At 66.1% G+C, this 64,933-nt stretch overlaps 17 protein-coding genes across 17 annotated transcripts; 9 read left to right on the top strand and 8 right to left on the bottom strand.

The window, feature by feature from the left end:
- Nucleotides 1–1,639: 1,639 nt before the first annotated feature.
- Nucleotides 1,640–3,927, top strand: EMIHUDRAFT_70809 (mitochondrial L-galactono-1,4-lactone dehydrogenase; the record flags this gene model as incomplete). The annotated part of the gene is made up of 7 exons (XM_005788666.1): nucleotides 1,640–2,260; nucleotides 2,346–2,422; nucleotides 2,639–2,903; nucleotides 2,947–3,240; nucleotides 3,302–3,484; nucleotides 3,563–3,763; nucleotides 3,835–3,927. The coding sequence occupies 7 exons, from the start codon at nucleotides 1,640–1,642 to the stop codon at nucleotides 3,925–3,927; spliced, it is 1,734 nt and encodes a 577-aa protein (XP_005788723.1).
- A 3,494-nt stretch (nucleotides 3,928–7,421) lies between these two features.
- On the bottom strand, nucleotides 7,422–8,082 carry EMIHUDRAFT_110338 (hypothetical protein; the record flags this gene model as incomplete). Its single annotated transcript, XM_005788667.1, has 2 exons — nucleotides 7,422–7,511; nucleotides 7,690–8,082. 2 exons carry the CDS (start codon nucleotides 8,080–8,082, stop codon nucleotides 7,422–7,424), a joined length of 483 nt encoding a protein of 160 aa, XP_005788724.1.
- Nucleotides 8,083–10,817: 2,735 nt separating this feature from the next.
- Nucleotides 10,818–13,508, bottom strand: EMIHUDRAFT_70806 (hypothetical protein; the record flags this gene model as incomplete). Its single annotated transcript, XM_005788668.1, has 6 exons — nucleotides 10,818–11,051; nucleotides 11,782–11,985; nucleotides 12,414–12,515; nucleotides 12,557–12,662; nucleotides 13,058–13,212; nucleotides 13,356–13,508. 6 exons carry the CDS (start codon nucleotides 13,506–13,508, stop codon nucleotides 10,818–10,820), a joined length of 954 nt encoding a protein of 317 aa, XP_005788725.1.
- Nucleotides 13,509–15,656: 2,148 nt separating this feature from the next.
- On the bottom strand, nucleotides 15,657–16,337 carry EMIHUDRAFT_362577 (hypothetical protein). The gene has a single exon (XM_005788669.1). The coding sequence runs from the start codon at nucleotides 16,060–16,062 to the stop codon at nucleotides 15,874–15,876; it is 189 nt and encodes a 62-aa protein (XP_005788726.1). The 5' UTR covers nucleotides 16,063–16,337; the 3' UTR covers nucleotides 15,657–15,873.
- A 5,465-nt stretch (nucleotides 16,338–21,802) lies between these two features.
- EMIHUDRAFT_440649 (hypothetical protein) lies at nucleotides 21,803–22,516 on the top strand. Its single transcript, XM_005788670.1, has 2 exons — nucleotides 21,803–22,095; nucleotides 22,239–22,516. The coding sequence occupies exons 1-2, from the start codon at nucleotides 21,823–21,825 to the stop codon at nucleotides 22,335–22,337; spliced, it is 372 nt and encodes a 123-aa protein (XP_005788727.1). The 5' UTR covers nucleotides 21,803–21,822; the 3' UTR covers nucleotides 22,338–22,516.
- Nucleotides 22,517–22,573: 57 nt separating this feature from the next.
- Nucleotides 22,574–22,873, bottom strand: EMIHUDRAFT_226624 (hypothetical protein; the record flags this gene model as incomplete). Its single annotated transcript, XM_005788671.1, has 1 exon — nucleotides 22,574–22,873. The coding sequence occupies one exon, from the start codon at nucleotides 22,871–22,873 to the stop codon at nucleotides 22,574–22,576; it is 300 nt and encodes a 99-aa protein (XP_005788728.1).
- A 3,560-nt stretch (nucleotides 22,874–26,433) lies between these two features.
- Nucleotides 26,434–27,983, top strand: EMIHUDRAFT_226627 (hypothetical protein; the record flags this gene model as incomplete). Its single annotated transcript, XM_005788672.1, has 4 exons — nucleotides 26,434–26,751; nucleotides 27,067–27,198; nucleotides 27,252–27,377; nucleotides 27,849–27,983. 4 exons carry the CDS (start codon nucleotides 26,434–26,436, stop codon nucleotides 27,981–27,983), a joined length of 711 nt encoding a protein of 236 aa, XP_005788729.1.
- A 1,630-nt stretch (nucleotides 27,984–29,613) lies between these two features.
- On the bottom strand, nucleotides 29,614–30,006 carry EMIHUDRAFT_48583 (hypothetical protein; the record flags this gene model as incomplete). The annotated part of the gene is made up of 2 exons (XM_005788673.1): nucleotides 29,614–29,877; nucleotides 29,950–30,006. Coding segments are annotated over 2 exons (321 nt in total), but the record flags the coding sequence as incomplete, so codon positions are not given.
- A 370-nt stretch (nucleotides 30,007–30,376) lies between these two features.
- On the bottom strand, nucleotides 30,377–31,783 carry EMIHUDRAFT_226629 (hypothetical protein; the record flags this gene model as incomplete). Its single annotated transcript, XM_005788674.1, has 2 exons — nucleotides 30,377–31,475; nucleotides 31,548–31,783. 2 exons carry the CDS (start codon nucleotides 31,781–31,783, stop codon nucleotides 30,377–30,379), a joined length of 1,335 nt encoding a protein of 444 aa, XP_005788731.1.
- Nucleotides 31,784–35,016: 3,233 nt separating this feature from the next.
- EMIHUDRAFT_70855 (hypothetical protein) lies at nucleotides 35,017–36,509 on the top strand (the record flags this gene model as incomplete). Its single annotated transcript, XM_005788675.1, has 5 exons — nucleotides 35,017–35,193; nucleotides 35,339–35,593; nucleotides 35,664–35,860; nucleotides 35,942–36,098; nucleotides 36,264–36,509. Coding segments are annotated over 5 exons (1,032 nt in total), but the record flags the coding sequence as incomplete, so codon positions are not given.
- A 3,687-nt stretch (nucleotides 36,510–40,196) lies between these two features.
- EMIHUDRAFT_70822 (hypothetical protein) lies at nucleotides 40,197–41,561 on the top strand (the record flags this gene model as incomplete). The annotated part of the gene is made up of 2 exons (XM_005788676.1): nucleotides 40,197–40,445; nucleotides 41,334–41,561. Coding segments are annotated over 2 exons (477 nt in total), but the record flags the coding sequence as incomplete, so codon positions are not given.
- Nucleotides 41,562–43,324: 1,763 nt separating this feature from the next.
- EMIHUDRAFT_226633 (hypothetical protein) lies at nucleotides 43,325–44,488 on the top strand (the record flags this gene model as incomplete). Its single annotated transcript, XM_005788677.1, has 3 exons — nucleotides 43,325–43,700; nucleotides 43,855–44,068; nucleotides 44,203–44,488. The coding sequence occupies 3 exons, from the start codon at nucleotides 43,325–43,327 to the stop codon at nucleotides 44,486–44,488; spliced, it is 876 nt and encodes a 291-aa protein (XP_005788734.1).
- A 265-nt stretch (nucleotides 44,489–44,753) lies between these two features.
- On the bottom strand, nucleotides 44,754–49,068 carry EMIHUDRAFT_110346 (hypothetical protein; the record flags this gene model as incomplete). Its single annotated transcript, XM_005788678.1, has 3 exons — nucleotides 44,754–47,877; nucleotides 48,089–48,361; nucleotides 48,404–49,068. 3 exons carry the CDS (start codon nucleotides 49,066–49,068, stop codon nucleotides 44,754–44,756), a joined length of 4,062 nt encoding a protein of 1,353 aa, XP_005788735.1.
- A 2,288-nt stretch (nucleotides 49,069–51,356) lies between these two features.
- EMIHUDRAFT_226636 (hypothetical protein) lies at nucleotides 51,357–52,694 on the top strand (the record flags this gene model as incomplete). Its single annotated transcript, XM_005788679.1, has 3 exons — nucleotides 51,357–52,029; nucleotides 52,219–52,340; nucleotides 52,419–52,694. 3 exons carry the CDS (start codon nucleotides 51,357–51,359, stop codon nucleotides 52,692–52,694), a joined length of 1,071 nt encoding a protein of 356 aa, XP_005788736.1.
- A 270-nt stretch (nucleotides 52,695–52,964) lies between these two features.
- On the top strand, nucleotides 52,965–54,758 carry EMIHUDRAFT_110348 (hypothetical protein; the record flags this gene model as incomplete). Its single annotated transcript, XM_005788680.1, has 5 exons — nucleotides 52,965–53,300; nucleotides 53,348–53,575; nucleotides 53,741–53,821; nucleotides 53,931–54,015; nucleotides 54,193–54,758. 5 exons carry the CDS (start codon nucleotides 52,965–52,967, stop codon nucleotides 54,756–54,758), a joined length of 1,296 nt encoding a protein of 431 aa, XP_005788737.1.
- A 2,506-nt stretch (nucleotides 54,759–57,264) lies between these two features.
- Nucleotides 57,265–58,068, top strand: EMIHUDRAFT_110349 (hypothetical protein; the record flags this gene model as incomplete). The annotated part of the gene is made up of 1 exon (XM_005788681.1): nucleotides 57,265–58,068. The coding sequence occupies one exon, from the start codon at nucleotides 57,265–57,267 to the stop codon at nucleotides 58,066–58,068; it is 804 nt and encodes a 267-aa protein (XP_005788738.1).
- Nucleotides 58,069–59,910: 1,842 nt separating this feature from the next.
- On the bottom strand, nucleotides 59,911–60,723 carry EMIHUDRAFT_226640 (hypothetical protein; the record flags this gene model as incomplete). The annotated part of the gene is made up of 1 exon (XM_005788682.1): nucleotides 59,911–60,723. One exon carries the CDS (start codon nucleotides 60,721–60,723, stop codon nucleotides 59,911–59,913), a length of 813 nt encoding a protein of 270 aa, XP_005788739.1.
- Nucleotides 60,724–64,933: the final 4,210 nt, after the last annotated feature.

Raw genomic sequence — 64,933 nt, forward strand, 5'->3', positions numbered from 1 at the left:
CCTTCCCTGGCCAGGCAGGGCAGGTTTCGTCGATCCTCGTCTTGGGAGGCGGCGGCGGTGCGGGACACGCGATGTGTCCCGGCGGCGGCGGGGTGTAGGGCGGATCGGGCGGCGACGGCGACGGCGGGGGCGGTTCAGGCGGCAGCGGCGGCGCGGCTGGAGGAGATATTGGCGGCGGTGGCGATGGGGCCGGCGGCGGCGGCGGCGGGGCGTCTGGCGGCGCGGGCGACGCCGGCGGGGCGTGCGGGGGCGGCGGTGGCTTGGGGTACAGAAAGCGATCGCCGCAGTCCGCGCAGTCCGAGCCGAGATCGCAAAACGACCAGAGGGAGCCTGCGACCAAGGCGCGTGGGGCGGGTTAATATGAAAAGCATACAATGCGCCACGCAGGTGGAGGATCGCTCTTTCGCTCTCTTCTGAAGCGCGCCTTCGCCGCCATCGTCGCACTCGTTGTCGTACGGGTGACTGCATGTGTTGGTGCATACTGTCGCGCTGCTCTCACCGCCCACGTGGGCTGCCCCATCAGACTGCGAGGTGTTTCCATTGCCCGCACCCTCCTCTGACACGCACTGAGGAATGTCGCAGAGCTCCCACCGCACGTCGGGCGAGACGGTGTAGCACCACGGCGCGGGCTCTCCATCAGGGTTGCGGCAGTAGTTGGACGGCAAGTCGTGGTGGTGTGTGTGTGTGTGAGGCGTATCTTCGGCCCACGGCTGGCAGGCGGTGCCGTTGGCGGTGACCGACACATTGCCGGTGTAGGTGGAGCCGTCTCCGACGTAGCAGTCACCCGCCTCATCAGCGAGTCGGCGTATGCCGTGCGCCCTGGCGGGCGCCAGCAACATGAGCAGCATCTAAAATCCTGGCCCGCCAAACACCCACAACTCCCAACAACACGACGGACGCTCGTGGGAGAAAGAACGCTCGCCCGCTCGCGCCAGACCTTCTACCTCCTCGTGATCCGCCCGCCGCCACCCTCGCCTCGCCCTCCCGCCACCTAGCCTCTCGCTCGCTCCTATCCGTGCCACGCCTATCCGTGATCCTGCCGTTACCGCGCCGTCCTTGCTCCTCCCTGCCGTGCCGCTCCTTCCTCCGTGCCGCGCCGCCCTTGCCGTTTAGCCCGCCGCCCCCCCTGCCGTCCGTTACCGCCGTGCCGCCGTACCGCCGCTACTACAGTGCCACGCCCCGTGCCGTTTGTCCCGCCGTCCGATGCCCTGCCTGCCGTCTGTTGCCGCCGCGCCGCCTTACCGCCGACCCTTGCCGTGCCGCGCCGCCTTTACACACACACCCATACTTCCTGCTTCGACGGGGGTTAGTGTTGAGGAGTGACCCGTGCCGCCGTGTGCCCCGCAGCGGCCTCGCTGGGCCAGAAAGTCGGCCCCGAGTGCCAGCAGCAGCCTCGTTGAGCCAGAACGTCGGCTCGCGAGGTGGGTGCTAGTATGAGCCCGCTGAGGCGTAGTGCTCTTGCAGAGGCGGTTAGTGGTGCACTAACCCCGAGAAACCCTTCGGGTCACTCCTCATCGCAAACCCTGTCAGCAGTCCTCCTCCGGGAATGTACGTAAGAGCCACATACATTGAAGAAGAGGAAACGCGAAAAACCAAGAAAAGGAGTTTTTCTTGGTGAATTCTCTAGGCACAGGCGAGAATGCTAGCACGGACACGCATCGCCGTCGCGAGCGGCACGGCGGCGCTCCTGTCGCGCCACCGCTCCGTCGCCGAGCTCCTCTCGGGTGGCGAGGCACTCGGTGGCTCCGCTGACGAGGAGATCTCCAACTGGTCGGCGACGCACTCGGCGATGCCGTCGCTCTACTTTGAGCCGGACTCGACGGATGCAGTCGGGCAGGTCATCGCCTTCATGCACGCGGCGGGGCAGAAGCTTCGCGTCGTCGGCTCGGCGCTCTCTCCCAACGGGATTGGCTTGTCAGACGGTGCGATGATCAACATGGCCCAGTGCTCCAAGATCCTCTCTGTCGACCCCGAGCGGCGGCAGGTGACGGTGCAGGCGGGTGCGCGCGTCAGCGAGGTGGTGGAGGCGCTCCGCCCTCACGGCCTGACGCTGCAAAACTACGCCTCCATCGCCGAGCAGCAGATCGGCGGCTTTGTCCAGGTCGGAGCACACGGCACGGGCGCCGCGATCCCTCCGGTGGACGAGCAGGTGGTGAGCATGCGACTGATCACGCCCGCGCTGGGCGAGATCTGCCTCTCCGAGGCAGACAACCCGCGCCTCTTCCGCCTGGCCAGGGTGGGGCTCGGCGCGCTCGGCGTCGTCTCCGAGGCGCTCCTCCCACTCCCTCGCACTCTCCCTCGCTCTTCCTACGGCCCTGCGCTCAACGCCCGCTCGCTTTGGCAAGGTGACTCTGCAGTGCGTGCCGGCGCACAAGCTCGTGCAGCGCGTCAGCGTCGAGACTCGCGCGGGGATCGCGGAGAGGTGCACTAGATGCTGCGGAGGGCAGGATGCTGCGGGAGGGCAGGCCCGTGCAGCCCGACTCGCGCTCGACGAGACACGGGCTCGGCCGTGCTCGCCGCTGTATTCCAGCGCGTATCCGAGTGTAGTCGCAGCCCTTGCCTGCGCGCGATGGTCGGAGCCCCACCGCACGACGCCGTGCTCCCGCCCTCAGCTCGAGGAGCTCTCTCTGCAGGCGAGGCATGCAGAGCTGCTCCAGCACCAGCACATGCGGTACATGTGGATCCCGCACACGGACACGGTCGTCGTCGTCACCTGCGACCCGCTCGGGGAGGGCGACGGCGGCGGCGCGCCACCCCCTCCCGTCGACGAGGCGTGGGCGACCGAGCCGCTGCGCGAGCTGCTGCTGCAGCGCGCGCCGGAGCAGGCGACGGGCGCACCCACCCCTCCCCTCCCTCGCGCCTCGGCTCCACCTCGGCTCCGCCCGGCCCACATGCCTCTCTGTGTGCTCCCAGAAGGCCGGCGCGTCGGGGATGAACTTTGCGCAGCTGCGCGACGCATTGCTCGAGCTCGCGCCGCTCGACAAGTCGCACGTCGCGGATGTGAACCGCGCCGAGGCTGCCTTTTGGAAGCGCTCGCAGGGGGCGCGATTCCCCCGAAGCCAAGCCCCCGCGCCCCCCCACCGCCTCCCCCGCCATGCCGGGCCGGCTCCTCCGCTCGCAATGCGCTCGAGACGCGCCGGCCCCTTCTCGCAGGCGCGTGTCGACTGGTCCGACCGGATTCTCGGCTTTGAGTGCGGAGGGCAGCAGTGGGTGTCCGAGGTGGCGCTGCCGTGCGGCGCGGTCGGCGCCTCGGACGGGCGCGTGGCCTGCGGGAGCGAGCGGGCCGTGTGAGGGCGCCGAGAGAGGCAGCCGACGCTCCGCCGAGAGCTGTAGGCGCGACTTGCAGTACATGACCGACTTGCTCGCCCTCATCGAGGCTTCGGACATCCCAGCGCCGTCGCCGATCGAGCAGCGCTGGTCGCGCCGCTCTGCGTCGCCGATGAGCCCCGCCCACTCGGCGGGCGAGGACGACCTCCACTCGTGGGTGCGCGCTTCTCTCGTACGCTTGCGGGCGCGTCCCCCTATCATGCCACGCCCACGCCATGCACGCGCCTTGCCGCAGGTGGGCATCATCATGTACCTCCCTATCGACCGGCCGGAGGCGCGGCAGGCAATCACCGACGCCTTCTGGGACTACAACGCGGTCTGCCGCCGCCAGCTGTGGCCCAAGTACGACGCGCACCAGCATTGGGCCAAAATCGAGCCGCCAGCGGACGCCGCCGAGCGCGCGGCCGTGCGGCGCCGGCTGCGCGACCGTTTCCCGGTGGGCGAGTTGGTGGGCGGGGCCCCATCGCGGACCTGCCCCCGTGACCGCCCACGACTCGTCTCGCGCAGGTGGACGAGTTCAACGCGGCGCGCAGGGAGCTTGACCCGAAGAATATTCTCAGCAACCGGCTGCTCGATGCGCTGCTCGAGGCGGACCCGTGACAACATCGAGTCTCGGACGTCTCGCGGCGACACGCGGGCGTGTGCGGTGTGGAGAAGGGCACATTATAATGGATACAGCTTTCTACAAAAGACATCGCAAACCCCGTCAGCAGTGGAATGTACGTAAGAGCTACATACACTTAGGGCCTAGAGAACACAACGCCCCTCTCCCGGTCTCTCCCAGTAAGCTAAAAGTACCAGTGCACTGAAAGAAGCTGAAGATAGAAGTGTCCGCTCTCCCTTCTCGACTGTCTGTGCTTGTGCGTCTTGGGTCGTCCGGAGTCGTGTTTTTCTCTGAAAGAAGGTGTTTATCTGAAAGAAGGTTCACCCTCATGCCCCCCGAGGCTGTCTGCTCTAGCCGCAGCCACTCCCAGCTGCTCGGTGTGAACAGAGTTCGTACACCGAGCAGCAGGGAGCAACTCGAGATCCCTCGAGAGTTGTGAGTTCACGCGGAGTCGGCTGGGGCTATACCAGACAGCCCCCGAGGGGTCCCGAACCAGTTTGTCGACAAACTTATGCCAGAGCTCCTGCTGCTCGACTGAGCGGCGGAGCCGGCCCCTCGCGGCCGAGGTGTGATGCGCCAGCACCGGGGCAACAACGCGGGACCGTTTCCGGGCCGTCTCGAGCAACCTCAAATTTTGATGGTTTCATGACCTCGCCACTTTGCGGCTCTTTGACATCCACCTCGCGGCCCGCTGCGCGGCTCCTCGAGCGCGAGAGGAGTCGTCTGCGAGGCGGCGGGAGCGCAGGCGGCGCAGGCGGCGGCGGCGCGGCGGCGCGGCGGCGGATCGCGGCGCTGACAACGGCAGCAATCTGCGGCAGGCTGCTGCTTGCTGCTGCAGCAGCTGCTGCTGCTGCTGCTGCTCCGCTGCTGCTGATTGTGGACACGATTCCCCCGATCACCCCGCCCGCCCGCTCCGCCCCGCCCACCCGCCGCTCCCCGCTTGCCCGCCCGCCCGCCCGCCCGCCCGCCTGACCGACCGACCACCCATTCCCATCACCATCTCACATACCTTCATATAGGCGCTCGAGACCTCCTCTCGCTGCCTACTTGCTGCCTCGAGGGAGGGGGGGTAGAGAGCGGGCGTGCTTGCGCGCCTTCGCCGCGAGGCCCCTCCCCGAAAGGCAAGTATTAGCCACATGAAACCGAGACCCCCCCCCACCACCCCAACCCCCCCCACCCCCTTGCTCCCCTCCCCCCCTCGGGAGGGCCGAACTGAGGCGCCCGTGGGGACCCCGCAATTCCCTTCCCCCCTCGGAGGGGGCCGGACGAGGCGTACCGAACCCCGAGGGCCCCACTCTTTCCTTCGCATAGCGGCCACTCTTCGGATCGCTGGTCGAGCGACCCGGGGGATGGGCCATGCCCCGCGCGCCTGACCCAGGCGCGAAAACGAATCTGCGAGGCGTGGCCGCTCATGCGGCCCGATGGGGAGGAGCGGGGCGGACTACGGGGATCGGCTTCTTACACAGCCCTTCCCTGCAGCGAGCCCCCTCCAACCCACCCGCGCTAGGTCTCGGGGGACGCAGGGGTCAGCCCCGCGCGACCTCGGGAACTAGCCGGGGCAGTCGGAGAAGGGGCACCTCCGTGCACTGACGGTCGGCCGTCAGAAAACACGCCTCCGTGGCTCGGGTTACACCAATCCTCGCTACCCAACGCGGCCAAAGGATATCCACCTCGAGAACCTCGAGAGAGAGGGGTCCCGTCCTAAATAAATAAATAAAAACGGACACCTCTCTACTGTGAGATGGGTAAAAAGGAACAGGCCCCCGCCCTTGCGATCTTTGTGCAGGGTTCTTTGTGGGTGTGGTCGGCGACTAGCCGGGGTCGTCCTCCCGATGGGGGACTAACTAGCACTAGCCGTCTTCCACATGGTCCCTCGGGTCCCTGCTGCTCCTAATCTCGTCGTACATCCTCCTGCTGATCTCCGCAAAGTCCTTGTGTGTTGTGAGAGATAAGTTATCATGATAAGGCGATTCACAGTGCCTTGCCTCCCCACACTTGTCTGTGTGAGTGTGATAATTGGGGAGACGGTGTGAACGGCGTCTGATCTAAAGCCGTATGATCAGCGTCTTCCTATAGTTCACACAGCAACTTTTGGTTTTGCTTCCCTGGTCGTACCCGCTCGCGCGCGCGTGTGGGCGAGGCATGCGCCATGTGCTCGAGAGCGGCCGAATCACTATATAAGGCACACCTTTATGATGGAACAATGCTAGTAAGGTACACTTGCAGGGAGAATCGGTTTACAAGAAGAGGGCCCTGGTAGCTAACTAGCAGTCAAAGACAGTCTTATTTAAGATACCAGCACGCTCTTCCGTTTGTCGCACATGCCCCCTCCGCGCTGCCGGTGCCGCGCAGCGCCCGCTCAAAGAGCTCGAGATAGCCCGCCTACTCCCCAGAAGAAGCCGCCCGTGAAACCCCTCGCTGCTCCACGAGCCCAGGGAGAGGGGAGGCGTGTGTGGATCCTGCACGGCCCACACAAGCAGGTGCCACACGCTGTGGCTGTGCAGCGGCGAGCGGTCAAACGCGGACGACGCGGAAAACAGGCTCTCGGGCCAGTGTCGCAGCTTGAGCAGAAGCGCGGCCGGCAACACCGCGGCGGAGAAGAGGGCGGGGGCGTGGCCCTGCGCCGCCGCGGCGACAGTGAGGGCGTACACGGGCAAGATCGCGGCGGCGGAGAAGACGAGCCGCGGCGGGCTGCCGGTGCAAGCCTGTGCGCGGCCACTGCACGTGTGAGACGAGACGCCGTTCACAGGCTGCGAGGCCGGTGGCGCGCCTGCACTAGTCCCCCGAGTCTACTTCCATTCGGCGCATATCGGCGCATCTCGGCGCATCTCGGCTGCTCTCGGCGCATCTCGGCTCTCGTAGAGTCTCAAAGAACTCAGCGCATCTCGGCGCATCTCGGCGCGCATCTCGCCGTGATGAAGTCCTCGGGCTCGTAGCCGGGCGCGTCTGCGATCGAGCCCGGCAGCATGAGCCGCACCTGGCAGAGGGGAGGCGTGATCAGCCGAGATCATCCGAGATCAGCGAAGCTCTATCTCGGCTGCGAGGTCTCGGCTGGATCTCGGCTGCGTCTCGGCTGTCTCTCGGCGGTCTCTCGGCTGCGTCAGAGCTGCATCTCACCGCGCCGCCGAGCAGCAGCGCGCTCGATGCCGCTAGTATGGCGGCCCACGGGTGCCAGAAGGCGTCGAGGCCGAGAGAGGGCGCCTGCTCGACAGCTGAGCGCGTGAAGGGGCGCGGCGCACAGCCGTGCAGCCAGGTTGAGGGAGAGATTTCGAGGCCCTCCTCTTTGCTCGCTCCTCTTGGTATCAGCCCTCGCCCCTCGTGTCTCTGCGCGCTTCACTGTCTGTCTCAGTGAGCACGAGTCCCTCCCCCCGCCCCCCCCCCACACACAGAGTCCTTGTGTGTGGTTTTGACGCCACGTCCCTTGTCGCTGTCGCTTGGGCGTGGGTAGGGGTCCGATCTTGGAGTTACGGCTGCCGACTACTATTCATATTTAGGGGAGAGGGCGCGCCGCGATGAAGGCCATGACGGGGCCGTTCCACAGGAAGTTGATGAGCACGCCCGCGTAGTCCACGTGCCACACCTGAGAGAGTGTGGGGGGGCGGTGGAGCGCCCACTGTGCTACGAGGTCCTAGTGTGGATCTGCGGCGGTTGTCCACACCCCTACTCGGCCTAGTGTGAACCCTGGCACTGCAAGCGGTGGCAATCTCCGTCTCGAGGGCAGGCCAGAAGGGATGGGAGTGCTTTTCGTCGTGCTTCACCGTGCGGGAGGCACGCGGCGAGCAGCACGTAAACGTGTGAGAGAAGAGCGACGTGGCATGCTGGAGGACGGTCGCAAAGATGCACATCCGGACAGCCTCCGAGAGAGCTGGCGCCGCGCCGCCGCCGCCCCTGTCAAGACCGCTGCCGCCGTCGGCAGTGGTGGCAAGCCGTAAAGCTTCGGCAGAGAAGTAGACGAGTGGGACTATGTCGGTGGCGAGGTTGAAGAACTCGTTGTGACTTGGGTCGAGCGCCGACGCGGCCGCCTGGCCGACTGAGAAGTTGACTCTGAAATGAGACGACTTTGAGAGGTCAAGGTTGTACCCGGGCGGGATCTCAGAGAGGTGGACGATGTTTGGCCTGAGCGCAGGCTTGAGCGACGCTGGCTTGCACATCGGCGTTGGCTCGACCGATCGACGCTGGTTGCACCTTGGCCCGACCCGATTCTCCGAAAATAAAGGCGCTCTCAAAAGCACAACACTGTGCGAAAAAAGAAACAACCGCACTGGCTCCTCATTCTCGGATCACCTACCTGCGGCGTTGGCGGAGGCGGCTGCAGCAGCACGCAGCAAACAAATGGGCGGCGGCGCGCGGGCGGCGGCGGCGGCGCGGCGGCGCTGCTCCTTCTGTTGCTGCTGATGATGCTTTTTTCTTTTGCGAGGCGACGGACGGCGGGGGGCGGGCGGGCGCTAACCACGGGCAACTACGTGCCGGAGGTTCAACGACGACTACTCGCGCCGCCTGGGTCGTTCGGGGCGCGCGGCTCCGTCGAGGACCGGGCGCGCCCCATACCCGGCGCGGCGTAGGTCCCACTCTGACGCAAAGGAGGGGGGAGGCACACGGACGATAGCCCGATCCATCAACTACATTCATCTTCTGGTGCTTAGCGCCGTGCGGCGGCGGTCCGGCAGGCAGGCTGCCCCCAAGGCCCCCTGGGCCGCTGCGGGTTTAAGAGTTATTTATGCTTAGGCACAGCTTCGGCGATGGCAGCCCCTCTCTGGGGTGTTGCATAGGCGGAGTCTCACTGGTCGGGATTTTAGCCCCTTCCGCCCCCTTAAGATCCAGTGCTCAAGTGCTCAAGCCGGAAGCTCCGAGAAGTTGCTTTCCCCGCGTGTCAGTCTCGAGGTAGTCGATGCCAGGGCGTTGGCTGTACCCGCAGGCGACCCAGCGCGCCTTGAAGCGGTCGACGGAGCCGTCGTCCTTGTAGAAGACACGGAAGACTCACTGCGGCACGCTGCGGATCGAGACGCTCTTCATCTTCCTCGCCGACTGCAAGCCAACGACGACGAGCTCGAGCGCTGGGACGTCGTCAAGGCGTTCACCTCCACCACCAAGCTCGATGTCGAGATGTACGTTGAGCAGCCCCACGGCTTCGTCGACCCAAAGTTCAAGGCGTGCCGTCTGCTCAAGGGCCTCGAGGGGACCAAGCAAGGTGGCGCCATCTTTCAGAAGGAGAACACCGCCGTCCTCAAGGCGTGCGGGTTCGAGCAGTGCGCCGCCGACCCAAACCTCTTCCGCATCATCTTTGATGACGGAGGCTACATCATCGCCGTCGTCTACGTCGACGACATCTTCGTCCGCTACCAGAGCCCGACCAAGGGACGAGTCGACACCATCCACATTCGCGCGCTACTGCCGCTCCTTCAAGGCCACCCGCGTCTCCGAGCCGAGGCGCATGGTTGGCTTCGACATTGCTCGCGATCGACCCGCCCGCAAGCTGCGAGTCTTCCAGACCAACTACGTCTGCGAGCTGTACAAGAAGTACCTCAGCTCGCAGTGCTCCAAAGACTTCACCACGCCTGTCCAGTCGTCTCGCTGCCCCGAGTTCATGGCCATGACAGGGGCGACCTGCGAGGAGGACGACCGCGCCGTCGCTGACAAGCCCTCCCTCCCGCTCATGGGCGGGCTGAACCGGATCGGCGGGACGCGCCCCGACATCAAGTTCTACAACGCGCGTCTCTGCTGCTTCATGCACCGACCAAAGATCGAGAACTACGAGGCCGCTCTCGCCGTCCTCAGCTACCTCTACACGACGCGCGACCTTGGCCTCGAGTTCAGCGCCTCCTCCAATCTCGACGGGGTTGTCTACTGCGACTCGTCGTACAACCAGATTCCCGACACCTTTTACGGCCACGGCGTCTGGTATGGGGGAGCGCCCGTCGCGAGCTGCTCTCGCGTTCTACGGCTCCGCAGAGCTCCTACGAAAGCGGGTCCTTCGCCTACGCTGGCGCAAGCATGTCCCTTTTCGGTTTTGCCAGCAGGTCGCTGTCTTTGGCGGATGTGAGGTTGAGGTGTTCACAGTCCTCCGCTGCCGGCGAGGCGGTCCGCCGCGCTCCACAACCCTTGGCTTTGGACATGGCATCCAAGCCTCGCTTCACCGGCCTCTGGGCGCCGACGAGCGCTCCGGTGGGCGCCGCGGGGACGAAGCCGAGCGTGAACGCGTCGGCGCTCGGCCGTGTGATGCGGCACGTCGCTGCGCACAACAAAGTCGTGGAGTGCGAGGAGCTGTGGGACGCCCACCGGCGGCAGCAGCAGCAGGAGTCAGCGCACCCCGCAGCGACAGATCCGCGCGCGCGGCCGCCGCGCGGCCAGGATGGGGCGCGCAAACGGCCGCGCGACGAGCCGCCGGGAGCGACGCCTGCAGGGAGCACCGCCGCCGACGCGGCCCAGCGGGAGCTGCGCGAGGAGCGGGAGCGAGCAGCGCAGAGGAAGCTGCAGCTGCTCGCGGCGCGGGAGCAGCAAGCGGAGCCGGGCGCGGGCGACGAGCGCGGGGAGGACGACCGGCGGAGGCAGCGCAAGGCGGAACGCAAGGCCAGGAAGGCGGCAAAAAAGGCGAGAAGGGCGGCCAAGAAGGAGCGCAAAGCCAAGCGGAGGGAGCGCAGGAGTAGTAGCAGCAGTAGCAGTGGGAGCGACGGCGAAGGCTGACTGTGTCACCCTGTGTCAATGCCCAATGCGACCGTACAATCTCCATCGACCGTGCTCAAAACTGCGGCACGGCACACCATTTCGTGCATTTAATTTGATATTTCCACTGGGTATCCTGTCCTCGATGTAAGATGGCTGGTTTGGGGCTGGAGATTGGCTGCCCCTTTTTAATTTGACTGTAAGAGAGACGATGTGTCGCCTCGGGTCACGACCGCCTCTCGGTCTCGCACGCCACACACGCCAGCAGCATTGCGCGCAAGGTCGCCTCGTCGAGGTTGCGGCCGATGAAGACGAGTCGGCTCTCGGCCACCTCCTCCTCACCCCAAGGCCGGCCGCGCTCCAGCTCCCAGGTCTCATGCACGGCCTGCAGCGTGTATCTCGCGACCACGCCCCCCACCTCCTCGTCCGCCACCGCCAACTCCCCCTTTGCGCGGTACACCTCGACCGCGTCGGCCGGCCCCGCCGCCTCGCCAGCGGTGCCGTGGGGGGCGGCTGGCGGCGGATCGGCGTCGTCGTCCGGCCAGAACAGGCTCGCCAAGAAACCCTGTGAGAGGGGGGGGTTTGGGGGGGCTCCACTCGACAACTCAACAACAACCTCGGCTCGACCTCGGCTCGACCTCGGCTCGACTCAAGCCGTGTCATCTCCGTGCCATCTCGGCGCCATCTCGGCAGCATCTCGGCAGCCATCTCGTAGGCCCGCAAGAGCGCACGCGCCTGCAGTAGGGGCAGTCGCAGCGGCGCGCGCCCGAGCAGCAACGTCACCGTGCCGAAGCGGCGGTCGGCGTGCAGCGAGACGGGGGAAGAAACGGGCGAAGTGGGCGCGGCGCGGCCCTGCGCCACCCGCGGCGCACCCTCCTCCCGGCCCGCCTCCGCCTCCTCCTCCTCCTCGCACTCGCCGCATGCCGGACCTGCGCCGACCGCCCGCCGCGCCGTCGCGGTCGCAACCTACGCCAGGACCGCTCGGACAGCCTCGTGCGGCGCTCGGCGAGTCCCTCCTTCGGCCGGGCGAACACACGACCGGAGCAGTCGTCGCCCAGCCGCACCCCGGCGCGCGCGGCAGGAGAGGCCTGCATCGCGGGTCGACCAACGGGGTGTGCAGAAGCCTTGCGGGGTTCGTGCGCTGCCTCCAGAGGATTGGGTAGGAGAAAAGAGGGTGCTCGCTTGAAGACGTGTCCTCTCGAGCGCTGGTCGGAATACGCGGGTGCGTCCTCGGCGTCTAGCGGCGGAGGCCCTTCGCGCGCGTAGGCTCTGCGGTTGAGGATCGAAGCGACGGGCAGCTGCGAGTGCGACGCGCGCAGCTGCGGCGCGACCGCGTTGATCGCCCGCAGCCGCGCGCAGAGCCGGTCGAGGTCGACGCCCGCCTGCAGGGGAAGCTTCCGAGACGGTTCCGAGACGGTTCCGCGCCGAGCAGAGGCGGTCGAGGGCGAAGCCCGCCGACGCCGCGTCGCCACACTTGTTGAGGACCTAAGGCGCGGGCACAGAGATGGGCAGACCCAGAGATTGGCGCACCCAGAGTCGCTCGCCCGCGGACGTGTCGCGGGCGCGTGTGTGCGCTCGTGCCGCGCCGCCGCGCTCGAGGCAACAGGCGCACGAGTGTGTCTGCCGAGGCGGTTTGCCACTCTCGGCTACTCTCGGCGGTCATCTCGCGCCATCTCGGCTAGAGGCGCACGAGTGAGTCTGCCGAGGCGATCTGCCGGGAGCACTCGACGGTGTGTAGCTGGCGGTGGGCGTGGACAGCCTAGCGGGTGGCCACGCAAGCGGCTGAGGGTGGGAGTACCGGGCCGACGAGGACAGGCCGCACGGCTGCACTGAGGACAGTGTCATGCAGCCGAGTACGCGTCTGGACGAGCGCCGGCCGGAGCGACAGACCTCTGCGGCACACCGCCTCTGCGGCACAGCGCCTCTGCGGCACAGCGCCTCTGCGGCGGGCATCTAGGGGCGGACTGCGTCGACAAGCGTGATGACTCCGTCGAGCTCGAGAGGGGACTCGAGCGCGTCGTCCAGCCATAGCGACGCCGCGACGGGGCCGGGGTCCGCCATGCCTACAGTCCTCGGCTAGGTTAGGGTTAGGGTTAGGGTTAGGGTTAGGACGGGGCCGGGGTCCGCCATGCCTACACTCCTCAGTGGCGCGCCTCACCTCCCCGGCAGAGGTGCGGGAGAGAGAGGGGAGCCTCGCTCTCTCTCTCTCTCTCTCTCTCTCTCTCTCTCTCTCTCTCTCTCTCTCTCTCTCTCTCTCTCTCTCTCTCTCTCTCTCTCTCTCTCTCTCTCTCTCTCTCTCTCTCTCTCTCTCTCTCAGCGGCGGTGCGCGCGCCCGTCGTCTCGATGAGGACGTAGTCGAAGCGCCCCTTGGCCTACCGTCTCAGATGCGGGCTGATGTCGGGATGATTGCCCTGCAGCCCACACGTGGCCAGCCGCACAATACACAACCACGCTCCGGCGGCACACGGCCGGACATATCTCCCATCTAATGTGTTCGTGGCCTCCATCAGCCGCTCGAGCGCAAAGGGCAGCTCGTCGCGCACCTCGCAGCAGACGCACCCGTTGGCCAGCTCCATCCACCGGTCAAACGTCTCGCCGCCGGGACCCTGCATTGTCGACGCCTACCGCGGCGCAGCGGCGGCGCAGTGCAGTGAACGTGGCGGTTGAGAGGGCACGCTGGTAGCTGGCTGACACAGGCACGCAGGCGACGTGCAGTCACCGGTGCACGGCGCCGGGCAACACGGGCTGGAGATGCGGCTCGCACCTCGAGACCAGACGTCGCCGAGAGCTCGTTTTGGATGACGGCGATGCGTAGCCCGTGCTTCTCCGTGAGGAGGTGGCGCAGCAGCGTCGTTTTGCCAGCGCCGAGGAAGCCGGTCAGGATGGAGACCGGCACCGACGACGATTCGCTGGCCATTGACAGCCTAGGGCAGCCACGCCCTGGTCCTCGGCCGGGCACAGTTTTTCTTTTGGAGAACAAAAATCACGCCGCAACCGAGCCGGGAGAAAGGGGAGTGTTGACAGCTTGGGATGCGGATGGCAACAGTCCTCAGTCGAGTACCTCGCACTCCATGTGCGAGAAACAGGGTAAATGTAAGCCGATGGCTCACAGGCCACTCTCGCGCGAGCTGACCCTCTACACCGCAGCGACCCATTCTTCTCCAACCAGGGTTCCGGCTCCTACCCGGATAGGGGGTCTGTTTACCACGGTGACACCCTATGCAACAGGTAGGTAGGTCCGGTTTTGACCGCCCCAGAGGGCCCTGCAACAGGTAGGTACCCCCTCTTTTCGTCTTTTTTCGCTTCGCTGCGCGGCCTGGGGATAGATAGGTAGGTAGGGCGTTTTGGCGCGAGTCGTGGTAAACAGACCCCCTTTCCGGGTCGGAGCCGGAACCCAGAGCCCCTCGGCCGGGAGTAAAAACGTATCCGCCTCTCGACACCCGATGAGAGCCAGGACGCTCAAGGGTATGAGGCCGTTCGACGCCAACCCCGGCGCGTGCATGTTCGTGCAGCCGTCTGACGATCTCCGCAACTACCGCGAATGTCTCCGCAACAAGCGCGTCTTTGTCGGTGGAAACTCCGTTGCACGACACCTCGCTTTTGCAATGGCTATGCTGCTCAGCGGCAACAGGCAATGTCTCCCATTGCGAAGCTTCCTAGTCCGCGAGTCGTCCGTGATGCGGAGAAGGCCTTCTGCGGCACAGGGTCCTTCGGTCGCGAAGACGACGCGGCCGCTTGCGAGTTCATCGTCGGACAAAACACAAACATCACCTTTGGTTGGGAGCAGCGCGTCTACTACACCGGGCTTTGGCACGGGCTAGCTCAGCTTCAGCCAGACTTGCTGCTGCTGCACGCGGGCTCGGACGACATCTTCGACGCGGATCGACGAGACGGCTGGCACTTCAGGCAGCGCGAGGGGGCGTTGCTCGCGCACGCGCTGGCCAACTTGTCACGCGGCATCGTGTACTGGAGGACGAGCCCACGCGTGTGCAACTCGACGCTTGGCCAGACTGCTAGCGTGCTCAACGCAGCGCTCCAGTCCTCCAATCTGCTCCTCCTCTCGCAGCTCTGCGGCCAAGAGACGATCAAGGTCCGCAACCATCGCCCCCCCTTGCCCCCCCCCCACCCTTGAGAAGTTCACCTTTCCTTACCTTGCCAAGGTCCGCGTGGCGGATTCCTTCTCTTGGACGTTTGGCTGATGCGACGAGTATGACGACAGCATGCACCACGCACTGCTCGCACACGATCACGTGCGCTCAGTCCTAAACGACTACTGCGCAGAGACAGCGCCCCGCGTAGCACTAGCAGCCCCAGCACCCCGCAGCAGCGCGGCGACGGTTTCTCAAGTAGGCTGATAGCAGGCTGGGGAGAGCAAAATTAAATGAAATAAAACGGTCAAACTCTGAGGCGAGATGGGATTTAGGGACATGTGCCCCCGCCCCCTGCACCATATGCATATCCCGCACTGGACTGAAGGATCGTCGTGGGTCACTGCCGAGGCCCCTTCCTTATTGTTGTTCAGCCGGCCTAACGTTAGCTACTGTTGTTGGGGAGCCCCACTGTTGTTCTGTTGTTACTGTTAACACTAGCAACACTGTTCAGCTCCCAACGTTGAACAGCTCTACGTCTTGGGTCGTCAATCCCCGCCTAACGACAACATGCGGCGTACCGGCGACGGTGTACATCAGTCGCCTTATGCCACCGTTGCATACCCGGATATGCAACGGTGGCATAAGGATATGCAACGGTGGCATAAGGCGACTGATACACCGTCGCACAACTATTGGGTCGCGAGTTTCGAATTGCCCGCAGTTCCCAGTTCGACTTCTCGGCGCAATCGGGGCGCAAACACCCCCCCAGTGCCAGACGGGGGCCGGTTGTCACTGGTTCGAAACCCACCTTAGCAATCACCTGCTATCCGCCGGTGCCCAAACGGATGCATCTCCGCACGACCCAGGAATGCAGTTTTGCGACGGTGTATCAGTCGCACCTTTGCTTTTGCCACCGTTCTCCGTTGCGCAGGACGCCTCTCTGCGCGGGGGCGTTGGGCGATCCGGGTGTTTTTCAGTCGCCTTAAATGCCACCGTTGCAATATCCCGCGTGTCGGATTGCGGATATGCAATTGTGGCACATAAGGCGACTGATACACCGTCGCACAACACAGGATATTTCGGAGTTTACCGGGTTGGCATTTGCCGGATTTTCCGAGGTATCCTTTCGGGTATTACCTGCACTGGACGCTAGAAGAGATCGTCGTACGACTCCGCCTGGCAGCCGCTGCCTCAAGGCATCGCCACAGTCGACAGCGGCTTGCCCGCCTTGCGCGAGCGGCTCTCGACTGCCACGAGCGCCGCCTCGAGCTCGGAGAGGAGCCGCTTCTTCTCCGCGCGTAGCTGCAGCGCTAGCGCGCGCCGCGGCGGGCAAGCGGTGGAACGCGCCTCGGCGAGGTCCGCCTTGCGCGCGCCCCCCATCGCCGCGCGCGCCGCCTTGCAGTACGAGCGGAGCGCCGCCCAGCAGCGCGCCTCCGTCTCGAGCGAGACGGCGCCGCGCAGCCGGGCGAGGTCGCCGGACACCTGCGGGCAAGTTCGGGGCACGCTCCGCAGGAAACTCCACGCGCGCAGCCGGGGCGAGCGGCGCTGGGCCGCGTCCTCCACCGAGCCCAGAAGCAGCCGCAGCGCGTGCCAGATCTCGGCTGTATCTCGGCTGTATCTCGGCTGTATCTCGGCTGTATCTCGGCTGTATCTCGCCTCCTCCACCGAGCCCAGAAGCAGCCGCAGCGCGTGCCACGTGCCTTGTGGCGCCCCGCGCGCAGTCAGCTCTGCCGAAGCGAGAGAGGGGCCGAGGCCGAGCGAGTCGATGAGGCCGACCCGCCGAGTCACCTGTGGGAAGGCCCGGGGACCACCACTTCCGAGCAAATTCACGCCGAGCCGAGGAGACGTCCCCGCCGAGTCACCTCCGCCTCGCCGCCGCCGCCGCGGAAGCTGTCGCGCGCCACCGCAGCGACGTGCTCCGGAAGGCCGACGGCGAGGAAGGAGTCGTGCGGGTTGGATGCCTAATCCATTCCTTCCTCGGTCGGGTCCCTTCCTTGCAGGATCCATTCACAGTCGCGCGGGCGGGGCTGAAGGCCTCGACAAAGCCAAACAGCTGCAGGAGCGCATCGTTGCCTTTGTCGCCGTAAGAGATGTACGCCTCCTCGCCGCGCCGCAGCGGCGCGCCCGCCGTCAGCACAAACGCATTCGCCTGTAGTAAGACGCAGGCGGTGTGAGGAGCCGCGGCTGGGCGCAGGACGGGACGTCTGTACGCGGCCGCGTGCATGCCTGCCGGCCCGGCACGAGTGGCCCCGCCCGCCTCTGTGGTGCGTCTAGGAAGTGTCCAGGAAGTGCCTAGGAAGTGTCTAGGAAGTGGCCCGCCTGCCTCAGCGGTGCGGTGTGGAGCGGTGTAGGCGTAGGTGTGGCGTGTGGGTGTGGCGTGTGGGTGTGGCGTGTGGGTGTGGCGTGTGGGTGTGGCGTGTGGGTGTGGCGTGTGGGTGTGGCGTGTGGGTGTGGCGTGTGGGTGTGGCGTGTGGGTTTGACGCGCTGTGTGTGTGGTGAGGCACGAGGCACGCCTCCGGGTCAAAGGAGCAGCCGTTCACCGCCCCGGACTTGTGGTTGAACGAGTCGAGCATCGGCATCAGCGCCATGGCGAAGGAGGGGTCGTTGACGGGCTCGCCGCCGATCGCGCCCTTGAGGTCGTCGAGGGAGGGCAGCTTCGGCATCCGCGTGGCCACCTATGGTCGAGCCTCCGCCGATCGCTCGTCAGTGAGTCCACGGGAGCCGCTTCTCCGCAGCCGTACTGGACCACGGTCGACAGCTCCGACCTCTCCCACGCCTGCGCACGAGGACAGGCGAGCTGGGGGCGGGAGGACGGGCGCGCGCAGCGTGCTCCGAGCACCGCGGCACACGGGCTACGAGTACAGCGGGTACAGCGAACGGTCAGCCGAGTCTATCCCGAGTGCCAGTCGGAATACAGGGCATCCGTATTCGGCGTCTGGGCTCGGGCGCCTTTTGGAATCCGCTCTTCGGCGGCGGCGGAGGAGGCAGCGGCGCCTGCGTTGGGGGAGCACAAGGGCTGGCGGTGCAGGGCGTGGGGCGGAAATGAGCGAGGGCTGGTTGGGAGCGAGGGCCTGTCTGTTGTCTCCCGCATCTATCTGGTGCATCTATCTGGTGCATCTATCTGGTGCCGCCCGGGACCCCATCGCACCCGACGTGGCGCCGCGCTCGCCCTTGTTGATGTCGGAGGCGAAGGCGCGCGAGAGGACCAGCTGCTGTGCCCACGACAGCTCCTCTAGGGTGACCGAGCCGGCGTCGGCCCCTCCACCCGCGCGGAGCGCCTCGAGCAGCCGCCGGATCGAGTCGCGCTGCTCTCGAACCGCCGCAGCGAGCGGCGGGTAGCGCAGCTCCGCAAGCTCGGCGTCGGTCCAGTCGAGGAGGCCGTCCTCGAAGCTGGCGGGCGAGGGCAGGTAGTCGATGTACCCGCAGATCTCCGACGCCCTCCCGCGACGCGACTCGGCGAGCAGCCACACCGACAGCCGCTCGTGCCAATCGAGGCTCGCCCAGAGCCGAGTCGGCGCGAGCCGCTCGCAGGGAGAGGCGCCCGCCTTGGTCGGGTCGACCGCCAGCGAGGCCAAGTCGAGGCAGCGCGTGCGCGGCACTACGCACAGCACCTCGCCCTCCTCCACGTCCGCCGTGACGATGACGTTCCGGAGCTCATCTGCATCGTCGATGCGGATCTTGGGCGCGACGATGCCAGCGCTCGAGGCCCACCCCTCGAACGAAGACGCGATGCCGCCGGCAGGCGGCGGAGTAGTAGAGTAGGTGAGAGCGTGTAGCGGCGATACGCGAAGCAGGAAGCTGAGCAGGAAGCTGAGCAAGAAGCTATCCCGCATTTTTGAGCAGCGGAAAAAACTCGGCGTCGTTGAGCAGACGAAAGGTATCCGCATTTTGTAGCGCCCCAGGAAAGGTATCCGCATTTTAGGCTCAACCACCCTTGCGCTCCGCCCCGCTCCCCTCCCCTTGCTTGTGTCCAGCCTTAAGTAAGGTCCCTCGGGCCAGTTTCGGGGGGCAAACCCCGCCCGGCCCCTAGAACCCCGGGTAAGGCCCAGGTATGGCCTAGGGCATCAGAAGGGACCAAGAGGAGTCCAGTCTGAGCCATAGAGCCCATGTCTTTGCCCCCGAAGGTCGCGTTCAAATGCCCGGAACGGCCGTCACAGTGGTGTCCGGCCGGCGCGATCACCGATTGAAGGTTGTGCGTTGTGTTTTGTGTTTTGTGCGAGGCAAGAAGTCAAGGAAAAGCAACTACTACGTAGCGGGAGAGAGGGAGGGGGGGGGGGGCGGGGGGGGGGGGGGGGCGCGGTCGCCGACGACGGGCACACCTCATCAAACCATCCCGCTCGCGAGTTTGCGCGGGAGTTGCGCAGGCAAAGCCAACGTCTTCATGCCGCTAAACCGCGTGTCCACCCTCACCGACCTGAGCATTGCACCAGCGCCGCACGCGACCGCCCCTTCCGATGCCTATGCCGCTGACACGACGGCACTGACCGGGCTGTCCCTGCTGGGCAAGCCCCTGCTCACGGCGCCTGATGCCGTCAGCCCGTTGGTAGTAGCCGCAAGGCGGCTCCAGTTGGTCGAGCAGCGGCTGGCGACACCGGGCAAGCGCGGTGGGGATGGAAGTCCGTTGATGAGCTCTTCCTTTGGGCCGGCGGGCCACCCTCTCGCCTACCAGCCCCAGGTGCCTCGTGCGCCCCCACCCATCAGCAAGCACCGTAGCCGCAAGCATCGGTGGGGAGCGGCTGTCGCTGCCGCCTCGCACCTCGCTGTGAGGGAGGGTGGGCAGCGGGCGGTGCGGTCATCTGCTGGGCGCGAGCGCTCGTCAGGAGAGGGCAGGCCTTGCGTAGCTGGGTGAGACGTGGGGACCTGTGCAAGCACTCCTTTCCGGTCTCCTGTGCAACTCACGTGTGTGTCCCCAGCACGCGCAGCAGAGTGCAGAGCACGCGTGTTGACTCTGTCTACTGGTGTGCTGTTTACGTACTTATACGCGCAATAGTCAGGCACTTGGGGGGGATATGCGCCGCGCCATCACGTCGACGCCCAGGCCGCCCCTCCCGCGCCATGGCCCATGGGTCCCGCGCCCCTGTGTGTGGCGCACATGGCGCGTGGCGGTCATGGTGGCCCGGTGCAGCCATCTCCCTTCTCCCATCTGCCATGCGGATTGCGGTCGGCACGTGGACCGCACCCGCAGTGGGCCATGGTACGCACGAGCGGCACGAGCCGCGAGCGCGCCGCGCGCGGCGCGGGGCGCGCAGCCTCCACATCGCACATGCAAGACCCCCGATATGCGTCTTGATAGCTCTACCCAAGACAAAGAATGCAATACGGTCAACGAAGATGTCTCCCTGACCCCGGCACCCGGCGCTCGAAGATCTGCCTCCTGGAGGCCAGCTGCCGTTTCGCCGCCGCCGTCAGCTGTCTTGGCACGCAACCGGGCTCCACCAGCAGACCCGCGCTCGGCCTCACCTGCCGGCCTGGCCGCTCCGCGCAAATCGGCTGCACCGGCGCAGCCTCGCGACCAACGCGAGCGGGTGCAGCGCGGCGTGGCCACGCGGACCACCCTCTGGCTGCGCCGCCCGCGGAGATGCAGGGCGAGGGCCGGGAGCCCGACACAACGAGGGCGGAGCGATGGTAGCCATCGGGCGCCACGCGAGCCGACGCCCGGATGGGAGGGAGGGGCTGGATGCGAGACGCCTGCTGTGGCGCGGGGCGCGCCCGTGCGCTGCCCAGGGCGTCGAGTGGCGTCCGCGCCGCTGCGCCATAGCCTCTAGTACCAACGCAGCGTGGTGGTTGGTGGTGCACTGGCGGCGGCTCTCGTGCGGAATGGCGCGAGAGGAGCTGGCGGGCAACCATCCGCGGTAGCACCTGGGTGGGGAGGAAGGCGCGGCTCGGGCCAGGGCGGAGAGTCGTGGCATGGGGTTCGCGGGACGAACCACCTCGAGCAGGGGCATCAGAGAGAGCCACCAGTTGCGGAGAATGGCGCTGGCCGAGTCCTCGCGCATTGCCAGCGCCGGCGTGCGCGGAGGTAGCCCGAGGCGATGGCAAAGACGCAGCTCGTTGGAGGCGTACCGTCCCCCCAAATCGGCGCCCCTGCCTCGCCTGCCGCTCGAGCCCTCCGCTGTGCCAAACTCTGTTGGGCTGCGGAAGCCGCCGCTGCCGTCGCCTTCACCGCCGCCGCCGCCGCCGCCGCCGCCAACTTCACCGCTGCCGCCGTGTGCCGCGATGGTCTCGATTAGCGTGCCGTGCGAGGCTAGCAGCTCCTCTACGTACTCGGCGCCCTCGCCAGCGCAGCGAGGCGGCGCAGAATCTCCCATCGCGCCAGCCACCTCCGGCTCCTCCGTTGCCTCGTCGGCGTTGTAATGCAAGCGACAGGCCACTCCTCTGACCATGACACCGCCTCCATCCTCCGTGAGCCGCGGGGCGAGGTAGGAGGCGGGGCTCGTCGGCCGGCGCCGCGGCGCAGCCCTGCCTGTGCACCAGTCGCTCGACCCTCCAGACTCCTCTCCGCTGTTGGCAAGGCTCGTCAGCCCTGGCCCGCCTGGCTCGCCCTCCCTCTCGCCCGCGCTTCCTATCCGCGACGCGTCTTCCAGCGGGGAATGGCCAGCGACGCAGAAATAGGCCCGGCGGCGGGACCACTGCATCGCCTCTGCGAGGTGCGCTGCCGCCCCCGCCCCGCCCTCCGCCACCACCAGGCCGGCGTGCAGCGTGCGGTCGACCTCTCCGAGCAGAGCCTTGGGAGGAGAGTCGGGCGAGGAGGTTAGGAGTGGGAGGGGGTTAGGAGTGTCAGGGAAGGCAGGGTTGGGGGCGGGGCCGCATACGCCGCGAGGGTCGTGGTGTGGTTGGCGGCTGTTGGTACCTCGAGGGATGAGCGGGTGAGAGACTCGTACTCGGCGTCGTAATCGCCCTCCTCCTCGCGACGCCCGCTGTCGTGATCGAAGGCAGTGCGCGTAGACCGCGCGCGTTCGTGCCCGACCGTCGACCCGGCCATCCGCGCGTTTTCCCTCCGCGCGTTTCGCTCTCCCCCGTCGTTACACGATCCGTTACACGGAGGTAAATTAGGCATCAGTTTTCTTTTTCGATTTCTTGGATCTCAGGCGAAAGAAAGAAAACATGCGCCCGATCTCACTGCTCATTTCGCTGCGCACTATGCTTGCCCTCGCCTCGGCATCGTACGGCCTCACGGTCGGCGTCCCGGCCGCGCCCGCCGCCGGCCGCGCCGCCGCCCCGACGATGGCGGCGGCTGAGTCGCGGCGCAACGTGCTCGCCGCCGCGCTGCTGCTGGCGCCGTCCGCGGCCAACGCGATGACCATTCCCGGGTTGAATGCGCCGGGCCTCGTGCCCGCCACCAAGAAGCCCGCCGGCGCCAAGCCCAGCTTCGAGTCTTACCGCGACACGTCCCACTTCTGGTCGTCCCAGGGGGTGCGCACCGCCGCCCGCCGTCCGCCGCTCGCCCACTGCCGCTCGCTTGCCGCTCCTGCACACATGCGCTAGCAAAGGGGGGGGATGTTCCCGCCTGCTCCCGCCTGCGCCCGCTCTGAGCGCTGCTTCCCGCCTCGCCGCAGATCATGGATTCGGTGCCGAAGGTCAAGGGCATTGTGACGCCCAAGACTCCTGTCGGCTACGGCGCCCCAAAGGCTCCCGAGCCGCCCGCCGCGTCCTAGATAGCGAGAGGATGCGACCGCAGTCTCGCGCTTGAGAGCGCAATCGTGCGCGCTCCCGGGGCGTTGCTGGCCTGGGCGCTTGCCGGATGGTTGTGTCGTGCCCCTGGTGGCGTACTCCTTTTTTTCGGACAGCCTCGAGCCTGTCAGCTGTGGCCGTCTCAAAAAAACGTCTGACGCCTCTCAAAAAATTAGGCTAAGAAGGGGCACGCCGCCGCCTCATGCCCCCTCTCGGATGCTCACCGCGCCCGGATAACGCCGCCTCTCAAGACGTCCACCAGTGCCTGCTCCTCCGCCGCCGCCTCGAACGAAAGCGGGGAATCTGCAGCCGCGTCGTCGGACGGCGAGGCGCTGCGTCCCTGCATCGCTCTCACCTCTTGTGTGGTAAGCGGCGCGCCGATCCCGCCGTTGCCTGCGTCGCCCGGCCCCATCCCAAGCGCCACCGCGACGCCTGCTGCAAGCAGCGGCGGCAGGAGGAGGGCGGCCCCTCCCAGAGCTGCCTCCGCCAGCGGGCGTCCTCCCCCCCCGCCCTCGCACATCGCCGGCGGCGGAGCACGAGGCGGCGGCCGCGGCGGCGCTGAAGGGGGCCGCCGCTCCCGCAGCGCCGCCCGCAGCGCGGCGTTCTCCGCCAGGAGCTGCTCCCGCAAGGATGGCGTCGACGAGGCCGCCGCAGCTGGCCGGCCGCCGGCCGCAACTTCTCGAATGTCGGCCTCCAGCAGTTGAGCCGAAGAGACGCCGCCATCCTCTGTGCCGCTCTCCACTCTCCCGTCCGCTGGAGCGACTATGTGCTGCACGCGACCGACCACGCCGCCCTGCAGCATCACCTTGAACCCTCGACTGTGACGACGACTGCGCGTGAGCACGCGCGCCACTGTGCCGTTGGTTAGTAGACCGCTCGCGTAGTCGACTTTCTGCACCACGGACACTCGGTCGCCGACTGCTGGGTATGCCGTCGGCGTGGGGGCAGAACGACGACGAGGGCCGGGCTGCCGGCGCGGCGCCGCGAGGCCGGCGGAGTCGGCGACGAGCATGAGAACGAGGAACGAAAAGCCCGCCAGCAGCTGCATGGCGGAGCTTTGCTCAGCTCCACGTAGAGCGGCGCGCACACGACCAAGCCTCCAGCTCGCTTGTGGGCGTGAAGTCTGGCGTATGTACCGTCGGGTCTCTATTTTAAGATGAGGTAAACAGCAATAGATCCGGGTGTAGTGCCGGATCATTTCCTGGAGCCAGGGGGACCGATTCGCGCTTGCCAAGGGACCAATTGCTGGAAGCCCGCGCAGCCTGCGCTCCGGCCGGCAGAGGGCTTGCGACCCGTGGCAGGGTGACAGCCCGCCGGTGGGCGAGCCAAACTCTGGCGGAGGCAGCCCGCTCAGCCCCAGGCGCCCCTCGAACCGGAGGGTGGTCTGCCGCCGCTGCGCGTTGGGCGCGCCGAGGGCGGGAGACATCAGCTTCGCGCCACAGGTGACCTGGGGGAGGCCGATTCTCGGCAAGTTGGCACTGGCGCGGCTTCTTACCTTCGACGGGAGGACTGCGTGCTGGGGGTGATCGAGTCGTTCTACATTGTGCAAACGGGCGCGCGCGTGAGCGTGATTGACGAGTGCAAGCGTTCGTGCATCACCGAGACGGATGTTGCCCGCCTTTTCAACGCAGTCGGGCGGCGGGTGGCTACGGGTGTTCCGGGCGAGGACACCTTCCCGATGGGCGGCTACTTCAATGAGTTCCGACGCGAGGGTGTGAGCGTGGAGCTGGTGCGTGAGCTGCGGACGGTGGTCACAGGCGCAATCGCTGCGATCGGTGGCGATGTGTCAGCGATCACGGCGAGCGCAAATTCATTCCGCAAGTGGTACAGCGACGCGCAGAACGCGACGGCCGTCGCCTTGCTTGGGCGAGGCGGTGCGGTGAACATTGCGATCATGCGGGCTGCGAAGCAGGTCTTTGCCAGATGGTACTGTCCGGGAGGGCGGCTGTACGTGCCGGGAGCTATGAGCGAGCTCGCGTCGCCGGCGGCCTTCGGTGATTTCGAGGTGCCGGGTGGTTGGTGACTGACTGGTGTGGTGCTGGGGCATACTGGAGAATACTGGAGAATACTGGCGGATACTGCACCGCTGCTTCCGAGCGAGGGCGTAGCGTAGGAGCCGGGCTGAAAAGGAGAAAAAAACAAGTGGCGCCTTCCCCTTAGCGCTTACTTAGCATGTACATACTATTATACTGCTTAGGACTGGTGGATGAAGGACTGTCTATTGGGATTGACCCCATAGGGAAAGTGACGCGATGGCATCGTTTGTGGCTCGGCCTGGCGACTGGCCTGCAAGGTCCACCGCGCGCTTACAGCCAACCAAGCGGGTGGGCGGCGCGATCGGCCAAGCTCCTGGCGGCGCTACTGATGAGCCAGCGGCTGATGTGCGACGTCGACATGGTCGAGGAGCAGCAGTTGAGGCCCAACAACAGTTGGCACCCGGAAAGTGCAGGCAAAAATAGTACCGGTAATAGAGCAGTTTGGTCGGAGGGCGCCCGGGTCGCCCCGGAGCGGCAAAAGTCGCGAGCGGCAGTCCAGCCAACTGCCGGCTCGCACGGCAGCCTCTTCCTCTGGACCAGCCTCAACTTCCGTACAGTCAACATTTTGTCGCTGCGTGCTCGTGGCGAGCTGTGGCGGCGGTCGAAGTTCGCCCAGATTCGGTGACGAGCGCCAGACGATAGTACCGCCTCTGTTCGCGCCCTGTGCATGTCAGGCCAGGCTGCAGCAGGGCACTACCATCGTGCTGCCCTGCTGCAGCCTGACTTTGCCCACTGTGCACAGTCGCCAGAGCACCACCACCGCCCGGAATCGTGTCACGGCGAGCTCCTTCTGCGCCCGCTCGCGAGGCTCTCGCGCTGGCACACTTTGGCCATCTGCTGCTCGCGTTCGGCGAGCTCTTCTCCGCACTCCTGCCACGGTGCCGTCACCACACACCTTCTGGCCGGCCTGAGCCGCGCAGGGTCGCCGGCGGGGGCAACGTATCGACCTCTCTCTCTGGTGCACCACGGGCCGCGACGGCTGCTGGCAGCAGGCGCGAGGAGGCAGTGTGCCGGCACAGTCGAGCCGGAGCATCGGGTTCTTGATGCTTGTGGGGTCAAGTCTGACCTTATGTGGCATAATATGCAACAATAAGGCTATGCTATCTCCCGGCTTTTTGAGATATGATCCCTCAAAGTCGAATTATGGTTTACTGGTGGGACCACATACCGTAGTGTCTGTCTTGTTTTGCGTTTCTTCAAACGAATCCTTTAAAGTCTCGACAATCACTGAGCTGCTTATGTGGCACCGCAGAGGCTCCCTTGGGGATGCCTGAGGCCACCCCAACCACTCACCAAGCCTTACGTGGGCGTATTCAAACCTACTCTTATGGTTTACCCACATATTATGCGAGTACTTACTGGGAGAAAAGGGAGAGTGGCTGAGTGGGTTGTGTTCTCTACACTCTAGGCCCTTAAGGGCCCTACGCGCGGCGTGAGAGCTCGGAAGCGAGCTTTGCACGGCGACGTAAGAGCCACATACACACACTGAGACACACAGGGGAGAGAGAGAGCTCTCACGCCGGCGCGTATTGCAATAGGGCCCTTACCTAGGGGCCTACCTAGAGAGCACACACCCCTCTCCTTTTACTCCCAGTAAGCGAAAAGTTCAAGAGGGAAAAAAAGTACCAATGAAAAAGAGAGAGAAAACATGTTCGTAAGAACAACACATACACTGAAAGGGAGAGGGTGTGTGTGCTATCTAGGCCCCTGTACACTGAAAACGTGAAAAGAAGAAAGAGAGCCGATTCTAAAAGGGTTAGTGCCAGTGCGCGCCAGTCCCGTGGCCGTGCCCAGTAGAGTTTTCTCGTAAAATTCTAAAGGGTGTACCTGTGTTAGTGCCAGTGCGCGCCAGTCCCGTGCCCAGTGTTGTGCGAGGGAGTTTTGTTATAAAATTCTTCCTACCGTTGTAAAAATTCTAAAGAAAAGAAAAACACGGTCCCGGCGGCGACAGCGAGCGGCTCGCAGTGGAGCATCGGGTCGTCTCGAGACCCGCAGAGTGGAGTCTCTGGAAAGATTGTCCAGAGGATTAGGCGCCAAACGCGCCATGAGCAAAAAGAAGTCGTCTCGGCACGGCGACGAGACGGGCCGGTCAGCCCGGCACCGCGTGAGCAAGCTGGCGTCTGCGATCGCAAAGCGCGAGCTGGCCAAGGCTCGCACTCTCCTAGCGAGCCTCGTCGCTGAGCCGGCGGCGGCAGAGAGCCTCCGCTCCCAGCTGCGCGCGAAGCCGCACCGAGGCATCGCCGAGGGCGACACGCTGCTCCATCTCGCCGTCAAAAGCGGCGACGCCGGCCTCGTTCGGCTGCTCACGGAGCACGGTGCGGACGTGAATGCCGCCGATGCGCGTGGGCGGCTTCCGGGTCACGTGGCTGGACCCGCCGGCGCGCGCGCGCTCCTCGAGGCGGCGGCGGCGGCGAACGTGCTGTTGGACCGCGAGCGTTGCGACGACAGCGGCTGTTCGGCGTGTGCCGCCCGCCTGAACCGGCGCCTGCAGAGGCGGTGGGCTGCAGCCCTCACTGCCGACGCGGAGTGCCGCTCAGGTGGACGACGCGCTGTACCTGGCGCTGCGCGAGGGCGAGGGGCTCGAGGAGGACGAGGGCGAGGCGAACTCCCGTCTCTCACGCCGCCGCTGCGTGTGATACCGGCGGAGCCACTCCTCTGCCGCATGTCTTGGCTGTAGGAGGCGGCGGCGCTCTACCGGCGCGCCTTTGGGGGCGACTACGAGGGGCTTGGCGCCGCTCCGCCGCCGCCCTCGGAGGAGTCGGCATGGCGGGAGCGGCTAGCCGAGGAGAGCGGCCGTGGCAGTGCTGAGGTGGCTGGCGGGTGAAGGGTGCTGATGTTGCTCGCGCCGGGATGACACTGTAGGAGAGCTACTTTGAGGCGGCGGAGCGGGGAGAGACGTCCGGCGGCGGCTTCGGCTGGGCGGGCGACAGCGAGGAGGGCGGGTACGCGTCGTGGTCCGACGATGGCGGCGGGGACTGGTTCTCGGAGGTTGCTGCTGCGATGGCGGCGCGGCGAGCGCAGCACGCGAGGGAGGCGCGAGAGGCGGCGGCGGCGGCGGCGGCGGCGGCGGCGGCGGCGGCGGCGGCGGCAGCGGCAGCGGGCGGGCACGGAGGCGGCGTCGGTGCGGGTGGCGGCGGCGCGGGTGGCGGCGGCGAGGGAGCTGCCGAGAGGCAGCAGAGGGCAGACGCCGCCTTTGCGCAGCTGCGGAGGGAGGAGGAAGCGGCAAGCCGCGCCGCCGCGCGCGCCGAGAAGCGTGCGACGTACATTGCTCGGTGGGTGGCTTTGGGCAGCGAGGCGGAGGATGCGGCCGCGGCGGCGGGCGCTCCCCCCCCGCTCCGCTCCGCAGACTTGCCGTGGCCGTGCGGCGAGATGGCGGAGCTCACGCCGGATGTGGTGGCGATGCACGTGCTCGACGACGAGGCGGCGGAGGGGGGGCCAGGACGACGACGCGCGCTGCAGGCCGAGCTGCGGCGATGGCACCCCGACAAGTTTGTCGCGCGGTGGGGGGCGAGGCTCTGCCCCGCGGAGCGCGAGGCCATCCTCGCGAGAGTGACGGCCGTGTCGCAGTGCCTCACGCAGCTGATGGCGGGCTGACAGTGACACTGTACTTTGGCGGGGCCAAATCTTTGGTCGCACAGTTCGCGTGGGCTGTGGGGGGTGGGAGTGGCCCGCCGACCACAAACCCTTCACACTGATACACTTCTTGTTCTTCAGTACACTGCTCACTGGCGCCGCGGCTCGCAACTTCCAACCCCGTGCTACTGTGTCACGCGCCAAAGAAGCTCGACAAGTCCGGCATGCCGCGCCCACCCCCTCGCGCCCTCCCGCCTGCCCCTCCTCCGCCACCCATCCCGCCCATCATGTTGCGCAGCATGTCTTCCATGCCGCCCCCCCCACCGCCGCCGCCGCCGCCCGGCATCCCTGCGCCAAACCCGCCAAACCCGCCCCCCATGCCTTGCCGCCCGCCGCCGCCGAAACCACCAAAACCACCCGCTGCCGACCGCCTGGCACCGCCATGCTGCTGCTGCTGCCTGCCGCCGCCGCCGCGCGGCGCAGCAAGCTCGATCCGGGCGGGCAGGACACGCAAGCGCAAGTGGCCGCCGCCGCTGCTGCCGCCGCCGCCGCCCGCCGCCGCGATCGCCTCGGAGAGCTTCCGCCCGCCTCGCAGCGACTGGCCGTCCACCGACAGCACCCTGTCTCCCACGCGCAATCGGCCGTGCCTCGCCGCCGCCCCGCCCGGAACCACCCTCGAGACGACATTCTCGCCGTCGACGCGGATGCCGAGCGACGCATCTCGCGGCACCTCCACCTAAGAGTGTGCTATAGGAAGTGTCTAGGAAGTGTCTAGGAAGTGTCTAGGAAATGTCTCGCGGCACCTCCACCTAAGAGTGCGCATACTGAGGCAGTGGGCCACAGCTGCGCACCGCCGAGATGGAAGAGGCGGGTCTGCACTCAAATCTCACTCGGCATCTAGGTGCCTCCGCCTCCACCGCCTGCCCCTCGGAGCCCTTGACGTATGCCACTTTGAGGTGGTGACCCTCCGAGCCACGAAGCCGCTCCGCCGCGCGCTCGCCTGCAGCCGAGAGGCAGCCGAGATCCAGCCGAGAGGCAGCCGAGATCCAGCCCACAGGCAGCCGAGACGCAGCCGAGAGAGACAGCCGAGAGGGAGCCCAGAGACAGCCGAGAGGGAGCCGAGAGAGAGCTTAGAGAGAGCCGAAAGAGAGCTTAGAGAGGGCCGAGAGACGGCCGCTCCGCCACACCCGCACTCAGCGGCTCGCCGTCCACCTCGTACACCACGTCCCCCACGCGCAGTCCTGCCGCCTCGGCCGCACCGCCGCGGCTCACGGCGAGCACCTGCCGCCCACCCGCCAACCTCGCGTCACACTTCTCGGCGCATCGGCCTCATCATCTCAGCCCATCTCAGCCCATCTCAGCCCATCTCGGCCCATCTCGGCCCATCTCGGCTGCCGGCGTGCGCGTCCGGCGCCTCGTTGGAGCGCGATAGGCGCAGCCCGAGCCCGCCACCCGCACCCGCGCGCAGCTCTACTGGGTGCAGCTGCGACGGCACCGGCACCGCGCCACCGCCGCCGCCACCGCCGCCGCCGCCGAAGGGGTGCGAGGAGCCGTCGGCGTTGGTCGCAAACTGCTGGAACGGGCCGCCGCCGCCGCCGCCAGACGAGAACGAGAAGCTGCCTCCGCCGCCGCCCATGCCTCCGCCCATGCCTCCAAAAGGGTCGGCGCCGCCAAAGAACTGCTTGAAGATCTCGCGGGGGTCAACATTCATGCCCGCGCCGCCGCCGAAGCCGGGGCCGCCGGAGCCGGCTTCGCCCTTGAGGCCGGCCTCGCCAAACTGATCGTAGACACGCCGCTTCTCGTCGTCAGTGAGGACGGTGTAGGCCTCCGTAATCTCCCTGAATTTTGCCTCGGCCTCCTCGGTCTTGTCCGGGTTCTTGTCGGGATGCCACTCCAGCGCAAGCTTGCGGTAGGCCTGCATAGAGCGTTGAGGAGGCTGGTGGAGCGGGCAGGCAGAGAGGTGTGTGCGGCTAACCTCTAACCTCACCTTCTTGATCTTCTTCGCGTCGGCCGACCGCGGGACTCCAAGCACCTTGTAGTAGTCTGCGCCAGCGGACCTTGCTGGGGCGCGTGTGGTGCGCTGAGCGTCAACTGGTACAACGAGGAGAGCGAGCACGATCATCCAGCGCACGAAGATGTGCATGTCCATGCTCTAGCAAAGGCGCCACCGTGAGAACGCGGCACAAAGAATTTCCCCCCAGAGAGTACAACAACGTGTGCATGAGCATGGGCATGCAATATTCTTTCTTTCTTAGTGCCAGTGCGCGCCAGTCCCGTGCCCGCAGTGTCGCGTAAACAAATTTTGCGCCAGTTTTCGGCCATTCCGAATTTCCTTTCGTGCCATTCCGCATTCCCCATAAACTAAGAGAACTTACGGCGCGGAGCGGTCAGGCATGACACATTTTGTACCCATTCTAGACTGACACTGTGTCCACGTCTCCACGATAGTGCACAGATGGGCTCTGTGGGACAAGTTCTGCTCGCAACGCCCCAGGGCCCGGTCGTCTCAATGCGACTACGTAGAAGAGAGCGGAAGGAGCAGCTACGAAGATTGCAACATTTCTTAGCAGACCATAATCGCTTCCGTCGTGCGCAGCGGCGCCGGGGAAAATATCGCCATAGCCCGCGCGGATCGCCGCCTTGCGCACCGGCTTGTAGTGCTGCGGCGCAAATGGGTTGTGCCCGCTCCAAGGCTTGTCGCCACCCGACCAATGAAGGGCGCAACCCCTTGCGACCTCCCCCGTCCACCAAGCGGCGCTGTACTTTGCCCACACCCGCAGTGGCAGCAGCTCCCCGTTCCCCCAGCTGGTGCCCAAACCGCCCACATTCCAGCAGGAATCGATCCGCTGAAAGTCGTGCCCAAAGAGCAGCTGCAGCGGCACCTGGCTGCTCGGCGCAGCTCGCATACCGCCTGGGAGCGAGATGCCAGCATACGAGGCGAGGCCGACCTCCTGAAGCGCAGCCACCAGCGCCTCGATCCGCTGCGTCAGGTTCTGCGCGCGCCACTGCTGGAGGTTGAAGGCGATGAGGCCGGCGTTGAAGGCGTCACCCCGCAGCACTGTGCTCACGTTGTATCCCCATGCCTTGAGAACCCCAAGCTTTGACGGGCGGTACCGCGTGATGGTGCGCAGCTCCTTCTTGCGCGCCACGGCAGCAAGCGACTTTGAATGGTTGGCGCCGACGAAGAGCTTCGAGAGGAGGTCGTGCACATCTGAGCGCACTATGATGTCCGTGTCGAGCCAGAGGACTGAGGAGGCGGCCTCCGGCAAGAGTTCGGGGAGGTAGAAGCGCACCAAGTTCATGGCGCTCGAGTTGCTCAGGTTGTGGAGCAGTGGAAACCGCTCGAGATTGACGACATGGACTGTGATCTCCATTCCGACTCTCCGGATCGCCTCTCTGCTCTGCGGGCTGGGCTCCGCCTCGACGCAGAAGGCGTGCACATGGATGCAGTGCGGGCTGCGGCTGCTGCTGAAGATCGACCAGACCAGCGGCGCCAGGCCCGGCGCCTGGTGGCTGTCTGCGCCGAATGCGACATGCGAGATGTGCCCACACGACCGCGTTGGTCTGTGGAGACCACCTGTGGACCTGTTCGAGACATCGCTGTGCCCCCCGCGGTTCTGGAGGTGCTTGCGGGAGGCATCGGTATGATCTCCGCGCGGTTGGGAATGCTTGAAGAAGTTGACTTGGCCGGCGGCCACAACCGCCACCAGCGCAAGCCCCCACGGCATCTCACCGGGCGCGGGGGCACGCGGACCGAAATGGCACGTCGTCTTGAGGGGGGACGCCTGCTTCGATCCTCCTTTGAGAACACATTTCGTCATTTTCTTTTTTGTGCTCTTACTTTTACTATTCTTTGGGTTCTTCTCTTGAAGCATGCCCACCACGCAATTATGACCCAAGCTTGCGCTTGCTCGCATCCGGCGGCGGACCGCCGCTGGAGCTCCCATCGTGGGCGATAAACGCTCGTTCGGCGCTGGGGGGCCGAAGCCCGTCGCTGCGTCGTAGTTCAGAGTTCGGGACGGCGTCGCCCACGCCGTTCTCTCCAACCCTGGTTCGGTATACCCGGGCAGGGATCCTACCCACCGGGGCGGCCTCGCGCCCGTCGCCCGCCCGCAGCCTTTGTGTATACCGGCGAGCTCCCCTCGCTGTGCGACGCCGCCCGCCGTCTGCGGCACGTCCAAGACGCCTCCGCAAGGCATCGATTGATCGAGCGCAGCGCCATGGGCACTTATACCCTCGCCCGGGGAGCAGGAGCAGGGGTCGTGCCTGTCTGGACGGGCATGCGTGAGCGAGCGGCACGTCCGGTCACACTGGCTCTCGTCGCGCTGCTGCTGGTTGGAGTTTGGGCATTGCTGCTCTTCCGTAGCAGACCGTCTCCCACGCCCGGTCTGCCTAGCACAGGCATCGCGGCTGTTGGCCCGTTGCAACTGCGGTGCTCACCGTGCGCGCCTCATAGAGATGCCTTCGCCACACTCGAGAAGCTGCGCATCACCCCGCACGTTGTTGAGGACGTGCGAAGTGGCGGCGCCCCTGGCGTCTACGCTGTGAAGCGCGTGCCAGCTGAGGACACCGATCTGAGGGACTACATCCGCAACCTAGGGAGGCGGTCCATAGAGCACCACGATCGAGTCATGGCCTCGAACAGATCTTCCCGGTCCCTCGGCAATCCAGCGACCCTGGGCCGACGTATGATTGATTTTTTGCTAGGTGTGTGTTCGTGAGTGTTGTTTCCTTCCTAGCTGCCAGTGGCGCGCGAGGACAGTGTTAAGAATTCTGCGTTTCTGCGCCAAGTCGGGAGAGACGGGCACCTCTCTCTCTCGTGTGTTTGGTGATTGATGATTGTAGATTGACTGAACTCTGAAGACTGTGTCTTCGTTTCACGTGCGTCGTGCGATAGTCTCCGAAAGATTCCCTTTACTAAAAACTTTTCCCGAACCAAACGCCGCCTCGCCTCGCTCTCTGGCAGCCGGCCTCGGGCCCGCCACATCGTGGGCGGAATAATTCTTCTCTTCGCGCCATATAGAGCTCTATCAGCGACCGCTACACTCGCGGTGCCGCCAGTCTCATCTAGCGACCGCTACACTCGCATGAGGCACACGCTCGAGGCCGAGCTCGCCTGGCTCCGTTCGAGCGCCTTGCCGCAAGCGGGCTGCGTCGCTCCCACCGCGCCGGCGTCGCTTCCCGAGCTTCCCGAGCAGGCGCGGGCGGACGGCGACCGGCTGCGCCGCATCCTGCGCGAGTTTGAGCAGTCGGAGCCGATCCGCTGGGCCAAGCAGCCGGGACGGACGCGCGACGAGCTGCATCGGAAGTTCGATCCCGTGCCGCCGCTCCCCGCTGCCCAGCCTCCACCAGCACCAAAGGCGCGCGAGTCGGCATTTCCTCGCGCGCAGCCAGCACAGGCGCCGCCAGCACAGGCGCCGCCGGCACAGGCGCCGCCGGCACAGGCGCCGCCGGCACAGGCGCCGCCGGCACAGGCGCCGCCGGCACAGGCGCCGCCTGCAACGGCGCCGCGCCACCCTCTGCCCCAGTGGCCGCAGCAGCGCCAGGTCGGCGAGCGAGCGGCCCCGCCGCAGCACGGAGGCCTTTCGCCGCAGCGAGGCGCAAGCCAGGCGCCGCAGGGCCTCCACCCTGCCGCGGCCGCGGGGTGCGGCGGCATGGGGGCCGGGTGGGGCGGTGCATCAACCTCCCCGGCTTGCGCATGCGGTGCTGCACCTGGCCATGCAGCACCCAGCCACGCCGCGGCACCCGGCGCCGCCGCCTCTTGGGGCGCGAGCGCCGCGCCCGGCTTCACGCCGCAGATGAAGGAGGGGCTGCTCGAGTACGCTCGCGTCTTCGGGCGGCGTCGCTTTCACACGCACTCTGCGTGAACAGGAGGAGCTGCTCGAGCTGTACGACCAGCGAGAGGCGAGCGGCGGGGTGCTGCGCCCCGAGGCGCAGCGCCGCTTCGAGCAGCTCAAGGCGGCCAAGGCGGCGGCCGCCGCCGGAGGAGGAGGGACCGCCCCGGCATTGGGAGCGGCGCAAGCCGCGGACGGCGGACCCTTCGGCGGCGGCGGGTTCGGCGGCGGGTTTGGCGGAGGGGCTGGCGGCGGGTTCGATGGAGGCGGCCGGGGAGGAGGTGCGGGCGGCTGCAGCGGCGGCAGCTACGGCGGCCAAGGCGGCGCCGGAGGCCGCTGCGGCGACTGCGGCGGCGGCTACGGCGGTGGCCACACAAGCGGCTGCGGCGGCGGCCGTGGCGGCGGAGACGGCCCGAGCGGCAGCGGCCTTGGCGTCGGCGGGTGCGGCGGGTACGGCGGTGGCGGCTACGCTTCCGGCGGCGGGGTGGGCGGCGGCGGCATCTCGGACGGCCCGCGCGCCTGCCCCCAGTGCCAGGGCCACGTATACGACAACCGCGCGCGCAACGAGGAGCGGGTTGCCGCGGGGCAAAGGCATGTCCACTACACGTCCATGACACGTCCGTGACGCGTCCCGCAGGAGCGGGTTGCCGCGGGGCAAAGGCCGATGCCCGAGTTCAAGTGCGCCAGCGCAGCTTGCGGCTGGCTGCAGTGGCCGGACCGCGCCGGCGGCAGTGGCTTTGGCGGCGGAGGCGAGTTCGGCGGCGGCGGCTACGGCGGAGGCGAGTACGGCGGCGGCGGCTACGGCGGCGGTGACGGCGGCTACGGCGGGGGCGGCGGGCGGCGCAGGAGTGCTCTTCGCCGTGTCGCGTGTGTCCGCGACATGCCCACGGCGTGTCCGATAGGCTGGGAGGAGCCGCAGCCGCTCGCCATGCCCGCCGCGCCGGAGGCGTGCACGCTCGGCTCGCAGAGCTTCGGTGGGGGCAGCCAGCCTTCGGGCGCCGAGGCGCAGTACGAGCGCGGAGGCTACGAGTGGAGTGCCGATCTGCTGCGGACGCTGCAGGTGCCTTCCGAGCACGTAGCGTCGCCACACGTCGCCAGAATCTGCAAGAGTCCCGCGAGCCCCCAGCCACCACCACCACCACCACCACTACCATTTGGCGCGCGCTCTCTCGCCGCCTCTGCCGCCTCGCGTGTGCGCCAGCCCGCCCATCACCCACCCTCCTATCTTCGCCCCCTGGCAGCGTGTGTTTGGCTACTCGGAGTTCCGGTCTCCGCAGCGCGCCATCATCAACGCGACGATGTCGCAGACGGACGTCTTTGTCATCATGCCCACCGGAGGCGGCAAGAGCCTCTGCTACCAGCTTCCCGCGCTACTCGAGCGGGGCCTCACCGTCGTGGTGCGCCCGCCGAGACGCCCCGAGATTCCCCGAGATTCCCCAAGATTCCCCGAGATTCCCCAGGCCTCACCCGTGGTGTTGCCCGCTCCTCTTTCCCGCCGGCGAGCGAGGCCATGTCCACGACACGTCCCCGACGCGCCGGCAGGTGTGCCCGCTCATCTCGCTGATCGAGGACCAGGTCTTTGCGCTGCGGCAGTGGGACGTGTCCGCCTCCTTCCTCGCCACGTCGCAGGACGCGGACGAGGCGCGCGAGGTGATGCACCAGCTGCACCGCCCCGCGCTCGTCGCCCAGGAGAACGGGCTGCGCCTGCTCTACGTGACGCCGGAGCGCATCACCTCCTCGCCCTCCTTCACGAGCGCGCTGACCAAGCTGTACAACGCGGGCCAGCTGCGCCGCTTCGTGATCGACGAGGCGCACAAGTTAATTAATTCATTACGAGCTAATTAACTAATTACAAGTAGTTAATTAGCTCATCATGCTCGACGAGGCGCACTGCGTGAGCCAGTGGGGGCACGACTTCCGCAAGGACTACAAGGAGCTCTGCAAGCTGCGGCACAACTTCCCGCAGACGCCGATCATGGCCCTCACCGCCACCGCCACCAAGCAAGTCGCGGCGGACGTGCTCAACATCCTCGGCATCCGACAGACGGCGGCCTGCTTCAACACGTCCTTCAACCGGCACGTTTGCGCTGCGAGGCGCCGCACTCTCCAGGACACGTCCACGACGCGTCCGCCCCGCCTCCGCAGGCCCAACCTGCGGTACGAGGTGCTGCAGAAGAAGAAGAAGTGCGCCGAGGACCTCGCCAAGGTGATTGCGCAGAAGCACGCCAACCAGACCGGCATCGTCTACTGCTGCTCGCGCCGCGACTGCGAGACGCTCGCCGACGAGCTCTGCAAGGAGGGAGTGCAGGCGGGGCCGCCGCCCCCGCCCGCCCCCGCCCTCTCGCCACCGCCGCCCTTGCCGCCGCCGCCCTCTCGCCGCCCCCGTCCGGGCTGCCGCCGCTCTCGCCCTCACCGCCCCGACCTGGCCCCGCACACCAGCCGCACTTCACATGGCCGGTGGCGCGAGCAGGCGGGGTACTACCACGCCGACCTCGACCCGCTCGAGCGGCGCGCGACGCAGCAGCGCTGGATGAACGACGAGCTGCGCGTCATCTGCGCGACCGTTGCCTTTGGCATGGGGATCAACAAGGCGGACGTGCGGTTCGTCGTGCACCACTCGCTGCCAAAGTCGCTCGAGGGGTGCACGCGCGGGGGGGGGGGGGGGGGGGTCCCCCCCCCCCTTAAAAACCCCCCTTTACCCGGGGGGCTTTGAAAAAAGGACCTTCAGGAAAAGGGGCCCGCCCGCCGCGAAGGTTTCCTCTCCCACTGGTTTTTGTTCTACACCTACCGGGACAAGGCCCAAAACCATGCGATGATCTTTAAGGGCCCCCCCCCCCCCCCCCCCTTTCCCTGGACCAATGCCCTTGGCACCGCCTTTAACGCCACCGCCTTTACCGCCGCCTCTTTAGGGCCCCTTAGAGGGAAGGCAACGGCGAGACCAAGGGGCTGCAGGGGCAGCAACTGATGCAGGTCGGGACGTACCCCGAGGACGAGTTTGAGTGCCGGCGCGGGTCGATGCTTTCGTACTTTGGGGAGAAGAACTTTGACCGCTCGCAGGGCCGGGGCACGTGGGACAACTGTGCAAAGGAGCCCCTTTGGGGGCGGCGCGGCCAAGGGCTGCGTTTGAAGGCCGCCTTACCGCCCCCCCCCCCCCCCCCCCTCTGTCTGTGAGTAGGAGAGCCGGCGTGGCGGCAGCGTGGAGGAGCTCGACGTCACACCAGTGGCGCGCGCCGCGCTCGAGACGCTGCACAGCCTGCGCGCGCGGCTCACGCTCAACCAGCTGGTCGACACGCTCAAGGGCGCGCGCAACAAGCTGGTCACGCAGAAGGGGCTCGACCGGCTCGCCTCGCACGGCGAGATGCAGCCGAGATTAGCCGAGATGCGGGCCGAGATGAGGGCCGAGATGCGACCGAGGTGCGGCCGAGGTGCGGCCGAGGGACAGCCGAGGTCAAAGCCGAGGTCAAAGCCGAGATGTGGCCAAGTGCAGCCGATGTACAGCTCGACCAGCCGGCCTCGCGCCGCGACAAGGGGGAGGAGAGAGGGAGGGAGGAGAGAGGGAGGGCTGCCGAGGGCAGGACGCGTCCCGACGCGTGCGATGTGTCCCGCAGGCGCCGCCGCGAGCATGAAGAAAACCGACATCGACCGCACGCTGAAGCGGATGCTGCGGGGCCAGTTCCTGCGCGAGGAGTTCGAGGCGAGGGGCCGCCCCTCCCGCCCCACCACCACCACCACCTTCTCGTGCGTGCCTTGCCCCCATGCCGGCGTGTGGTGACGTTCCGCCTTGCCTCACCGCAGGTGATTGGCGACTGGGGCGGCGTGACGGCCTACCTGGCTCCAGGCCGCAACGCCGCCGCCCTCGCGTCGGGCCACGCCCAGGTCTCGATCCCGACGGCGGCGACGTCGAGGAAGTCGCTGGAGGTGACTGGCGGCGAGATGACAGGCCGAGGCGGAGGCGGCGGCGGAGGCGGAGGCGGAGGCGGAGGCGGAGGCGGAGGCGGCGGCGGCGGCGGCGGCGGCGGCGACATCGGTGCTTACGCGTACGACGGCGGCGGGCAGCCTGGCAAGGCGGAGGCGGAGCTGACGAAGAAGCTCATGGCGGTGCGCAGGGAGCTGCCTGGCGGCGACAAGAAGGTGAGCGCATGCTATCCCGAGAAGGGCGCGCGCGACATCGCCAAGAAGCTGCCCGCGAGCGAGCTGCAGCTGAGCCGGTGCGACGGGATTGGCGAGCAAAAGGCGAGGAAGTTCCACGCGACGATCCTCCCGCTGATCCGCGCCTTTTGCGAGGCGCACGACGAGATGAGGATCCGCTGGGCGGAGCGCGTCGAGCAGGCGCGCGTGGAGGACGCGGCCGCGGCCGCGCGCGCCGAGGCGGAGGCCAAGGCCAAGGCGGACGTGGCGGTTGCGGCCAAGGCGGCGGCGGTGGCGCGGAGAGCGGCCAGCGCGGCGGACGACCCCGACTTTGCGGAGCCCGCCGCGCCGCGCCGCTGCGGGGCCACCTCGGCCTACTTTGAGGGCGGGATGAGCACTCCTCTGGGCAAGCGGCCCCTCGACGCCTCCGCCAGCCGCTCGATGGCGAGCCGCGCCGCCGCCCGGCTCGGAGTCGAGAAGGCCTCCTTCCTGGACGACGAGCTCGACGACTCGGTGCTGGCCAACATCGACCTGCCGGACGCGTGGCCGCCGCCGCAGCCGCCTCCGGCGCAAGCGCAGCCTCCGCCGCAGCAGCACGCGCCACAGTGGCAGCCGCAGCAGCCGCAGCAGCTACCGCCGCAGCCGCCGCCGCCGTGGCAGCAGCCGCCGCCGCAGGCGCAGTGGCCGCAGCAGCAGCAGCAGCAGCAGCAGCAGCAGCAGCAGCAGCAGCAGCAGCAGCAGCAGCAGCAGCAGCAGCAGCAGCAGCAGCAGCAGCAGCAGCAGCAGCAGCAGCAGCAACAGTCACAGTGGCCGCAGCCACAGTGGCCGCAGTATCCCCCGCATCAGTCGCAGCAGCACCCGCAGCAGCGTCCACCACTGCCGTACCCGCCACCGCAGCAGCACACGCCGCATGCGCACCCCATGCCTCCCGCGTTGCAAGAGCCGCCACAGCGGCTGCCGCCGTCCCCGGCGTGGCGGCACGGCGCACCCCCGCACCCGCCGCCGGGGCACGCGCTCGCAGACGTGACGCAGTCCCAGCGAGCCCCGGAGGGGGGGCCGCGACGGCTGTCCCTCTCGACCAAGGGGCGCAAGGGCGGAGCCAGGTTTGGATGAGGTGCAATACTGTGATGATGAAGGTTCCCAGTACTCGGTGTACCGGTCCCACGGAGACGGACGTAGAACGTGGCACGTACTATGTCGTGTGTGATGTGAGTGTGGTGAAGGACACACGAAGAACAGAGAATTTGTCAGGTGAGTAAAAAAAGTGAGACCCAGACGGCGGGCTCGGGGGGGGGGGGTGGCATTGGCAAAACCAAAAAAGAAAAATTGGCGGTCTTGTGTGCAGTGGCCCACTAACGGCAAACCCGCACGAGAAACTAATTTTTCATAAAAAGCTGAGTGCTTCAGGCGAGGGATTTGGTTGGTGAGGGCGCGGGTGGGGCGCGTCCGAGGGCTCGCGGGCGAGGGCGAGGGCCGAGGGCGGTTTAGCGCACCAGCCGCGTAGGACGATGGCTCCCTCGACGACATCCCTTCATCGACGGACGCCTTCACCGCCGCCGGCCCTGGGCCATCCAGCGCAGCCTCCGACGTCCTGCACGTGATCGAGGTACAGAAACGGTGGCTGCCGCAGCTCACACCCTAATCTATCTGCCTTAGGCACGGAGCCAACGGAGCCATCGCGCATGCCCGCATCGCGAGCGGCTCCGAGGTCTCCCGCCGAGACCGGCTCGGCGCGGCGCGTGGCCGCACGCCGCCGTTGAAAAGGCGATAGGAGAGGGAGAGCGCCGGCCACATCGAGCGAGCACTGACGTGTAAGGTGTCTGCGCTGCTCCGGTGTGTGTGGGATTATGCCTCCCCCCATCTGTGCGGCGAGGTGTTTGCGGTGGGTGCGATGGCCGATCGTGCGCGATGGCCTACCATTGTGCGTGGTGTCGGTGTGTCGGTCGTCCGGAGCGTGTGGCGGCGCCGTTGCATGCAGCGACTCTGCTCACGTGCCACGACTGCTTTGACTGACTTATGAGTGCTGATGGATGATCTCCGACAACCCAAAACCAAAATGAAAATGCGGAGTGGCCCCACGATTCGGCCCCACTTTGGCGTGCAGATCCTGCGTCTCTCACTGCCCGCGAACAACAGAGGCGGGTCCGCCGCAGGTCCCCCACTAGTTGATGAGTACAGCACCAGCGACAACAAACCGCATTCCCCCCGGCCCCCCCCCACCCTCTCCCCGATCCCGAAACGGCGCAACGCACGCTTCGCGCGTGACACAACAATGTCGGCTCCGGGTGTCGCGCATGGACCTGCCGCGGCACCCGTCAGCACGTCCTCGGATGCCGCGGTCCGGAGCGCGTTTGCAAAGTTCGACAAAAACGGCTCCGGCGCCCTCGACGTCCGCGAGCTCCGCTCAGCGCTCGGCCAGCTCGGCCTCGAGGCAGGCCGCACGGAGGCGCAAGCAATCCTCTCCAAGTACGACGCCGACGGCGGTGGCTCGCTCGAGCTGTCCGAGTTTCAGGCGCTCGTGGTGGACCTGAGGCGCTTCCAAGAGAGCTCAAAGCCGCCCGCGCCCTCGCCACCGTCGCCATCCTCAGGCTCAAAGCCGCCCGCTCCCTCGCCCGCGGCCAAGGCCCCCTCGCCCGCGGCCAAGGCCCCGCGCCTCGAGGATGCGCTCAAGGCCGCCGACGTCATTGCCATCCGCAACCAGACCCGGGATGACGTCGACCGGCTCTTCAACTTTTACGCCAAGCTGCGGTGCGCGGCCGCCCCGCACCCCTCATTGCTACCGTTTCTTGGCGCCCTCACCACTGCCCTCACCGCCGCCCTTCTCAGCACTGCCGGCGCGGACGTGCGGTCACCCACACTCGAGCTCGACGAGATGAACCACATGCTCACCGACTTTGGCCTCCTCGCGCGCATCGCCGAGCCTCGAGCGGCCAAGCTGGGCCCGGCTCCGCCTCAGTCACCCATTAGCTACACGCGCGAAGCGGCGCGGTCTGCCTTTGCGCAGGCTGCGACGGGAAAACATACGTCGAATGCGAAGCGCGACGCGCTGGGGCGCAACGCCTTCTTCGAGTTCCTGCTCCGGCTCGTCCTCGGCAGCGACACGAACCCACCTTTCGCGGCCACGGATGGAGCGGGCAAGCGGCTCCACGCGCTCCTGCGCTGCTTCAAGGTTGGCGAGGGAGCACAGGCCATGCGCGCGTGCTTCACTGACTTGCGCGGCGCCGTGCCGCCCTCGCTCAAGAGCCAGAGCTCGGCCAACGCTGCGATCGCTGCCGACGTGGCGGGCTCGCCCGATGCACCGCGCTTCAAGCGGTACGGCTCTCAGGCCGACGCTGCCGCCACCCGGGTGCAAGCAACGTACAAGGGGTCGCTGGCGCGGCGCAAGACGGGCGAGCGCAGGCGGGAGCAGAGCGCTGCAAGCTCGACGAGCGACTCCCTCGTGACGGATCCCATCCGGAGGGCCTTTGAGGCCCTCGACCGAGACCACTCTGGCAGCCTCGACAGCCGTGAGCTGCGCTCTGCGCTTCGCAAACTTGGCCTCACCGAGGTGGACGCCGACGCGACCAAGGCAATCATGCGCAAGTACGACACCGACAAGGGCGGTAGGATCGAGCTCGTCGAGTTTGCGTCGCTCGTCCACGACATTCGCCGATTCCAGGATCCGGGGTACCAAGCGCCGCCGGTCGCGACCAAGCCGCCGCTTCCGCGTGCCGTGGGTGCCACCGCTGAGAAAGCATCGCCTCTCGGACCGGGGGTGAAGGAGCTGCTCTGCGAGAAGAGAATGCCGCTGGCACTTGTGCCAGGTCAGATATACTCCTTTTGCGTGGGTGCGCACGAGCACCTCGAGCTCCTCTCGGTCAAGAACACCGACGCGCAGCTGCTAGTCTCGGCACGCGATACCGCCGACCGCAGTCGCGTGAGTGGCGCGACCCTCTTTGACGGCGCCGTCTACTTTCACCAGCCGCGCGGCTCGGACGTCCGCGGTGGGACGGCTTGGTCAATGCCGGGGCCGTTCGTGTACGAGCTTCGCGCCACGCGAGGAAGCTCGGCCGACGGGGCGACAAAGACTGAGCCAGTTCATGTCCTGCTCCGCACCGTGTCGCTCTTTGCGGCATCAGAGGCTCTGCCTGTCGGCACCGACCATCCTCTCCTCCAGTCAGCCTCGCCGCACAAGCCCCCCTCCGTCTTCTCGCGCCAAGCCCTAGCGCAGAGTCCCTCACCCCCAGAGTCGCATGCGAGGCATGGATCGCCTGCGGCGGCTGGATTGACGGAGGGCGCCATTGTCGCCGCTTTCCGCGTGTTCGAGGCTGATAGCAGTGGCACGATTGTGACGGCCAACCTCCGCGCTGCACTGCTGCGAGCCGGAGTAGACGCGTCCAACGACCTCGCCTCCGAGATCTATGCTGACCTCAGCACCCGGGCGCAACAGGCGATTGACCTACCGGCCTTCCGGCGAATCGTCCGCGCCGTCCACGACCACTCTGCGGTTGGCTGCACAGCGGGGGGCACGGCTGCCACCGGGTCCACCAATGTGCTACATGTAGGAAGGGCGGCCCTCGCGAACAGCGAACACGCCGCTGGGCCACCAACCCCGTATGAGGCGTACATGGCGGCGGGCCTCGCCCGCCTGCAGAACGGCAGTGCATCGCCGGTATCGCCGTCGAAGCCCTCCACGCAGAGCTCAGCTTGCTCGAGGCTGGGTGGGCGGCAGGCGGTCAAGGGCAAGGGATCGGGTCGTGCAGGCTTACACGCAGACGCCTATCGAGCGGCGTATGCCTTGCCTGGGCGAGGGGGGAGGCCAGGAACCCCAAACAGCCTGTCGGCGTAACTCAGGGGTCGTGCGCAGACCGTGCTCCGAGGTCGCAAAGTATCATGTCGTGGGTAGGGATCCTCTCTCTAAGGGATCCCTATGGGCTCATGTGAGATGTGGGGTCAAAATGTGGCGAGCACGGAGTAGAGTGTCGGCGAGGCGCGCATCTCCATCTGCCATGTGCATGAAGTTCAAATATCAAATTGTGGAGGGGGGCACAGGGGGCTAGAGCTGCCTGTGCCTCGAAGCTGCCACAAACGTTAACTTTTTTACTTTTCGGGTATTATCCGCACTGGACGCTGGGGCAGACCGCTCTCCTCGGCCAAGAGTAATGCGCGAGATGAGCGCAAGATGTATGTACATGGTCGATCGATCCGTCACTCTTGAGGGTGCCCACCGCCGGCTTCCCTCCAATCGCACATCGTGGCGAGCACCAACGCCTCTTGGAGCACTTGTGAACTTACGGTCGCTTTCTTTGGGTGTTCGCATACAGATTTCGTAATTGTAAGACTTGCAATTCGCGTCGCCCGGGCGCCCACCGGAGAGTTGATAGGTGCTTGTCCCGACGGGACGCGACACCCCCTCGGGGAATGGGTGCGGCGCCGTGGCTCTGCCTCCTCTGCGTCGCGTCCGTCTCAATGACGCTGGGAAACAAGGCGTTGATGATGGGGCCGCTCGCGGCGAACAAGCATCTCGTGCTTGTCTTTCAGAATGCCATCTCTGTCACGGTACTCAACGGCGGAGCTCTGGCGGGTCTGATCTCGTTTGAGCGCGTCGATCGGCGGCAGCTGCTCTTTTATGTCTGGGACGCAGCGATGCTGGTTGTGCAGCTTTTCACCTCGTTCGTCGCGCTGCAGCACCTGCCGGTTGCGACGACGACGGTTGTCCGCGCCCTCGCCATCCCTCTCGTCGCCTGGAGCGAGCTTCTGGTGATGGGGACGCGGCTACCGGCCTCCAAGCAGGCGAGTGCTGCCGTGGTGATGGCAGGCGCCCTGCTCTACGCGCGCGAGGACCTGGTGGGCCAATCCTCCTCGCAGAGCGTCACGGGCGCACCACCTGCCCCCGGCGCGACCGCCGAGTAGATGCCGCGCCGCGACCGCTTCGCGCGCCCTGGCCGCAGGCTACCTCTTTGCCCTCTTCAACCTCCTCGCGTACACCTCCAACGCTCTCCTCGACCGCGTGATGATGTCATCGTCAAAGCAGTCGGCGGCCGGTATGGCCATGTACACCCAGGCGCTATCCATACCAATCTGCTTGATCGAGGGCGGCGCAGCCTCGGCCCTCGGCGCTGCAGCATGGCTCTCGCCACGCACGCGGCCACACAACATCTATAGGTGCACTCTTCCACAGCGTCTCCCCCTCCTCTGCTGCGGCGCCAGCTGAGTGCTCGGCCCAAGGGGCCCAAGACACGCGGCGGCAGCGCTTGAGCGGCCGGGCTGTAGGCGTTGTTCGGCGGGCTCGACGCCAGTCACGGCTGCGCGCTCCTCGTCACGGGCGTCGGCGCCGCGCTCCTCGGGAGTTGCTTTGCGATGTGCTACAAGAGGGCATCTGCCACCACCGTGACCATCGCGGGCAACGTCAACCGGGTTGTCTGCGCGCTCGCGGGCGGCGCCATTTTCCCCGGCAAGAGCCTGACGGTGGAGCAGGCGCTGGGCATGGCGGTGTGCCTCAGCGGTGCGACCTCGTACTCGCTGGTTGGCGCGCGTCAGCGCGACGGCGGCAGCGGCAGGGAGAAGCGAGCGAAGGGATCGTGAGAGGTGCCCCTGGGACCGCGCGACCGCGCGTTTTTCTGTTCTCGTTCTCGCGGTCTCGTGTTCAGCATCCATGGTGTGTGAGCTCTTGTGTACGTCCATATCAATATTACTTATCACGGACACGTGTGTGGCGAGGCTGTGCCGTCCCTCGTGTTAAACGGTTAGGACCACGACCGTCACGCTCACACACTGCGGGTCTGCCTACACCGTGCGCTGCCCTCTCGGAGTCGGACGCACCGAGAGTATCCGAGCCTGCACGAAGAGGTCACCCCGCGATGACCACCTCGACGTTCCTGCGCACGCGTGACGAGTCGTCCGCCTTCTCGACGAGGTCGACGCTGTCAAAAGCCCCGTACAGCGCGTCGGACGCGAGACCGTGCGTGATGACGACGGCGGTCTCGCACGGCACGCACCGCAACAGCTCCGCCATCGCCGCCTGCCCGCGGGCGTCCATGTGCTGCATCACCTCGTCAAAGACGAGGTAGCCGCACGACAGGCCGAGCCGCGCGCGCGCAAAGTCAGCGAAGGCGAGCGAGAGCGCAAAGGCGAGCCGGCGCCACTCGCCGCCTGAGAGCTGCGAGACGGAGCGCACGCGTTCGTCCCCGCCCGGCCGCACCAGCCGCACACTCTTCTGGATCGCGCCGCGCTTGGCGTCAAAGGCTAGCGCGAGCTGGAGGGTGCCCGCCGAGAGCAGTCCGGAGTAGCGCGCCGCTGAGAGCTGCAGCTGGTCTATCGCGAGCTCGTAGAGCAAGTTTTGCACGCCGCGCTTGCCAAAGTGCTCACCGAGCTCGCCCATCGTGCGCTGCGCGCGCTCCGCTCGCTTCCTCTCCGCCTCAAGCGCCGTGCGCCGCGCGCTCGCCTCGGTGCGCCGTGCATCCATGTCCGCCAGCAGCAGCGCGCTTGGGTTGGTCTCAGCGCGCAGCGACGCGACGGCCGCCAAAGCACGCGCCGCTCTCGCCTCCGCCTCCGCTGCCGCCTCCTTGGCAGCCGCCTCCACCCGCACCTCGCGCACGAGCGCCTTCTCGCGCAAGGACGCCCACCGGCCGACTTCGGACTGCAGCTCCGCCGCCCGGCCGTCGAGCGCGCGCAGCCGCTCCGCCTCCTCGGCTGCCGCCCTCCGCCGCTCCTCCTCCTGCACGCACGCCTCCGCCTCCGCCTCCGCCTGCGTGGCCCCCGCCGCCCGCCACGCCTGCTCCGCCCTCGCCGCCGCCGCCGCCGCCGCCGCCTCCTGCGACTCCAGAACCGCCCGCTCCGCCTCCCACGCCGCAACCTGCAGCCCGTCTCGCGCCTCCCTCGCGTCGCGCAAACGGCCCGTTGCCACGCGCAACGCCGCCTCGCTCGCCTCCGCCGCTGCCGCCAGCTCCGCCAGCCTCGCCCGAAAGTGCTCGATCGTCACCGATTGCCCACAACTCGCGCAGACACCGCCGGAGAGCGCGCCGTCGGCGCCAGCGCCATCCTCGATCAACGTCGCGGCCTCCCCGCCGCCCGCCGCCTCGCTGCTCGCGTGCGCACTCGCCGCCCCAACCGGCCGCCTGACTGGCACCTGCGCCCTCTGCTCCTCGATCCGTTGCCGGACTGCGAACGCCGCGCCCCTCAGCTCCGCCGCCTCGGCCTCGAGAGCCGCCAGCACCTCCGCACCACCCAACCGCTCCGCGCCACCGCCGCTGCCGCTGCGCGCAAGCGAGGCCGCGGTCTCGTCGAGCGCCGCACGGAGCGCCGCCCCGCCCTCGCTTCTCAGCCGCGCGCTGGCCGCCTCCCGCCTCGCGGCAGGCCACTGCCACCCGTCGGCCGCAACTCGATGCATCTGCAGCCGGCCGCCGGCCGCCGCGAGCCCCTCCCGCGCGCGCTCCGCGGCCGCCTTCGCCTCGAGCGTCGCCGCGGCGGCGGCGTGAGCTCCCTCGATTGCAGCACGGAGCCGCTCGGGCGCCGCGAGCGCGCCCGAAGTCATCTTGGCGCGGTGCGCATCCCGCGCCTCGACAGCCGCGTCGAGGGCCGCCCGCGCCCGCTCGAGTGCGCCGTTGCAATCCTGCAGGCTCGTCCCCCCCTCGCCGGCGGCCGCGACGGGCTTTGCGGCGGCGCGCTCCGCCTCCGCCGCCGCCGCCGCCGCGCTCGCCTCCACCTCTGCGGCAGAGACTCGCGCGGCCCGCGCGGCCTCCCACGCGGCCGACTCCGCGGCCGCCGCCTCGCGCGCCTGCGCAGCGCGGGCCGCGTGCGCCACGGCGGCGTCTAGCTCTCCCGCCGCCCGCGCCGCCGCCTCCCGCGCCTGCGCGGCGCGCGTGCGAGCGCCCTCCGCGGCCGCCTCCCAGAGGCCAAGCGGGAGCAGCGCCTGCAGCTCCGCCTTGAGGGCGGCGTCTGTCTTGTCGAGCAGGCCGCCGCCCATGTGCTGCCCGAAGAAGGCCACTGTGCCGACGTGCCGCGCGCGCAGGTGCTCCTCGACCTGCGCCTGCACCTGCGCCAAAGTGCCCTCATGCACCTGCGCGTGGGGTGGGCCTGTGAGCAGATGCCATGCACCCGCGGCGCCGTCCGCGACCAAGCAGGACGCCTGGCCACCGAGCACAAAGCGGAGAGAGTGCTCTCGCCTCCCCATCGTCCGCGTCACCTCAAACGGAACGGGCGCCGCACCGCCGCCCTCGCCGCCCTCGCCGCCCCCGCCTTCGCCGTCCCCACCTTGCAGCACGCCGCCGCTCACCTCGCCTCGCAAGCTCACCACCGCCCGCGACGCCCCCTCGCTAATCACACCCCTCGCCTCGACGGGCTTGCCGTTGGCGCGCGCGTCTGTGCTGCCCGTCAGCGCCCACAACGGCGCCATCGCCAGCGTGGTCTTGCCCGCGCCGTTGCTCGACCCTTGGCCCTCGCCGCCAGCATCACCCTCGGGGAGGGCCTCGCCGCTGGCCTCGCCGCCGCCGCCGCCTCCCGCCGCCGCGCAAGCGCCCTGGAGCAGCAGCAGGCCTCGCCCGCGCAAGTCGTACTCTGTCGGCCGGTCAAAGGAGCCAAACCCGTCCAGCGTCACGGCGTGCAGCCGCAGCTGCACCGGCGGCGGCAGCTGCAGCCTCGCGTTCGCCGCGCACGCGGAGAGCACCTCCTGCCCGGCGGCGACGAGTGGCTCGCTGAGCCCCCTCGCGGCGGCGTACCGCGCAAACAGCGCCTCGGGCTCGAGAATGTCCGCTGCCCCGGCAGCCGCCGCCGCCGCCCTCGCCGCCGCCGCCGCCGCCTCGCCCCCCTCGGCCGCCTCGGCCGCCTCGATCGAGACCGGACGGCGCAGCTCGACGGCGGCGCCGCGGCGCCGCTGCTGCGCCGCAAACTCGAGCAGCGGCTCGTCGATCTGGTCGGCCAGCAGCAGAGCGCGGTCACCAGACCGCAGGCTCGCGCCGAGGTCCGCGAGCTCCGACCTGCGGGACGTGTCGAGGACGTGTCGAGGATGCGACAGGGCGCGTGCCGGTGCACGTGTGTCGGCGGGCGCCGGGCTGAGCGCGGCGCCGGTCGTGGCGGTGCGAGCGGAGTGGATGTAAGAGAGGCGGAGGCATGGAAGCTGAGGCGAGCTGCCCAGAGGTGCGGGAAAGCAGAGAGGGGCGCATGTCGCGGGGGCGGTGTCGCTCCGACCTGCCCGGCTGCGAGAGCACGTGGTGCCTCCGGCCGATGCTGAGCGGCACCTCCTCCGCCACCCGCCACCCGCGTGCGCTGTCGACCACCAGCAGCGCCTTGCGCTGCCCCGCCTCGGACATCGACGTCTGGTACGGAGAGCCGACGTACCGGATAGCGCGGCCCTTGGCGGCTGGCTCGGGGACGGAGTGCGGGTTGTGGTAGTGGCCCGAAAAGACGCGCACCGGCGGCAGCGGGAAGGCGTCTGCGGTGAGGCCCTGGGTGGCCACGCGCCTATACGCCATTCGCGGCTCGTGAGCAGCGGGCGCCCGTCACCGCACGAAGCCGCCAGCGTCGCCGGGCGGCCGGTCGCTCATCTGCGCGCCGACAATGTCGGCGTGGCAAAAGACGGCGTCGAGGCCTTCGTGGCCGTCAGATGCGGCGTGCTCGCACGCGGCGCGCAGCTCCGCGGCGGTCGTGCCATACGGAGCCCACAACGACGAGCCGAGCCGCGTCACGCGGCTGAAGACGGTGACCGAGCGGGGCAGCGCGAGCTGGAGGGGGGTCAGTGCGTGAAGCAGCGGGTCAGAGTTGCCACGCATGGCCTGGTCGTGGTTTCCCGGGATCATGAGCATCGGCACGTCGTCGCCCCACGACGCGAGCTCCGAGAGCACCGTGTTTAGCTGCCGCGTCGACAGCACCCCACCCGTGTGCCAAAAATCGCCGAGGCAGGCGACGCCGGCGTTGCGGGCGCGCGCCTCGGCCGCCACGCGACGCAGAAGCTCGAGGCAGACCGGCAGCGTGTCCTGCCGCACATGCAGGTCCGAAAAGACGACCCACCTCTGCGGGAGCGCCGCGGCGACGTGCGTGGGCACCACGTCGTAGGACGGCCTCGGCTGCGAGTCGACGGCGAGTGAGGCGCGGGCGGAGGAGGAGCAGCGGTGCAGGTGGTGAGGAAGACGAGGCCGGATTGAGGTGGTGAGCACGTGAGATAGCATCATACACATGTGGTATATCAGCCGGTGAGCTTCCGCGCCAGTCCGCGCCCGTAACTGCGGGATGTGGCAACAAAGTTGGGACAACCAAGCATGTTAGAAGCCTGAGCGGGGCTAAGCACACACACGGGCAGACTGCGAGAGTATCAGCATGCCTGACTGTGATGGCCATGCTTGGCACACGACGCAACCCCCACTACCTCTAGACAGGCTTGTGAGAGTTTATAGAGCGCGATGGGGATGGAGGGTGGGAGAACCTCCGCGCCGCACTGGCGCCTGCGCGCCGGGCGGGGCGCGCGCCTGCGCCCCCGCCCTGACGCGGCCCCGCCGAAGAACGGCGAGAACAATGGACGGGGACGTCCAATATGCGGATTACCATTGGACCACCGCCGTAGTAAATCTGATTGCGATTGGACGCCCGTTGAGGATGAGGGAGATCACACTCCCTCGACTGATCTGAACTCTGCTTCCCCATTCCCACAGTCACCGGTGCTCAACACTTGGGTGTCAAGCTGCAGTAACTGCGGGATGTGGCAACAAAGTTGGGACAACCAAGCATGTTAGAAGCCTGAGCGGGGCTAAGCACACACACGGGCAGACTGCGAGAGTATCAGCATGCCTGACTGTGATGGCCATGCTTGGCACACGACGCAACCCCAAACTGCGGCTTGACACCCCAAGTGAAAGCGGCCGGACATAGGTGAACCCACCGAAGGCCGCAGGGCACAGCGCAGGGAAGCAGAAACTGTCGCATCCGCGACGGTCGTAGAGGGCATTGAGCACTGTGCCCATCCGGCCCCCAGAGGCACGTGCCGTATGTTGCTCACGGCATCTCCTCTCCGGTACAGCCAGCCTCCTAGCCCTTAATGCGAGGCGCAATGCAGCCAAGCACATCACAACTTGCTGTGCCATAGCTCCGTTGCTGGGTTCCTTTCGTAAGGGATTGACCAGCACCGTGTTCGCAAGTTACTTTCGTAGAGCTCGCTATGCACGGCCGGGGCACTGCGAGCTGTACCAACAAACGGCAGTCGCCAGCCAGACTGTCGCCAGAGAGAGCCGCACAGAGGCCGCGTTGGCCTTTGTGCGACCGGCAAAGGGCACCGACTGCGGGCCAAGAGGCACCGCCTCGGCCCCACGAAGGTCAGCCCAAGCTCAGAACCTCCGCGCCGCACTGGCGCCTGCGCGCCGGGCGGGGCGCGCGCCTGCGCCCCCGCCCTGACGCGGCCCCGCCGAAGAACGGCGAGAACAATGGACGGGGACGTCCAATATGCGGATTACCATTGGACCACCGCCGTAGTAAATCCGATTGCGATTGGACGCCCGTTGAGGATGAGGGAGATCACACTCCCTCGACTGATCTGAACTCTGCTTCCCCATTCCCACAGTCACCGGTGCTCAACACTTGGGTGTCAAGCTGCATTGTCGTGTGCTCTGACGCAGGCTTGTTTTTTAAAATCTTGTCTCCTGCCTTTTGTAGCCGTCCGAGCCAGTCCGCTGTGAGAGGGCTTGGTAAAATTCTTTTCTGCTATTGCAATACTCGAACTCGAGTCATGCAAACCGCGGGGGCGGCGTGAAGTGCTTGGCCCCACGCCTATGGCTATGCCTTGTTGGTTGGTTGTCTGGCGCGAAGAAATTTCTGTGCATTGACACCCATTTAACAACACGTTGCAGGCAAAATGGGGGGCCGCGATTTCGGCGTTAGTCGGAGAGGGATTTTCTCCTCTTACTTCTGGCAGCGTGGGCGCCGACCTGCATATTCCACGCTGGCCGCGCATCATGGTTCATGCTGCGCTTCGCGAGCAATCGCGTAACGGGAGTTGTGGCTTTTTGGACGGCTTTTTTGGATTCTCCCGCCCTCCTCCCCTCTTTTGGATTTTTTGTTTGGGATTTTAGGGATTTTGAGTGCAACCACAACAAAGTCAGTCGGCTAAATAAATCAGGCCTCGCTGGCAGATAGATAGCACTACCGTCAATCACGCCCTGCGTGGTGTATGTAGCTGGCTAGCTTGCCTTTCGATTCGTTCGTTCGATTCGATGTATTAGGCTAAGGGTGGTCCCTGTGCGCTGTACTTCTTTTCTGGGTCGTATTCACTGCAAATTCCTTAAGTAAGTGGTTGGTTGGTTGTCTGGCAGGGCCCTAGGGAACGTAGCATAGGCGGCCTCCAAGTTTTTCACGCGTCCCCTTCATTCGCCCCTTCACGCGCGTCCCCTCCCTGAAACCGTCCAACTTGGTGGGCCAGGAAGGTCCGGCTTCGGCGGGCGACTCCAGCTCGTCGCGGCCCATCGCGAGCCACATGCCGCGCGTCTGCGTCGACTGCGGCAAGAGCCTCGTGGCTGTCGGCACCGCCCGCGTTGGCGGGAAGCAATCGCATGGCGACTGGGCAACGCGGCGGCTTCATAAGCAGTGCCTCGCCGCTCGCAATCGCGCAGGCAAGGCGATGGAGGAGCCGGGGCCCTACGAGGAGGAGCACCGCGCCGCGGTCGACACTGGCGCGCCCGGCTCCTACTCGCAGCGCAAGCGAAGGCACGATGGCGCTCCATCGACGCCGCCGCGGAGAGCGGGGCCGTTTGGCATGCCGGCCAGCATCGGTCGTTCGGCTTCGGGTAGCCCGGCGACGGATGACGGCCGGCATGCCAAAGGGCCTCGGACGTACCTCGACGTGCCGTACACCGAGAAGGACGAGGCCAAGGCGCTCGGTGCGCGGTGGGACGCGATGAGGAAGAAGTGGTGGGTGTCGAACCACAGCTCGCTCGCCCCTTTTGAGCGGTGGATCGGCGCGGGCGAGGCGTGGGGTAGTAGCGCCTCCTCTGGCCCGGCTTGCGCAGCCTCGCTCAACCTCGCGGCGCGCCTGCGCAATGCGGCGCAGGAGGGAGACACGGCCGCCGCGTTCGAGTGCATTGCCGAGGCGAAAGACTGGGGGGGCGGCGGCACGCACCCGGCCATCAATGCGTGCGGCGCCGCGCGAGGTGGCACGCGGAACGCGACGCCGCTCCGCTTCGCGGCCTTCCACGGCTACCTCGACATCGTCCGCGCGCTCCTCGAGGCGGGCGCGATCGCGACGCTTCGCGAGGTCAACGCGAACGGCGAGGATTGCCACGACGAGAAGGACGCGCTGGAGCTCGCGCGGGTCGGCAACGCGCGAAAGGGCGCGAGAGGCGACCCCGCCTCCCGCTACGCCGTGGTCAGCGCGCTCGATGGCGCCAGCGCCAAGGAACGCTTCGAGCTCACCGGCGTGACCGACCCGGCCCGCCAACACCTCAACGGTCTTGAAGTGGACGTGCGCGGCGTCAATGAAGATAGTGGCAAGTGGGTGGTGCGCCCCAAAGGGAGTACAAACTTGTACTCCCTTTCCCAGGACAAGGTGCGGCGAAGGCCGGCGGCGGCAACGGGCGCGGCGGGGGCGGGTGCGAGGCGGCACGGAGAGGAGCAGGCCGCGGCGCAGCTCCCGGTCGGGGCCATGGGAGTGGTGCACGGCCTGTCGAGCGGGACCGCGTACAATGGCGCGGTGGTCACCATCGAGGCGCACGACCGCGACCGGAAGCGGTACACTGTGCGGTTCGTCGCGTCCGGCCGCGGGTTCGAGGAGGGCTCGCAGCTCACCTTGAAGGTGGCCAACGTGAAGCCGCTCTGACTTGGTGGGGAGGATTGTCTTAAAGCGTTAAAGGTATGTTAAGCATTGTGGTTGCTGTATAGCATAACGTGTAAGTCGTGGGCGCCCGTTTTCTTAGAGTGTGTGTGCCAGTCCGCGCCAGTCCGCGCCCTTGTCGTGCCAGTGTGCTGTGAGAGAGGCTTGTATCTTAAGAAAACTGAGTAGTTTTGCCAACGATCCGTCTCGGGAGGACGACCCCGGCTCTAGCCGCCGTGTCTAGCTCTCGCCGCGTGTCCGCCGAGCGCCGCATATATGCTGGTACTCTCCGGCTTCGCCGCCGTCGCCGCTGTCACGCCGCGCGTGGCCGTCTTTGGCGGCAGCGGGTTCATCGGCAGCCGCGTCTGCCAGACGCTGGTCGACGCCGGCTGCGACGTGGTCTCCCTCTCGCGGACGGGCGAGGCGCCTGCCTGGGCGAGCGAGGAGCGGTGGTGCGGCCGCGTGGAGTGGCGGCAGTCCGACCTGCTCAGCGATCGCCATCCGCCACTCGGGCACATCGACGGCGCGGTTTCGTGCGTCGGCAATATGCGACCGTCGCCTCGATGGGAGAGCGGCAGCTTCTTCGGGCTGCACTGGGACTATGAGGCGATGGTGCGTGAGAATGGGCTCGCCACGGACCGCAGCGCCGCCGCCGCCAGGCGCGCCGGCGCCTCCCGCTTCGTCTACCTCTCCGCGAGCTCGGCGCACCAGTTTGCCTAGGCGGCGCGCTGATGGGCTATGTGGACGGCAAGGAGGCGGGCGAGGAGGCGGTGAGGCAACGGTTTGGCGACGCCGCCGCCTGCGCCGTCGGCCCGTCGCTCGTTCTCGGCGGCGGCCGTTACGCCGGCCTGCAGCAGGCCTACCGCGCGCTGGTGGACGTGCCGCTGGTGCGCCCTCTTTGCGCCGCTCCCCCGCCGCTGCCGCGCTCTCCGCTGCCACACTCTCCCTCGGGGCGCTGAATTGCCTGCCACTCTCCGACACTTTCTTCGGGGCTGTCCAGTGTCCGCCACCCGCCTCTTGCCGTCCACGGCGCTCGCAACGCCGAAACACAGGTGCGCGCGCAGACGCGGCTCTTCAAGGCGCTCAAGAGCGGCGTCTCGACCGGCTGGGTGCCGCAGGACGCCGTCGGCGAGGTGGCGCTCACACCGCCAAGTGAGGTGGCCGCTATCGCACCACCAGGCCCGGCGCTGCGCCCGGCGCCAGTGGCACGCGTGCATGACACCACCCCACGGCGCGTCGCAGGTGGGCGAGGTTGCGCGGGCGGTCTGCGCCTGCCTGCTCGGCACCGTGGGCGAGGCGCGCTTCCCCTCGTTGGGGTTGTCGAGGGGTGTCGCTATGTCCGTGACGCGTGGGTACTAGTATGGAGCGTTTCTCAGGCGCGGCTCGCCGCCTTCCGCGAGGAGCAGCGGGCGGAGTACGAGACGCGCGGCACCCCGCCCGTCCGGCTGCAGCCCGCCGTTTGCAGACCACGTCGATGACACGTCCCGCCAATTCGCGCGCGCAGGCATCCTCGCCGACAAGGAGCGGGCCCGCGCGCTCGACTTTTGCTTTATCGACGGCAGCGACCAGATCCGGAGGGTGGCACGCGAGTGCGGCACGCCGTCGCTGCTGGCCGCCGCCGTCGCAGGGGGGGGACTTGCTGCGGCCGGCGGCGAGGTGGTGGCGGCGGAGGCTGAGGCGGAGGCGGAGGCGGAGGCGGAGGCGCGGTGGCAGAGGGTGCCCATTGACATGCGCCCGGTGGACTCGCCGACGTTGGAGAATGCGCCGCTAAGCGCCGCTCTCGCCGCCGAGCCGGCCCTGTGGCGCTCCTTTACCCCCGCCGAGCTGAGCGCCTTTGGCCTCGCCCCGCCCGAGGAGCTGGCCGGCCGCTACATCCGCGTGGGCGAGCCGGGCGCGCAGTTCTGGTACCACCCGTTCGATGTCGAGGCGGCGCAGTCGCCCTCGGCGCACGGCGCGCCAAATGAGGGCGCTCTCTACGGCTTCCGTCCCCTTCTCTACCCGTGGCCGCCCGCCGCCCTTCTGTTTGGCTCGTTTGCGGCCGCGATCCTTTCATCAGCTAACATAGCATGAGCGTTGTCTCGAGCCGCGGGGAGCCGACGGTTTGAGGCCGACACACCCGTCTGCGGTCTGCCGCGCTCTGGTACAGTTGTCAGAGTTGGCTGAGCATGGCATATAAAGCCGTATGTACACGCTGTGTCACAAAGATTTCGTCCGCGCGGGTGGCAGCCTAGTCCCTAGAGCCGCGACTAGCGCGCACGTGCCGACCGCGACGCCGACGTTCCTCAGCGCCCCGTTCGCGCGGTCGAGCATTCAAGACCGCGGAGACGCCCACAAGGATTTCCCACGATGCACCGAATGCTCAATGGTGCGGCACGACGGTCAAGGACAAGGTGTGGCACGAAGAACGCTGACGGTGACGCTAGAATTGGATCGTAGACCGCGTGAATGGGGCCAAACAAGTGGCGTGCCAATCCACGCACCACGGTGCACTGGACTGGTTGGGTAGTAGTCTAAGTTCTGACGCCTCGACGCCTAGCGCGTAGCGGGTCTAAGTGTGCACGTGCACGCTGGGGTGCTTGCGCGGTCTAAGATCAGCGGGAGCCGCTTACATCGGCTAAGTCGGCCGTGGACGGCCTGGGGCCAAGAGGCTCCCACCGTGATCCGTGATCGATACAGTACGGCGCTCCGCCCAAATTTTCTTCGCCTGCGGCGGGCGCCTACTAAAATCCGGATCGATCCTCCTCATGCCTCAGCAATCGCCGCTCGGCATCCTCCCCTTCCGATTCTCGTTGCTGCTTCTTGAGCGCAATCTCTAGCCAAACATTTCTCACAAACAGCCTCAAGCTCAAACAAACGCATGTCAGAGAATCCTGTGTATGCTTGTCCTCTTTGAACGATCCGCGCGTGAAGGTAGGAAGCATAGGACCTTGTTGGCAGCAGCCAGCTTGTTGCGCTGCTTCGTTGCGATGAGCTGATTGGGATCACAGAAGTGCATATCCATGCCAAAGCACCGCCACGATCTTGAAGCAGAACACATCGCAACCGCATCGTCCGCACTGCCATCAGCATGCCGCGCCCGCCGCTTCGCCGCAGCCACCTTACGGCACGCATAGCATCCACGGACGGGCTACAAAAACTCCGCTCGCCGAGTTTTGCATTCGCGCGCGAGGGGCAGCCGTTCCCACGTCCCACGACAATCCCACGACGATCATGTGAAAGAAGAACAGCGATCGCCACCTCGCTGGCCTCTCCGCAAGGCCCCCCGACCGCGTCGAACTCATCGGCGCGGGCTCTCACGGCTACGGGACCGGCCCCAGCTTCGGCTGAGGGCTGACAAGGAAAGAAAAATCTCTCTCTCTGACAAGCTGCCGAGCCCAAATCACTGTGAGAGTCGTGATTTCTTGTTGGTTTTCTAAAATCATGTGCCTCGGCATGGTGCGACGCAACACATGGAGTGCCCTTTTCCTCCTTGAAAGGGAAGAGGGAATAAACGTCATTTTCTCCTAAGGGAAGAGGTGTATTTATTTTTGCTTGGGCGGACAGCATGATGAAATTCTGGAAAAACCTGACCGGCCCCTGCCCTGCCCCTACCTACCTACCTACCTACCCTACCCTATTTATGGGGAAACTAAAAAGAAATCACGTGGGCGTGAAGGTGGGGTACTATACCAACTAAAGTGATGGCTGGTGGTACTCTCCTGCAACCACAGTCCTTCCTGTGGCATGGCAGGCCACTCTCAAGGCCATACAAGCATCAGATCACCCACTTGGGGAGGGTTGACATCGTGATTTCGCCGGAAAATTTCTTTTTTTGAAACCGGCGTGAAGAGAGGAAAACCCCGACGGGAGGGCCCAGACCTACCCTACCTACCCCGTCATGCTGTCCGCCCAAGCAAAAATAAAATACACCTGAGGGAAGAGCAAAAAACTGAAAAAGACGTGACTGAAGTGGGATTCGAACCCACGCCCCTTTCGAGACTACGACCTGAACGTAGCGCCTTGGACCGCTCGGCCATCCAGTCAGTTTGCTGTGAAATCGAGCGAGATCGGGCGACTCATATACCGTGAAGAAAAAAGTTATTTTTTTCTTATGTGTTGGAGGAGATGGGGTGTATGAGTGTGTGATGGGGGTGAGAGGGGATGGGGTGGTGATGGTAAGAGGGAAAATGAGAATTTTTTTCAATTTGTAAATAAAATTTCCCTTTCTTAAATGGGAGATGGTTTGAATGGGAGGAGATGGGTTGTTTTGTGTGTGATGGGTTTGCGAGGGGATGGGGTGGTGATGGTAAGAGGGGAAATGGGAGGATGATATGGAATATAATGGAGGGGAAGATGGGGATGGTGATGGAGTGGTGTGTGGAGAGGGGAATGGGATAGTGCTGTCGGGTATTTTTTTAAAGAGAAAGTAAACAACAATAGATGGTGGGAAGCGAAATGCAAATGGGCAGAGAGAGAGAGAGAGAGAGTTTTGTTGAATGGGCAACAATTGATGGGGGCGGACTTCACCCGTCACTGCCAACTGTGAGGCGCCCAAAAAGAAATCATCTGGTCCCGCGGCGCAGCACACGACCTTCACATGTCCGCCAGCACCTTCTCGAACTGGGCGAATCTGGTCGATGCTTGCCAGGACTACGCTCAAAGGTCGGGCTGGCGCTTCAACCGCGTAGAGTTCATGCGGCTCGATGGGCCGCAGCCCAACGCGGCGCTGCACGAGGCGCGGCTGCGTGCGATGCCGGCCGTGCTCGAGTACGGGCAGCGGCTGCAGTCGGCGGCGGAGGTTGGCTCGTCAGAGTCGGAGCTGCTGCAAGAGTTCCTCTGCTGCCAGAAGCTGGTCTCCTCCGAGGCTGTCCTCAACGCCATCATCTCCATCTGCAAGGCGCTCGAGCTGCCCGGCTTCGACGGCAAGGCGACGGCCGGCCGCGGCAGCGGCAGCGGTTTCGACGTTGCGTACCACGACATGACGGCACCTCTCGAGGTGATCGCGCGCCGCCTCCGCAATCACCTCGCCATGATCGACGCCAACGAGGAGGCGCGCGAGCGGCGCAACGCGCGCGTGCTGCAGGCGTCGTTCATCACCGAGTTTGGGCTCGAGCACGGGCTGCCGGAGGTGCGCGACCCGACGGCGGAGGCGATGCTCTCGGACTTTCTGCTCCGCGTGACCGAGTGGGGCCGCCGCGACAGGGCCTCAGCCGAGCGCGTCAAGTCGCTCAACCTCGAGGGGCAGGTCCCGCCCGGCCGCGCCCACGCCGCCACCCGCGCCGCGCTCTCGAGGTGGGTGGAGCAGAACCAGCGCGAGGTGCTGATTGGCGGGGCGGTCGCCGTCGCCAGCCTCGCCGTCGGCGCCGCCCTCTTTGCAGGGCTGGCCAAGGGACGGCGCTGAGATGGGGAGAGGGGAGGGAGCGGATACACGTCAGTACGGCTCTCTACGGCGCTCTCTACGGCGGGAGCCGCTGACCGCGAGCACGAGCACTTGGAGCACTTGGAGGAGTGTAGTGTGCGATCAGATCAATAATTCGGCCATGGGTTCACCCGGCGCGGCGGCGGCGCGGCTCCAACCTCCAAGCTCCAAGCACGCCCCCCCGCCCCGCCAGCCGCCTCCCCTCATAAAGAGCGGCGTCGTGTTACAAGTGAATAGTGATCAAGTGTCGTGGGTGTAATATAGTGTGGGCCGACTACACGGTGAGCCATACGGACCTTGCACAAAACCTTTCCTTCTAAGCAGGGCTACACAATGACCCTATAGTGTGGGGGTGTTCCTGTGGCGAGTTGTGATGAGTTTGAGTAGAACGATTAGAACTAGCCAATACTTTTTTCGGCCCCGGGAGGGCGGGGGCGCGGGTAGAGGTAGGGCTGGCCTGGGGCTGGCGAGGTACTCCCACGCCTCTCGGGGTTTTTGTCTGGCCGAGTCAACCCGAGATGCTGGGGCGAGCCTCGGCGAGACTGCGTCAGCTGTTCCCACAGCAGGCTGGAAGTACCTCGCCAGCCCGCCGAGAGGACCGACGAGGTCCCACGAGAGCGCTTCGCCTGCGGCGCGCCTGCCCGGCCATGGACCAGGCTTCACCGCCGCTTGCTGACGGCTGATCGCATCGCCTACTGCATCGCGAATGGCCAGTGCCGCGACCACTTGGACCTTGCACTGCCTGCCTGCTGACCCGGTGCAAAGAATCTGCGTCTCAGCTCTTCGGCGCATTGATTGTGCATGATTGCTCAAGTGGCTCGAATTGGCAATCCACCGCAATGCGAACATGGATGGAGAGCATATGCAACACGGACGCAGGCTTGCCGTTGGCGACGTCGGTTATCAGAGGGGTCACATAGTGACGCGCTCGATGGGATGCTGCATTGACGCAGACAGCAAAAGCATCGCAGCGGAGACCTTCTCAGGAGTGGCGGCTCGCACCATGCGGCAGTGCGGACACCAGGTGCGCGAATTTAAGAGCCATTTTCGATTACGTGGTTTTGGCACTGTCTACCCGGCCCCCCTCTCGCTCTCGTAGCCGCAGCCGTAGCCGCAGCCCCAACTCTTGCCGCTCTTCCGTGTCGGGTTGTGACGAGGGGTGAGGGGACACGGATTGAAGATCCCTCACACCAAGATCGTGCAGGGCGGGGACACATGTCCCTAAATCCCATCTCGTCTCAGAGTTTGACCGTTTTATTTATTGACCCGCCCCGACGCCCGAGCACACCCGGGGCCGTGTGTCCACCTATCTCGACGGTGTGCAAAGAGCGCCGATACACCCGTCGGGCCTGTCATGAATGCTGATATGTGAAAACCGCCGAAAATCGCGACGCTACAAGTGAGAGAGAGAGACGTACGTCGTACAAGTGAGAGAGAGAGACAAGTGAAAGGCCGTCCCGCGAAGCTTCAGCGCCGCTGAGAAGCTGGTGGCAGCCACTCACGCAGTCCGCCGGCCTTCCTTCGCGGCCTACCGGCACCAACTTGATTCCCGGATCGGCGTCGTCTCATGGCCGGGTCGCGGGACGGGGAGGGAGGGGGGTCGATCCGTAAATCCGTAAATCCGTAAATTTGTAACCAAAAGCCACCAGGGAGTCCCCCACCGCACCCAGCTACCAGGCAGGCAGAGACTCAGCGCTCGCGACATGCTGAGAAGCCGGGGGCTGGCCTCTCCAATGCTCGCGCAGCGCTGTCTGCACGCGCAGCGCCCTCCGGGGTCCGGGCGGCCCACACGGTGGGAGGGTCGACGACCGTACGACTGTAACGCTACGTATATCTCTTAACAATCACTTGTTCGCGCTTGCGCTGCGCCTCTGCGAGTGCGTCTATCAACCCCTCACGCGTGCGCATAATCCCCTCCATCTTGTCATACAGCCTTGACCTCTCTGCCTCTGCGGCATCAGCGCGCCTCGCCTCTGCCTCCATCGAAATCTGCAGCGCGTCGAGCTGCTCGCGCAGCTCGGCCTGCATCTTGGCCCGCATCTCGCCGATACGCCACTCACACTCAGCTCGAGCTGCATGATTTGCCTGGTCGGCCATCCGCTCAGCCGCTTTGATGTCGCGTTTAGCAGCCTGCTGCGCTGTCCTCAGGTTGTCGCAGTCGGAGCGCCTCAGCTCTTGTGCCGCAGCAAGCTCATCCTGCGCCGACGCGAGCACCCTCTTCACAGCGCTCACCGAGCGCTGCTCAGAAGCGAGCTCCTTGGTCTGTGACCGCAACTTCTCTTCCAACTCCTGCCGGAGCAGCACCTCAGCACTCGCACTACTCGCGGCTGCATGGATGTCCGAGCCCTTTAGCGTGGTGTGCGCGTCTGTGCTGACGAGAGTGCGGGAGATGCTGCCCTCGTGCTGAACAGAGATTGCGCCAGCAGTAGCAGTGCTGCTTCGGCACACAACAACATTGCTCGTGGCCGAGCTGGCATAAACCGCCGCACCAGCCTCTGCGGCTGCAGCGGTGCTTCGGATCGCGTCGAGCACCGCGCCTGTATCGTGCATGAGCACAGCCTCGAACATACTGAGGTTGGCTATTCCGAGTTCGTTGAGCAGGCGCTCCAGCACAATGCTGAGCTGCGTCGGTGCCATTTGTCGACGTGTCCAAGGGAACGGCCGTCGCCGAAAGTCCTTCCGAAAAGTACGTCTAACGCCTCCTGCTAGCTGGGGCACGCTCCCATGCGGCTGGGGGCCGCTCTCCAGCTCGATTAGGGCGCTTTTCGCGCGATTTTACGGAATTACGGATTGGAGGGGGGTGGCGGCACATAGGGGGAGGGGGAGACGCCGATCCGGGAATCAAGTTGGTGCCGGCTATGTGCACTGTAGGAGCACCGAACGCACCGTTGGAGCCGGCTTTCATGCAACGTGGTTGCGTTCCTGTGGAGCCTATTCAATAACATCGCGCCGTCCCGAACTCTCAGCGTGAGCTGATCCACACATTCCGGCGCCCAACTCGGCCCGATGCTAGGCCCGATGACGCTCTCATGGCGACAGATCAGTGCACTGTGGGAGCACATACCGAGCAACACGCTGGCGCCTCATTTTGTCGACGCGTAGCCGCGCTCCAGAGCCTATTCAATAGTATGGCCTAGAGAATGGCTCCACGCTGTGTGTCTTCAGAGACCTTGTGGTGTCGTGTGTGCGTCGCCTGTGTGAGCTTCCTCCACCAGACTGTACAGTGTAATTTTGCTGCTGTTGACTCTGACTATCTACTTAAATCTTGCCCAACCGATCATCTTGTTCCTTTTTACCCATCACAGTAGAGGCGTCCGTTTTATTTATTTATTTTGCGATTTGGGTTTTGGATTTTAGATGATTCTTTGTTTATTTATTTAAGGGGTGGGAGAAGGACAGGGTCCCCACCTGCGCGAGCAGGATCTTGGAACAGGACGATCAGGGACACAGGGGAACGGGAGCGGGGAGCGCATCGCAACACGGAGGGGGGCTGGGCAGGGTTCACCCACACGACAGGGTCCCAGGGATCCCCCTCTCGTATAGGACAAAGTTGCACCCGGCGGCACGGGGGCAGGCGCGGGCCTCCTACTGGTTGCGCTCTCCTAGTTCTCCTGCTACGGACAAAAGGGACAGCGACAGGTTCGCAGCACGGTGGACTCCCTATTCCACGGGCGATCTCTTCGACTAGCGACCTTCCTCCGGCTTCTCGCTGGCAGTCTCTCACTATCACGGGCACACTGACAGAGGCAGCCAAGGCTCACGCCGTGGGTGGGGCAGCGTGGCAGGGCCGGTGATAGGAGTCTCCCACGCTGTGGGGCTTCGCTAGAGGTGCGGCCGACGCGTGTCCTCGCCCTTGCGGTCTTGAGGGGGAAGGGGAAGGGGCTGTGTGTCTGTGCATGTGAGTGCGTGCGTGCGTGCGTGTGTGTGTGTGTGTGTGTGTGTGTGTGTGTGTGTGTGTGTGTGTGTGTGTGTGTGTGTGTGTGTGTGTGTGTGCGATCGCGCGGGCGCTGCGCGAGCCGCCCTGCCCGCTGCGCTGCTAGGGTTGCGCCGCGGGAAGGGCTCGGCGGCCGCTTCTAGGACTCGTCGTCGCTCTCCCCGTAGAGCGAGGGCTCGTTGGACTCGAGGCGTGGGCCGCCGTCGTAGGGGGAGCGGGCGGCTCCGCGAGCGGCGCGCGCCCAGTCCTTCTTGCCCTTGCCGCCGCCGCCGCCTGGGACGCCGCGGTTGCGGCCGCCGCCGCGCCGCCCGCGGCTCGTGCCGAGCCTCACCGCCCTCGGCATCCGCTCGTAGACGGAGCCCTTGAGGGCGGTCTCGAGTAGCTCCTCGAAGTTGGTGCACGGCGCGTAGCGGCAGCTGGCGCTGAACTTGCACGGGAGGCCGGTCTGAGTTTGGGCAGAAGCCCAGCCCGCCGCGCGCCGCCCGCAGAGTTTGACCGTCTTGTTAAGGTCCTCCGGGCCAGTTTCGGGTGGCAAACCCTGCCCACCCCCTAGAGCCCCAGGAAAGGAGGGTCGGGACCCTGAGAAGACGGGGGGTGAGCCCTCAGGCGGGGGGGTCTACTCAAGTGCCTGCGCGAGTGAGTGCGGAGTGGTGGTGTGGGGCGTGCAGTGTGGTGTTCATTAGCGCCGAGTAGAGGGGGCGTCCTGCAGTTAAGGGGAAACCCGGTACGCGGGGCCAACCCTCGGAGACCCGTGTTTACTTTACGGCCCTTTCCCTGCGAACGCGCACCCCCGGGGCTAGGGCTCTCTAGCCCGTAACCCGATACCGACCATCCGGCCCGCTAGGTGCGCTCCTTAGCTCCCCGGCCCTGGATGTGAGGTTGATGACTGCACTCCAAGTGCTCCAAGTGCCCCCACCCAGGTAAGTAAGGCCCAGGTGTGGCCTAGGGCATCAGAAGGGACCAAGTCCAAGAGGAGTCCAGTCTGAGCCATAGAGCCCATGTCTTTGCCCCCGAAGGTCGCGTTCAAATGCCCGGAACGGACGCCTCAGTGGTGTCCGGCCGGCGCGATCATCGAGCTGTGACGCTCAGGGAAGCCTGTTGAGGTACTGGTTTCTTTGCCCAGGGCTGGCCTTCCCCCCAGGCTGGATCAGCTTAGGCTGTACGAGGTTTTCCTCTCGCACCCCGTCTGTTTTCCTTTCCTTTTTTCTCTACAGCACCCTCTCTTTTCCTCTCTATTTTCCCGATAAAACTCCGTGGAAATCGTCAAATTTTTGGCTCTGAGCCGAGTCTGAGGCTGGTTTGGGCCCAAAATCAGCCAAATTTTAGGCCAAATCGTCAAAATGCCGGGAATTTTGCGGAGAACCCGTGTAGACCTGGAAATTACCCTGCGACCGCCTGGGTATTTTGTCGATTCCTCAATTTTGCCTCAGATTTTGCCCCAGACCAGCTCTCAGACTCAGGGAAACTCGCGAGTTTCCAGAATGGAGCACCAAACACCCTCTGTTTTCCCTGGAAATTTCCGGCAACGCAAAGTGCTGGGGACCCTCTCTTTTCCTTTTTGTTTTCCGGAAAACCTCGTACAGGCCAAGGATCAGCTGAGCAAGGTTTGGGGAGAATGCTACAGTAGGATCTTCACATATTTTTTTCGTATGCGAAAATTCTTTCGACGTTAAAATTCTTTCGCCACCAAGAGCTGGCTGGGGCTGCAGAAGCAGCGCATCTCAGTCGTTCTTCACACGGCAATCGCAGAGCAGATTGTGAATGAGCTTGCCTGCGGCGAGGGCGGTCGAGTGCACGGAGCTAAGTGCCTCGCCGCCCTCGCAGGAGTCGCTTAGGCGGCTCCCGTGGTGTACCTGTGTTAGTGGATAGTGCCAGTGCGCGCCATAAATAAATAAATACAACGGACATCCCAAGCTAGGGCTGGGTCGAGGACAGACACGCCAAAAGAAAGAAAGAAAGAAAGAAAACAGACACGCCAAACGAGGGATGGGACGAGGACAGGGTCCCCACCTGCACGAGCAGGATTTTGGAAGAACGATCAGGGGGACAGGTGGGGCTCTCCTGCTCCTGACAAGGGACACGCCAGAAAGAAAGAAAGAAAGAAAACAGACAGGCCAAACGAGGGATGGGACGAGGACAGGGTCCCCACCTGCACGAGCAGGATTTTGGAAGGACGATCAGGGGGACAGGTGGGGCTCTCCTGCTCCTGACAAGGGACACGCCAGTCCCGTGCGAAATATGCTTGTAAAATTCTTTCGCCACTGTGCCAGTCCGCGCCAGTCTGCGCCCTTGTCGTGCCAGTGTGCTGTGAGAGAGGCTTTGGCTTAAGGTGGCGGTCCGGGTTTTGCGAGACGGGTGTCGTCCGGCAAGATGGCATCACGCTCGCACCTGCCGACCGCCGCCACGGCGGCGAGACGCCTTCTCCGCCACCGCGGCGCCGGCCACAGGCCAGCGCTAGGCAGCTGCCGGCCACACTGGGCCGGATTTGCCGGTAACCGTCGCCGCACACTCCTACGTCCACGCCGCTGTGACGTCTGGCGACGAGGCGCCGGCCGCCAAGCTTCATCGCCAACGTGGTCGCTCGCTGGTCCTCTCGGCTCGGCCACGCGTCGGCCCAGCTCACACGAGCTCCAGACAGCCACCAGTCGCCACGCGCAAAGCGTACGGGTCGCCGGCTCCCTGTTGTGCTCTCACGCTGGCCGGCGTAAAACTGTGCTGGCAGTTGTCAAGCCGTACCCGTCGCGTTTCGAAAGGGAGCCCTCAATTGACGCGTCTACACGCACCGTGCCACCGCTCTCCACAACTGCTACCGTGGACATCAAGCTCCTCGACTCGATCTGCGGCTACGACGGCGCTCTAGCTGCTGGCTCTCGCGGGTGTCTGGCGACCCGCTCAGGCTTGCGAAACGGCCGG

Source organism: Emiliania huxleyi (genome assembly GCF_000372725.1).
Source record: "Emiliania huxleyi CCMP1516 chromosome Unknown EMIHUscaffold_133, whole genome shotgun sequence".
Lineage (NCBI taxonomy): Eukaryota > Haptophyta > Isochrysidales > Noelaerhabdaceae > Emiliania > Emiliania huxleyi.

Bases quoted from the DNA above. Each gene is read 5' to 3' on its own strand.
- EMIHUDRAFT_440649 (XM_005788670.1), top strand. From the start codon at position 21,823: ATGCTTGCCCTCGCCTCGGCATCGTACGGCCTCACGGTCGGCGTCCCG. The intron at 22,096-22,238 runs GTGCGCACCGCC...GCCTCGCCGCAG, and splicing joins ACTTCTGGTCGTCCCAGGGG to ATCATGGATTCGGTGCCGAA.
- EMIHUDRAFT_362577 (XM_005788669.1), bottom strand. From the start codon at position 16,062: ATGGGGGGCGCGCGCAAGGCGGACCTCGCCGAGGCGCGTTCCACCGCT.